This window comes from Octopus sinensis, linkage group LG10 (genome assembly GCF_006345805.1).
Source record: "Octopus sinensis linkage group LG10, ASM634580v1, whole genome shotgun sequence".
Taxonomy (NCBI): domain Eukaryota; kingdom Metazoa; phylum Mollusca; class Cephalopoda; order Octopoda; family Octopodidae; genus Octopus; species Octopus sinensis.
This window is the reverse complement of record NC_043006.1, coordinates 37,218,073-37,290,161: the sequence shown is the minus strand read 5'-3', so window position 1 is coordinate 37,290,161 and position 72,089 is coordinate 37,218,073. Positions and strand designations below refer to the sequence as shown.

At 38.5% G+C, this 72,089-nt stretch overlaps 1 protein-coding gene across 2 annotated transcripts; it reads left to right on the top strand.

Moving 5' to 3' along the window:
• Positions 1-24,929: 24,929 nt before the first annotated feature.
• On the top strand, positions 24,930-45,496 carry LOC115216417 (tRNA N(3)-methylcytidine methyltransferase METTL2). Of its 2 annotated transcripts, XM_029785739.2 has the most exons (10): positions 24,941-25,090; positions 29,438-29,633; positions 32,999-33,090; positions 34,225-34,640; positions 35,416-35,465; positions 37,063-37,123; positions 38,758-38,897; positions 40,328-40,434; positions 42,461-42,526; positions 45,263-45,496. In XM_029785739.2, the coding sequence occupies exons 2-10, from the start codon at positions 29,443-29,445 to the stop codon at positions 45,409-45,411; spliced, it is 1,272 nt and encodes a 423-aa protein (XP_029641599.1). In that variant the 5' UTR covers positions 24,941-25,090; positions 29,438-29,442; the 3' UTR covers positions 45,412-45,496. The 2 variants fall into 2 exon arrangements, with proteins under 2 accessions (XP_029641600.1, XP_029641599.1); XM_029785740.2 differs by lacking the exon at positions 29,438-29,633 and having other exon boundaries at positions 24,930-25,090.
• Positions 45,497-72,089: the final 26,593 nt, after the last annotated feature.

Here is a 72,089-nt window from a genome sequence, read left to right as displayed (position 1 = left end):
AGTTAATAAGGACTTAGTAGAAAATTTTGTCTACAGGTTTTCTTCCCAAAACAAATATAACGAAACTCCTTGTAAAAAATTTTTTAAAAGGCAATAAACTTCCAAAGAACAGAAATATACAGTTTGAGGAATATATAATTTGTCTGAAAAGATCTGCAAACGCAAACATTCCAGCAAGCTGTGTAAATGCAAAGATTACAAAGGAAGAGCAAAAGGCATTAGAATGTCTACAGAAACTTTTCATTGAAGAAGCTGACAAATGAGGAGCTATTGTAACAATAGACAAGACCCATTACAGGGAAATGATTTCGAAACAACCAAATGACATTTCTACAAAAACGTTAGAAACCAAAAGCAGACAATGAAAAATTTGGTAAATCAACTAACAAGTTCAAAAACATTTTAGCGGATTACTTAATTAATTTTGAGGTAAGAAGTTTTATAGACTACTAAAAACCAACAGATCTAAGAAGCCAATAACAGCTTAAAGGAACTCCAAACACTATGAGTAAAGATTCCTGAACTGTTTGATTAAGATCTACGTCCACACAGGATCGATTAACATTTAAACAGTTTACGTGATATAATTTTGAAACCATGGTGCAAATTTATACATAGAGTTCCTAAACCATGTTCCATAAAGAGTGAATTTAGAAACTATCATAGTTTCAATTTGACCAGCCTTTACAAAAATATCCCTCATGGATTAGGAATTAGAGGCAGTAGAATTCTGGATAGACAAATACTTACACAGTATTCAGTAGAACTCCGGGTAGACAAATACTTTCACAGAATTCTGGAGGGATTCCCAAAGGAATTTCTACTTGAAGGATTACAGTTGCGGCAAGAAAATAGCTGCTTCTTCTTTGCTGACCAATAAAAAGGGTAAAGACTCCCTTTAGTCATGAATGACCATGGGATTGCACCTGAAAAGTTACCCTCCGAGGCACAAGTCCGAGCAAGGTTGTTTGTGAAAGACCAGCAGTCACCCACCGATACAGACTGGCACCATTGACGTCTCAACTAATTTCTACAGCTGAGTGGACTGGAGCAACGTGAAATAAAGTGTGTTGCTGAAGAATACAATATACAGCCCGAATAAGGAATTGAACTCACTACCTCATGATTGTGAGCCAGACACTCTAACCACTGAACCTACCTTCGAATACGAGAGACAGCAATGGTGACGAGAGTTGCACCAACGTTTACAACACTAGTAGTAAGGTTCCTTGAAAAAATTATCTTTGCCCTTTCCGGAATTTCTTTTTCAGCATGTTCAATCTTATTCTAAGGGAATTCGATTACACACACACACACACAACACTCATATAGATAGACAGAAAGATAGATAGATAGATAGATAGATAGATAGATAGATAGATAGATAGATAGATAGATAGATATAGATAGATGATGGAGATGGATGGATGAGGGATGGATGGATGGATGGATGGATGGATAGATAGATGATAGATAGATAGATAGATAGATAGATAGATAGATAGATTGTAGCTAGATAGATGATAGATGATAGATAATAGATGATAGATAGATAGATAGATAGATAGATAGATAGATATATAGATAGATAGATATTGTTGGCGTATAAAACGAGGAATGATTCATTTTGGAATTGCCTCTCGAAGAAAATATAAAGACATAAATTATAGTGAATAAATATGTAAATATTGTGTTGAAAAACCCTTCTGGATAGATAATCAAAGGCTGCCCGTGGAAGTCTACGACTTTTTCTATCTAACAGGCTTTTCAACACAATATTTACATGCTATTACCTATAGTCTATGTGCATTTGGAGAAGCAATTACACGTAAAATCATATATATATATATGTGTATATATATATGTATATATATATATATATATAGATATATATATATATATATATATATATATATATATATATATATATATATTTATATATATATATATTCATATATACATGCATATAGTATATACATATATACATGCATATATATATATATATACATATATACATGCATATATATATATATCGTAAATGTTGAACGATGAATGAGTGTTTAACACTGTATTGGTGGATAGAATTTTTTTATTTGTGTATTAAAGCTACTGCTGGTTTCATGTTAAGAAAAATATCTTAATATCTCAAATTTTCAAGCCGATCACATGGAGGAATAGTGTTCATCTCTATTTTGTATAAAAAAACTTAAAGTCTCGTTAAATTCGCGGATATTCCCGTGAAGAAAACAATAAACAAAGGGGCGATACTCTCGGATGACATCTTTCGGATAGCTATCTCCCTTGGATTTATTTGACTTTTGGGAAAACAGTCATGTTGGATGGTAAATTTCTTTGCATTATATTATATTCTGGTATATTATATATGTATGTATGTATATCTATATATAATATATATATATATATAGATATATTATATATTATATATATATATTATATACGCGAGAAAGAAGCACAAGAATGGATAGTTTTTAGTACAATCGTTTCATACAAGGACAGGCTTTATTAAATGTTGCAAAAATTACAGCATATAAACGTGTCCCGTACTCATCAGCTAAAATACATGTGAGTTCTCTAGACATCCTAGTGGTTGAGGCTATACTCATGAGTAATGTAGATAATTAAGTAACATAAACAGATTTCCAAAGTTCATTAAAGTTCTTTAAAGATGATGTACATCTTATCACAGAATTTTAAAAAGTTTTAATACATCACAGAGAAGGTGACCTAATCCATAGTGCACATATAATTCCAGAGATATATGAGGAGGGATTACATACTCACATACGACAAATTTATCCATTGTTAATCACAACGAGGTGGGTCTCAATTCCTGCTTATTAGCATTACAGAGAGGGTGAATTAATCCTTTGTATGATGCACAATTTCAATGGTGTAGATGTAAATTTCCAAAGAAATGAAGAGGAATTTCATATTCACAGGCGATAAATTTTTCAGTGGTTGAACACAATGAGGTAGGTATCAATCTTGTTATATGATTAGGTTTTGCCACATTAATCACATTACTGCTATTTACAAAGGCTGTAGCTATTAACTTTTAAAGGCTGAAGGGCTTACTAGAGATGCAAAGAACAGAAAAGGGAAGGAAGAAAAGAAAAGAGAGAAAATAAAGGAGGAGGGAGCAAACTGTTTTACTGGTCAAAGAATAATATTCTCCTCTAGTTCCTAGATGCCTGTAAATTAAAACCAGACTTGCCGGTCTACTAATTCTTCTGTATAAATTCTTTTCCCTATTTCTTTTCTCTTTTCTCTTTTTTTCTTTTCTTCTTCTTATTCTCTTTTTCTTTCTCTTCTCTTTTAGTCCCCCTCCCCCCTTTTTGCTCCCTCCTCCTTTTTTTCTCTCTTTTCTTTTTCCTTCCCTTTCTGTTCTTTGCATCTCTAGTAAGCCCTTCAGCCTTTAAAAGTTAAATAGCTACAGCCTCTTGTAAATAGCAGTAAATGTGATTAATGTGGCAATACCTAATCATATAACAAGAATTGATACCTACCTCATTGTGTTCAACCACTGATAAATTTATCGCCTGTGAATATGAAATTCCTCTTCATTTCTCTGGAAATTTACATCTACACCATTGGAAATTGTGCATCTATACAAAGGATTAATTCACCCTCTCTGTAATGCTAATAAGCAGGAATTGAGACCCACCTCGTTGTGATTAACATGGATAAATTTGTCGTCTGTGAGTATGTAATCCCTCCTCATATCTCTGGAAATTCATATTGCGACTATGGATTAGGTCACCTTCTCTTGATGCTATTAAACTTTTTAAAAATTCTGTGATAAGACTGTACATCATCTTTAAAGAACTTAATGAACTTTGGAAATCTGTTTATGTTACTTAATTATCTACATTACTTTCATGAGTATAGCCTCAACCACTAGGATGTCTAGAGAACTCACATGTATTTTAGCTGATGAGTACGGGACACGTTTATATGCTGTAATTTTTGCAACATTTATAAAGCCTGTCCTTGTATGAAACGATTGTACTAAAAACCTATCCTTTTGTTGCTTCTTTCTCGCTTATAATCACCCCACATTACTGTATTGTTAAAACATTAGTTTTTTTTTGGTGCATCTAATTTAGGTACCATATTCAAGTAAATTCATTTAATTAACTTGAATCTTTATTGCTTTTTGTATATATATATATATATATATGTATATATATATATATATATATATCTATATAAATCTCATACATACAACACATCATACATACATACATACATACATACATACATCATACTACCTACATACATACATACATACATACATACATACGTAATGGTTTGTCCCACTAGTGACCGAGAAATTCATCTCTGACCGTTGCCTGTGCTGAATAGACCCTCTCGACCCTGCTCACAAGATACAGAGATAAGCCAGGGCCAGATATCCAGTGACAATATGAGTTGCAGGATCAGAAATGTCGAAGCGTCATGATCTCAAGCGTAAGATAAGGATCCCCTAATAGTCCAATACCATTCCCTGCATATCCGGTTTTGCATTAGAGTGACCTTCTCCTAGTGACATACTTAACAAAATCGGAGGTGCGCTTCAACCCCCTGTACTCTTTCAATATGCCAGACACCAGCCAGAATCTATATATATATATGATAATATATATATATTATATATATATATATATATATAATATCTATATATTATCTCATATATATAGATGTTATATATATATATATATATATACATACACGCGCGCGCGGGATGGACTTTCACAGAGTTTCTGTCTACTAAACTCATTCCAAGGCATTTGTCAGCCCGGAACAATAGTAGAAGACACTTGCGCAATTTCTTTTTCAGGATTTTAGTGCGCGTGTGTGTGTGTGTGTGTGTGAGTGCGCGCAAGCTCAGCGTCTTAGAAACGGATATAAAAATAGGAGATATGAAAAGATAATAATAATAACAATAATAATAATAATAATAATAATAATAATAATAATAATAATAAGAAGAAGAAGAAGAGAAGAAAGAAGAAGAGAAGAAGAATACTTATAAAGTAGTAAAAATATTAACAGTATCACAATTACTACTACTACTACTACTAGTAGTAGTAGTAGTAGTAGTAGTAGTAGTGATAATAATAAATAATAATAATAATAATAGCAAAATAAAAGAAGAGAAAAACAATGTAACAAGTTGTAAACAATGGCGGATGTTGTCCATTTTCTATCTCATATTTTCATTCCATGTTTACTATGAATGGTATTGGTAGTTTTGGTCTGCTGTGTCTTGGAGATAATGAAGAAGAAATAATTCTTTGATGGTACCGTTCACTAAAATACACCCACCCACACATACACATAATATATGCATATACATACACACACACACACACTGGTACTTATAGACGTCACACACGCACACAGCCAGAAACTGCATATACAAATGTTTTTAAATGCACGTAAAAACTATATGTACTGACACGCATGCGCACACAAACACTCTCTCTCACACACACACACGCACACATGCACGTACACAAACACACATTTAGATACACATGCACACAGGTGCATATACACATGCAAACACAAACCAAAACACACATAGATAATTGCATACATGCATGCGCAGAAAGATATGTAGATATGTACACACACACACACGTACACACGCATGCACAAACACGCATGCACACACACACACACATACGCGCACCACACACACACACGCACGCACACACATACATACACACATACTACAGGAAACACACACATGCCAGCACAAACGTACGTACATGCCCACCTACTGAAGCATTCGTACAATTTTTCTTTTCGTAAACAACTTATATGATTAAATATACGCTATCATTCTTTCATACCCAATCGTTCCATATAAATTAGTGTTAATGTGTATGTATATTTGGGTATATATATATATAAATCTCTCCTCTCCCTCTCTCTCTCTCCCTCTCTCTCTCTCTCTCTCTCTGTATATATCTATATTCTATATATATATATATATATATTTATATATATATATATATATATATTATATATATTATATATATATATTCTGTATGTATATATTTTTGTATGTATACTCTACTCTCTCTTTTACTCTTTTACTTGCTTCAGTCATTTGACTGCGGCCATGCTGGAGCACCGCCTTTAGTCGGGTAAATCGAGCCCAGGACTTTTTCTTTGTAAGCCATGTGATTGGTAGCTACTTACCACACCTCCACTCCTGCGCCTGTATATATTTTAGTGTAATATATGGCAGGAAGCATGTCCGTACCAGCGAGTGCTGAGGTGGGAGGCTGCTGGCTAATGAGTGCGCACACGTAGTTCTTTGTTGGAAAAACAATGGTACCATCAGATGGTATCAACGATGGTTCTCAGGTCTCTGCTATCGAAGCCGTTAATCCTTGTTTGCCAGGGTCTTCGTGAGAGGCCACGTTTCTGCTCCATAATGGATAACGCAGAGGACCGGCTTTTTGTAGATGCGGAGCTTCGTGTTCCGGGAGATAGAGCAGTGACGCCAAAGGGACTTTCATAGGGAGTATATGGCCCGGGTAGCCAGACAAGATTTGTGGTTGATTTCCGGTGTCAGGTTTCTATTGTTGGTGACTGTAGAGCCCAGGTAGACGAAGAAGCTAACAGACTCCACCAGAGCATCACTCGCATTCGACGGAGCAGCTGCGAGCTGGAAGCGGTCCCGTGACAGGCTCTGCAGCAGATGACTGGGCGTGATTAACGAAGATCTCCAGAGGTTCGACGTCACCTTGGAGGATGCAGAGGTGTGGAATGGAACCGCCAGGGTTGGAGAGCACAGATGGACCTGGTCGGCTCTACGCGTGATGACGTCTCTGTGACGGTTGACCTGAGAACAAGCAATAGCATGAAGAAAGCAAGGCGCAAGCAAGCAATATAAGGATCCTTAGAATCGTGTGTCTATCATAGAGTTGGGGGTCACCATGATGTCCTGGTAATCTGATGAGCTAGCTCTCTTAATCTGCACTAATTTGTAAATATACATTTATATTGCATAGCATGCATATTAGTGCAGACTTCAAAACATAATCTATTATACACTGAAATTATTATTACATAAAAAAGGCTGTGAAACAGCCATAAACCTAAAAATGACAAGCGGTTAAATAAATCTATTCACCTCTCATAACTCCTGACTTTTTATGGTGTACGTATGCATCTGTCTGTCTCCCTCTCCCTCTCTCTCTCTCTCTCTCTCTCTCTCTCTCTCTCTCTCTCTCTCTCTCTTTATATATATATAAGCACACTCATATATATGCATATACATAAATAGATACATACATATATAAATGTATGTATATATGTATGTACAGGCGCAGGCGTGACTGTGGTAAGAAGGTTACTTCCCAACCACGTTTGCCGGGTTCAGTCCCACTGCGTGGCTTCTTGGGCAAGTGTCTTCTACTGTAGCCTTGGGCCGACCAAGCCTTGTGAGTGGATTTGGCAGACAGAAACTGAAAGAAGCCCGTCATATATAGACTGGTATATATATATCATATATATATATTATATATATATATATATATATTATATATATATATTACATATATATTTGCATTTGCGGGTTTATGTTTTCCCCCCACCCAACTGTCACTTGACAATCGATGTTGGTGTGTTTACGTCCCTATAACTTAGTGGCTCGGCAAAATAGACCAATAGAATAAGTACTAGGCTTACAAAGAATAAGTCATGATGTTGGTTTGTTCGACTAAAGGCGGTGCTCCAGCATGGCCGCAGTCAAATGACTGAAATAAGTAAAACAATAAAAGAACACACACACATACACACACACACACACACACACACAAACATACACACATACGTATACATATTTTAAATCGACAAGAGCAGTATAGTGAAGTTGTCACAGGAGGTGGAAAATCAAACGTTTCGGGCGAGATCCTTCTTCATACATGTATGTATGTATGTATGTATGTATGTATGTATGTATGTATGTATGTATGTATGTATGTATGTATGACCGTATGTATGTATGTATGTATGTATGTATGTATGTGTATATATCTATATATTATATATATATATATATATATTCACACGTATATACACAGATTTATATATATAAACACATACACACACACGTGTATATATATATATATATATATATATTATATATATATATATATATATATTATATATATATATATATATATCGTGTGTGTGTATATTATATTATGTATGTGTATGTGTGCGTGTGTATGTATGTATGTATGTATGTATGTATGTATGCATGTATGTATGTATGTATGCATGTATGTAGGTATGTATGTATGTACGTACGTATGTATATACGTCCGTATGAACATGCATTTCTGAAATATATATATATATATATATATCAAACCTAGCATAGAAATAATGGTTGATACTGTTATACAGAAGTCCTTCCAACTGTTAACTTTAGTTGCAATCTCTTGGGACTTAAACTTAGAATGTCTAATTTTCTCATCTCTATAAATCTCATTTCTTCTTCCTACTTTAGATATCAATACTGTTCGTGTTATTCATATTGACAAAAATATCTGCAGTCGATGAAATAACTTTAAGAAAAGCCAGAATGGAAGTATAGTATTTTATCGTCTGCTTCTTAATGGCGTCGCATAACTTCCGATGATAATACTTCGACTTCGCTTTTGGCTTTCGCTTAGATTTTGTGGTTTGCTGGCTACTGAGTGTTCTTTAATCTGATCGTCTTAAATCAATTCCTTTTTGTTAGCTCTTACCGAATGACCAGAAGCGTTTCAAGCTGTTATTTTATTTTTCATTTTTTTCCCTTCCACAGCAAATCAAATAAAGATTGAAGTGAACAAATGGGGGGAAGGAATGTTACATATTTATGTACGTACAAATCCATACAAATTTGTGTGTGCGTGTGTATGTGTGTGCGTGTGTGTGCGTGAGAGAGAGAGGGGGGAGAGTGAGTGAAAGAGAGAAAGAAAGAGAGAGTGAGTGTGCATGCGTGCATGTTTGCGTGAGCGTATATATGGATATACTTGAAATATGCATAAAGCATATCAGAATATGTAAATATACGCATACGCAATCGCACGTATAAGTATGTATATATATATATATACATATATATATATACATATGCGTGTGTGTGTGTATGTATATATATATATATATGTGTGTGTGTGGTGTGTGTGTGTGTGTATGTGTGTATGAGTGGCTGTGTGGTAAGTAGCTTGCTTACCAACCACATGGTTCCGGGTTCAGTCCCACTGCGTAGCACCTTGGGCAAGTGTCTTCTACTATTGCCTCGGGCCGACCAAACCCTTGTGAGTGGATTTGGCAGTCGGAAACTGAAAGAAGCTCGTCATATATATGTATATATATATATATATATATATATATATGTGTGTGTGTGTGTATGGTGTGTGTGTGTGTCTGTGTTTGTTCCCCCAACATCGCTTGACAACCAATGCTGGTGTGTTTACGTCCCCGTAACTTAGCGGTTCGGCAAAAGAGAACGATAGAATAAGTACTGGGCTTCCAAAGAATAAGTCCCGGGGTCGATTTGCTCGACTAAAGTCAGTGCTCTAGCATGGCCGCAGTCAAATGACTGAAACAAGTAAAAGAGAAAAAATATATATGTATGTATGTATGTGTGTGTGTATATATATATATATATATATATATAATATATATATATATATATATATACACGCACGCACACACATAAAACAATATAGTTTTTGTTACTTACATGCTTGTTCGTATACTAAATAAAGTAGTTGATACTTCGGAAAGTATTGCTTAAATGTGTAAGGGTGTGTGCGCGTGCGCGTTGCCGTTTAAGTCGATTGACCTCTACCCATAAATTTCAGGCCTTGTGTGGTTGTGTTAGAAACTATTATTATTTATCTCTTTATTGCTCACAGGGGAGGCTAAACAAAGAGGAGGCAAACAAAGACAAAGAGATTAAGTCGATTAGATCGACCCCAGTACGTAACTTATTTAATCGACCCCGAAAGAATGAAAAGCATAGTCGACCTCGGCGGAATTTGAACTCAGAACGTAGCGGCAGGCGAAATATCTATTTCTTTACTGCCCACAAGGGGCTACACACAGAGGGGACAAACAAGGACAGACAAACGGATTAAGTCGATTATATCGACCCCAGTGCGTAACTGGTACTTATTTAATCGACTCCGAAAGGATGAAAGGCAAAGTCAACTTCGGCAGAATTTGAAGTCAGAACGTAGCAACTGAAGAAATACCGCTAAGCATTTCGCCCGGCATGCTAACGTAACTGCCAGCTTGCCACCCTTGGAACTTACTGCAAGTTTATGAGCTATTGAATCATTATTATTTTGAGATCTGAAAAAACGTGGAGCAGAGAGGACATGCCATTGATGAAGTAGCGAATGACAGATCGATTCACTAAACCGAAAGATTAATTAAAAATTCAGTTAGTTATTTGAAATATTGACTAATTGAGAAATAATAATTAAGAAGTGAAATAGAGCCAATGCATGTGTTTATTATTGGAATAATAACCCTCCCGAGATACAACAAAATATATTTCAACACACGAGTTCACGTCACGGATCTTGCAGACCAAATACGAAAACAATAAAAAGTCGTTTAAGTCTTAAAGCCAAAATGTATCCCTAGAGGGAGATTTTGTGTACTAATCGTCTTGATAATCTCCGTTTACCGCATTTCTTTTTTTGTGGTGTCTTACTTCAGCCATACTGTTAATTCCATATCTGTTATATACTAGTTGTAACGCTCGAGGTCTAGTGGTTAGGGTGTTGCACTCACAATCGCTAGATTGTAGTTTCGATTCCCGGGCCGGGTGGTGCATTTTGTTCTTGATCACAACACTTAATTTCACATTTCAAGTTGTTTCTCTCCACTCAAGTGCAAATGGGTCGCCCCTGCGACGGTACGAAGAAAGGCTGAGGACGCTCGACCTTTATTCTCTTGAAAAACGCCGCCGCCGTGGTGATCTCATTCTCGCCCACAACATCATAAGCGGGAAGTGTAACCTCTCAAAAGAGCTGTTCTTCACTCCTGCTCCGGAGCGTCGGCTGCGGGGTCATTCCGAAAAGCTCTACCTGCGACGATTTCATCTCAATCGAAGGAGAGGAGATTTCTCCGTCCGGGTTGCGGATCCGTGGAACAAGCTGCCAGACGAGATGGTGAAGATGCCGACGACCGCTTTGTTCAAAGCCTCCCTGGACCTCAAGTGGCCTGAACTCTTTACATGAACACCACCCTGTACTTAACTCCATGTCCCCCTACATGGCCTTGCTATTTGCTTTTGAGCCAAATTAACTAACTAACTAACTAACTAAAAGCCTGCCGATCATGGCAATGTTAGCTTGCTCACCTAGCCGGCGAGTGTGGCGTCATTCGAAAGCTAAAACAATGTGAAGCGCATTGTGACCAGCGATAGACTGCTCGACACCGTGACCCCGTGACATACTAGCTAAGGCAGCAAGCTGGTAGAATCATTCGCGCATCGACAAAATGCCTAACGGCATTTCTTCCGGCTCCTTATGTCCAGAGTTCAAGTCCGGTATATCTCAGCTTTGTACCAAGGTAGCTGGAACCGACTTTCTCCCCTCCACTCAAAAATTGCTGGCCCTGAATACTGCAAAGGGTCGGCGTTCCTTTCAGAGAGAATATTGTGATTTCCATGGAAACCGAGTAAACGGTCTTATGAATCCAAAGATTATTACACATACTAATTAATATGTAAATTTAAAGATTCATTGCTTTCCTCGGTAGAGTTGCATTCTCGACGGAAATTTCCTTATGCACATAAAGTTCAGCCCAGGATATTAATTTCAAAATTTGGCACAAGGCCAGCAATTTTAGGGGTGGAGTTATATCGATTATATCAACCCCGGTGCTCAACTGGTGCTTATTTTATTGACCCCGAAAGAATAAAAAAAGTCGACAAGGGTGGAATTTGAACTCAGAACATAAAGACGGACGAAATGCCATTAAGCATTTTCCCCAGCATGTTAACGGTTCTGCCAGCTCATCGCCTCACTTCGGCTTTTGATATTAAAAATAAAAAGGTTTTCCTATCACTGATCTATGAGCGCAAGACCCAGGGTCGTCCTAGTAGCAATATATGATCCGGGGCAAATGAAAGCATTGGGTCCTGTAGTATTTATATACTGACACCAAATCACAACATAAACTAGAAATGGGTCCTTAAGCCCGTAAGCCCTACCCCCACCCCAGGAAACTTCCCAGACAGCACTGACAACACTAATTACATCAACAGCTCCTCAAATACAAAAATACCACCCACAACGCCACTTTCACCAACACCATCACCTCCTCCAACACCATTACCCCATCCACACCATCGCCTCCACCAACACCATCACCTCCTCCAACACCATTACCCCATCCACACCATCGCCTCCACCAACACCATCACCTTCTCCAACACCATTACCCCATCCACACCATCGCCTCCACCAACACCATCACCTCCTCCAACACCATTACCCCATCCACACCATCGCCTCCACCAACACCATCACCTCCTCCAACACCATTACCCCATCCACACCATCGCCTCCACCAACACCATCACCTCCTCCAACACCATTACCCCATCCACACCATCGCCTCCACCAACACCATCACCTCCTCCAACACCATTACCCCATCCACACCATCGCCTCCACCAACACCATCACCATCACCTCCTCCAACACCATTACCCCATCCACACCATCGCCTCCACCAACACCATCATCGCCACCAACAACAACAACCACGAAAATAATTTTAAAGAAAATTAATCTTTAGAAAAACATCTGCTTCATAAATGCTTTTTAACCAATGTGTGTGTGTGTGTGTGTGTGTGTGTGGATGGGGAAGCGTATATTTATGTATGTGTGTGTGTGCGTGCGTGTGTTTGAGCGCGCGTGTGTTTGAGCGCGCGTGTATGTGTGTGTGTATTTGGTCGTATGGCTATCGCTTGTGTATTTAAGAATCAATGTGCATACGTATGTATGCAACAATACATGTATGGATGTATGTGTGTGTATAAGTACATACTTTTGTATGTATGCACGTATGCATGTGTGCATGTATGCATGTGTGCATGTGTGCACTATGTATGTATTATGTGTGTGCGTGTACGTGTATGTATGTAAGAATGTAAATAGACACCATTTTTTGTGTGAAAAACAAGTCTGTGCTAGCGAACTATTGCTGTTTCTATGAAAGCACACACACACACACACACACACACACACACACACACACACACACACACACACACATGCATGCACACATTTACGCCTTTAGGTGTGGCTATATCCTTCATCGCTGTGGGTGTATTGATATCGATGTTGGTGCCTTTGTTGTTAGTGACGGAGCCAGTCATAGAAATCGCATTAACGTAAGCAGTGGCAGTCATCGTGAACGTTGTTTGAGTAACGTTGTTTGTTTTTCATTCTTAAGTAGAAGTTATAGCTGTGAAATTGGATTATAACGTAACCGGATGTTTCGTCATTGGATACATAAATATATTTCACTATTCATAATAAAAAGAAATAGATTTATACGAATACACCTCTTTTTTTTTATTTTAAGCAGAGAAATTTTAAAAGAAAAATGATGTTTCTTTTTGTTAAAACAAAACTTGACTGAAGATAATGAACCAATCCGGCGATAAGTGTTGCCACAAAATATCCGTACAACAAATACTTGTATATAATGAGGTGTGTGTGTGTGTGTGTGTGTGTGTGTGTGTGTGTGTAGTGAGAGGGTACACGGACGGGCTGCCGAACGCACTTTTGCCTAAGGACAAGAAGCTGAAACCAAGAAGCTGAACGGACACATTGCCGAACGGACACAATGCCGAACGGACAAGATGCCGAAAAGATATACGAAAATTAAAATTTAATCTCGTTAAATCTTAAGTGCCAAATTGGTGTATTAGTCACTAAACTATGTAGGTAGGAATGTCTTTTTTTTTTATTGTGTCCGTTTGACTTCTTGTGCTTCGGCAAAAGTGCATTCGGCACCCTGTCCGCGCACGATCCTCCTGTCTCCACTTTTTTGGCAGCTTAAATCTTCTTTGAAGCCGGATCCTAATTAATTAATCGCCACCTGAAATTGGTGAGGAAATTTTACGATAATTTACCATCCCAGCCAGACAAATGTCTAGGTATATAAACTGATCTAAAAATGAACTTGTAAAAGGACATTGTCAAGAAATACAATTAAACCGGTTGTTCCCAAATTAGGCGGTACTTCCCCCACCCAACCTGGGGTGGAGGCGAATCCAGTGGGTGCGTTGAAGAAAAGTTGGGCGATAATGAGTTTTCTTTGAGGTCTACTAGTCCGGCTTATTTGGTGTTGTATGGGTCATCAGGAAGAGAGTACTTCCTAAGAAGCTCACTTCCAACACGTAGGATATTGTTTTCTTCGCTTTTCAGCACTAAGTTAATGTATCTGTTTTTTGCTGCTGTTGTTTAGTAAGTATTGTCTGAGAGAGACTATGCAACATTCGAAGGCTGTCTGCACTCAACTCGAGCCCCGACCTCCTTTATCTCTTCTTAAGTAAAGCCTGTTGATATCACTATTACAGCGGAGATATCCAGGTTGTCAGATTCTTGCGGGTTTTAATGTGGGTTTCGTCTACAGACCAATCAAGAATCCCAAATGTAGGAATCAGCACTGGTGCTGCAAATGCTTTGTGGGATATTGTCTTGTTGTAAGAAGAAAGTTCGGACTGCCATATTTTTCTTAGTCTGGTGTAATATTCTTGGGTCAGTCTATCTTTATTCACAGTACCTCCGTACGATATATTTTCATCAATATTTACGTACTTGAAGGCGACGAGCTGGCTGTTACGTTAGCAAGCCGGGCGAAATGCTTAGCGGTATTTCGTCTGCTGCTACGTTCTGAGTTCAAATTCCGCCGAGGTCGACTTCGCCTTTCATCCTTTCGGGGTCGATTAAATAAGTACCAGTTACGCACTGGGGTTGATGTAATCGACTTAATCCGTTTGTCTGTCCTTGTTCGTCCTCTCTGTGTTTAGCCCCTTGTGGGTAGTAAAGAAATAGGTATTTCGTCTGCCGCTACGTCCCGAGTTCAAATTCCGCCGAGGTCGACTTTGGCTTTCATCCTTTCGGGGTCGATTAAATAAGTACCAGTTACGCACTGGAGTCGATCTAATCGACTTAATCCGTTTGTCTGTCCTTGTTTGTCCTCTCTGTGTGTAGCCCCTTGTAGGCAGTAAAGAAATAAGAAACGTTAGCACGCCCGGGAAAACGCTTAGCGCTATTTCGTCTGTCTTTACGTTCTGAGTTCAAATTCCGCCAAGGTCGATTTTGCCTTTCATCCTTTCGGAGTCGATAAATCAAGTACCAGTTTCGTACTGGGGTCGATAAAATCGACAACCACCCCAAAAAAATTTCGGGCCTCGTGTCTAGAGAAGAAAAGAATATCTAAGTACTTGTAGCATTCTTTGTGTGGAGCAAGAGAAATAATGAGGCCATAACTGCAAAAGGTTTTGTGTCTGGAAGACTGATTTTCCTCGTTCAACGATCGAATAAGAACATTTCTTCTGGCCAAAATCCATTCTTACGTCAGCTGGAAATGTTGTTATTAATTCCAGTTGTTGTTTGTTTGTTTGTTTTTTTTTTTTGGCATTGCTAACATTTTTAGCATAAATCTTAAGATCATCCGCAAAGAAATTATGGATTCCATTAATTAATATCTGTAGCATTGCAGACTAATGTAACCATTTGTTTTTTGAAACAGAGATGAGAATGAGTATGTATGCATGTATATTTGTATGTATGTATGTATATATATATATATGTGTATGTATGTATGTATGTATGTATGTATGTATGTATGTATGTATGTATGTATGTATGTATGTATGTATGCATGTATGTATGTATGTATGTATGTATGTATGCATGCATCTATGTATGTATGTATGTATGTATGTATGTATGTATGTATGTATGTATGTATGTATGTATGTATGTATGTATGCATGTATGTATGTATGTATGTATGTATGTATGCATGCATCTATGTATGTATGTATGTATGTATGTATGTATGTATATGTGTATGTATGTGTGTGTATGTATATATGTGCATGCATATAGGTATATGTATTTATGTATGTGTGTATGTATGCATGCATGTATGTATGTAGGTATGTATGCATGTATGCATGTATGTATGTGTATGTGTGTATATATATATGTATGTATGTGTGTATGCATATATGTATGTGTATTTATGTATGTATGTATGTATGTATGTATGTATAAGTGTGTATGTATGCATGCATGCATGCAAATATGTATGTATGTATGTATGTATATATGTATGTATGTATGTATGTATGTTTTCCTGGCAGGTATGTGCCGAGATGTAGAAATATTTGGGTTGGTGTCAGAGGGCGCAGCAAGCTCCTTAAGAATGTGGGACCTCAGATCTTTGTCAAGGCATCCCTCTAAGCGAAGGCTCTCTCGTATATAAAACCTGCTGCTCAACCGGCTCTGATACCTTGCACTTTGCTTGCCTCTAGGCTTCTTGAAATTGCTAGTGAGAGACGATGGATGGATTAGAATACTATGATAATTCAAAGGACCGGCCGAACACTTACTGTCTCACGTCGATTCTGCCTAGGTATTAACGATAAAGGTAAATGCGTCTACAGAATTTTCAGCCAGTTATCAGAATTGTCAATCCAGCCGATCGGACAACTGGAATGATCATCATCGAAACTGACGGAAATCCATTTATATTTTACTTTATAATATGAGTATATGAACGAGTGTCCTTATATGCCCGATAATCTATTTATTTATATATGTGGTTATATTCCACTCTTGCATGCCTCTCTTTATCTCACTCCCTCTTTCTTTTCCTTCTCTCTCACTCATACACGTGCGCGCGCACATACGCACATTGATTATCGGTACTGCTTTGCGGTTCATGTATTGCCAAGACGCACAAACAAAACTTCTAAAACGTCGTTTGACTTGCACCCCAACATCACTCAGACCGTAATTCTGAAGATATAAGAAAGATAGTAGTTAAGGAATTCAAGATATCTCTAATAATAAGGGACCATCGCTGCTGGAAAACTTAAGTCTGTTCGATAATGTTTGAGATGTAGCGAAAGAAAAGTAACGAAGAATGTCGACTCGAAAAAGACAAAATTAGTTAGGTTATATGAGTTGTGTCCCTTGAAAGTGCTAAGGTCAAGTCAATAGGAGTTACTTCCCTTACATATCTTTTGTTTTGTGTTTGTCGTTATACAGGGACACCGACTCGAAGAACTTTTCAGTCAAACAAATCGGCCCCAGTACTTTTTTTTTCTTTTCTTTTTTTTTTTCGTAAGAAATTATTCGATTAGTGGGTGTAATGTCCATGACACCTCCTTTGCAGATCCTCCCAGAATTGTGAGAATTATGGAACCAGCGACTCAGCAATAATGTTATAATTCCGGAATAAAACTTTCAGAATATTTTTGAGTTAAGACAGTGAAAATGAATGTTTCTGTTTCCAGCTCCCACATTCTGGATATCTTGTAACTTTTACTTGGGCAATCTTTCGTCTCTAGTAGACCTTTCCGTCGATTTCCGTAAAAAAATTTTTTTTTTTTTTTACATATGGGCTTGCGGGAACTTTTGAAGTAATGACTAAGAGACTAAGAGACTAAGAGACTAAGAGAAAGCGATTGTATGACGAGGGAAGTTCTTTTGAAGTTACCATGCATGCGAAGCATTGATGTACATGTGTGTGTGTGTTTGATGGGGTGTGGGAGACAGACAGTATGTTGTGTAAGTGAAGTGCTTCTGTTAGTGTGTGTGAAGAGACAGAGTAATGTATGAAAGAAAGAGATAACTGAAATTTTTTACTCGGTGTATGTGTATATGTATGTATATTACTTCAAAAGTTTCCGCAAGCCCATATGTAAAAAAAAAAATTTTTTTACGGAAATCGACGGAAAGGTCTACTAGAGACGAAAGATCGCCTTTACTTGTTTCAATCATTGGACTGCGACCAAGCTGGAGCACAATCTTCAAGTAATTTTGTTGCTATTTTTTGTTTTGCTTTGGGTTTTGGGGGGGGGCTTTTGTTTTTTTTTGTTTTATTTTTTTTTGTACTAATATAGTATGCGGTCTACCACGATGTCAAACAGGGTTATCTACTTTATCTTTCAGATATTTCCAGATGTTTCAGAGATAAAACACTTCAGATATTTCAAAGATTAAAAAACTTAGATCTCTCTCTCTCTCTCTCTCTCTCTCTTCTCTCTCTCTCTCTCTCTCTCTCTCTCTCTCTCTCTCTCTCTCTCTCTTCTCTCTCTCTCTCTCTCTCTCTCTCTCTCTCTCTCTTCAGAATCATAGTTTTAGCATCTAACCATGATCATTCAATGACCTGAGTGTGTGCTCCAGTCACAGGATCCGCATAATGGTCGTCGGTGGTTCACTGTCAGATGATGATAACCTATGGCATTTAAATCATTATAAGCGGGCCACTCATCTGAATGAATTAGTGAACCTTTTTCACATTCTCTCTCAATAATTGGGATCAGACTGTTCCCGTCATGCCATTCCACACAAAAGCATCGACAGTCTGAGCCCTACTTGAGACCAAAAACCCACAGCCCATCAATTCTATGTCCATGGTTCCTGTTGTTTCGTTGTTCTGCATCACTGTCTTCGAATAGAGGAGCGTTGTTGCCATTCAGCATTCTTCCTCAATTGTATTTTCGTCAACCAACAAATCTTACTTCGTCAATCTGAATGGGGTTATCATTCGTTCCAACCATCTTCCCTCGTTGTACATGATAAACTATGGCCCCACACACTTCGCAAAACATATAGTACCAGTCAGTTATTGTATTTTTAGATTTTCCTGTCAGAGTCACTGCTGTGGTCATGGGTGTATCCATGACAAAGAAAAATATTAGTTCTAAAATCTCGCTCAAGCTCAGCTTGCAGTTTAATTTGTTGTTAATGTCCGAATGATGGAAAAACAAGTATCCTTTAGTAAATGAACGTTTAAGGTAGATAACCATGGCTATACTGTTTAACGTGGTAGACCGCATACTATACTAGCACCTTTTTTTTTTAGTCGATCAAAATCCCCCGAATACTTATTTTTAAACTGGGTACTTATTTTATCGCTTACTTTAGCTGAACCGCAAAGTTGTGTAAAGACACCTGAATCGGTTGTCAAGCAATGAGGTGGGAGAGAAATACGCGCGCGCGCGACGGGCTTCCATATAGTTTCTGCCTATTAAATTCACTCTTCATGCGCAAGATACTGATCAGAATAGAACTATACTAGAAGACACTTGTTCAAGGTGTCATGCAGTGGGACTGAACACGAAACCACATGGTTACAAAGTGAGTTTCTCAATCGCTTTGGCAACTTTCTCCTTTTCTTTGATAAGTGATTATATTTTCTTCTTTGATAAGTGATTATATTTTCTTCAGCTTAGATCGATTAGAAAGATTCTTTCCGTCGTCATCCTTGACAACAGTATCTAGTCAATTAGTCTTTGATCTGCCCATGTATACGCATTGATATATCCTAGGCAGTGGCGGCTCGTAGATAAAAGATTAGTAGGGGTGGCTGTTTCAGAAAAATTTTAGCCGTTGTTTTAATATTGTGTAAAAAGAAACAAACATAAAAAGAAAATTTTTACATAAACTTGATTGCTTCACGTTTTAGCCGCTGCCGGGTAGAGTGTTTAATTTGTTCACTGAACACCGCTACGAATTCCTCCTTGTTTTTCAAAAATCCCCACTAAAGCACAAAATAAGGAGAGGTTGGAAATCTGCCCTATTTTCAAATCCTGGCAAAAACACTAGAGCTGGAAGCAGGATAATAATCTAATTCTACACTTTATCACATTCAAGAATATAAACACGTTTCTAAGCACAACACACGCGGAGTCAAAAAGAAACACCACTACATTTCTCCAGTTCGCCAGGGTCGGCATTGCGTGGACCACAGTGCTCTCTCTTCCTAGCGTGCAGCTTCCTATCTCGGACATGTGAGCATGCGCACAACAGCCAAACACCACGTCGCTGGAACTGCGAAGCGCACAGTTCTATACAAGGAGTTTTGTATTTTTTTTCTTAAACTAGAGGATGGCTACTGACATTAAGCTTAAGGATTATATAATGTACAAATATAAAGAAATAATTAAAGAAAGAAGGACTCATTATATTGAATTTTATCTATAATATCGAGTGGAAATAGGGGGTGCTGCAGTTCCGCAGTGCCTATACACGAGTCACCACTGATCCTAGAGTATTGTCAGTTTGTCGTTTTTGTTCCAGTGTACGTGAGATAGGTAGGTAGCTCTGTCAGGCATGGTTGTATGGATTAGAAGTTCGCTCACTGCTCAGATGTACAACTGTGAGCCCCATAGTGCTGGCCGGAGGAGTGGTGCTTTTCTTAATCTTTACTGATCACCTTCGGTTGTGGTTCATTCCGTTTATTTGGGCATCTTCTTTCTTCTTTTGCTGACAGTTTGATGTTTTTTGCTCTTTTACCATCTCCTCCTCATTAAATACGATGAGATAGTACTGCTGCTTTTTATGACAGAAAGATACGTTTGGTTATTAGCTTCTAGGACTTGGCACAATGGGAATCTTCAGCTAGTTTCGAAAATGTTGACAATGGAGACCTGGAGACTGGACCTGCTCTGGCTACTCTCTGCCACTGTCCCTTCTCTACCGCATGTCCAGCTTGTCCATCTCTTTGGGATAAAAGAAAAAACATTCTCGAGTGACCCTTGCTGCCACAGCTATAACATCTCTGCTTTTTGTTCTCTACTATCAATCAAATGCTTTTCGTTACTGCTCCCTTATCTGGGCTCGGCTTTGATGTGCCTTTGTGATTTTCTTGAATAGGCTTCCATTAGACAGCGAGTTTCGCTTTACATAGTTCTCATAGATTAATTTCTTTTGTGTGAGTTTGGTTTTGTCCAGATTTTCTAATGAATTAGCAACACGGGCAAATCTGTCGTTTTGACAAATATTTGCTTACATTTTCGTCCGGTGTGTGTTTGCGAAAGTTGTTGATAAAGTTTTTTTATTCCTAACATCGTCGCCCATATTTTATGTTTTAGTATTAATATTGTTCATGGGTCTTCCACATGTTCCATTCCTTTTTGCGATGAAGTGGCTTGTGTGCCTCAATGGCCCTGGGAGTTGTGCCAGCGGAGTGCAAGCTCCTGGTAGGGTCTCCTATGTTGGACAGATCAAAGGGTAGCAGCCATATTAATATGGACTATCTCTTCCCAGAGGTAAAAATGGGTTTGTCTGCAGCCAATACCCCTACCTGAAAACAAAAAAGAAACAAAATTACAGAGGCATTGATGACAATTGAAAATCAAGAGGACCTGAACGAGGAAGGCCTTCCTTCATGGAAACCTATGAACCCGCAAGGGAAATGGAAGAGAAGACGCCCTAAAAATAGCTAGGGGCAGGATACAGAGACAAAGCTAAAAAGGCAGGGATCCAACTGGAAAGAAGTAGAAGAGACAGTCCAGAATCGAGAACAGTGCTGAATAGTCGTTGAACAAAGGAATATAGTTCTTTTGCTCTGTTTGTTGAGAAATGTGTTTAAGGATTTTTTTCTGATTCTAAAAGACATAGCGTAACTAGTTGGATGGGAAAGCGATAGGCCGGTTCTCCTCGAGCGATGATTCTATGGAGCAGTTCTTTTGGGTCTGCAGTATAAGCCTGTGTAGGGGGTCTGGGCACGATAAACTCAAGGGCTCTGTCGGTCGGTATACACTCTAGCTTTGACACAACTTCATGTCCGTCATGTGTTTATAATGAAAGTGCAAAAATAAAACAGTAAAAAAAAAAAAAAGATCTTAAAGAATTCTCCGATGTGAGGGGTATTCCAATTAAGATTTTGTGGGGAAATGATCCAAAAAAGGAACAGCTTTGGTTTCATGAGAAAGCAAGTAATAACCCAAGTCTTCGGGGCTCATACAAAACGCATTTTGCCACGGTGAGAAAACAACACCAACAACAACAGAGCTGTTGGCGAGTTTCTCATTACAAACTGTGTAAGGTCATTGATTTTTCACTCCTATATAATTGATAAGTGGATGCTATATCGGGGTAACTAACAAAATGGCGAACGGCAGAATTGTTAGCACACCGGGCAAAATGCTTAACTGTATTTCATCTATTTCTACGTTCTGAGTTCAAATTCCGCCGAGGACGAACTTCCATCTTTTCGGGTCGAAAAAATTAAGTACCAATAATGCACTGGGGTCGAAGTAATCAACCATCCCTTCCCACTGAAATTGCTGGCTTTGTGCTAAAATTCAAAACCAATATGTGGAAGCATTTATATAATATTCCTTTCTACTATAGCAGCAGGCCTGAAATTTTGCAGGAGTAGGTGGGGGGGGCAAGTTACTTGTTTTATTGACCACCGAAAGAATGAAAGCCAAAGTCTTCCTTGACGAAATTTGAACTCAGAACATAAAGGCGGACGAAATGTCGCTAAGCATTTTACCCAGAATGCTAACGATTCTGCCAGCTCGCCACTTTAGCCTGTACTATAAGAATAATATTTTATATGCAATAGGAGCAGTATTAGATTAAAATAGACATCTGGGTATCAAACATAATGTAAATACGTCGTGGACGTTAAATTTACTGTCGAAAATAATGCATGTTATGGACGTGCTGCGTTTAAAAACACAATATACATATATCGGAGGCAGGCAAAAATCGTCCTAGCAGCAACTGGTGAGGGTGCCAAAAAAGTTCAACCTCTATGGATTTTGTCAATAATTGTTACCAATAGATTCCATCTTAGCATGTAGTTTATTGTGAATAAAAACTATTGACAATGCTTAAGGAGGCAGAAATGCATCAGGCATTTTCATCAAATGCTGCTAAGACGATTTTCATGTCTCTGATGATTATTGTATCTTTAATCACGGCACGTCTATAAGAGATGTTATCTCAGGACGAATAGCGCAGTAAAATTGCCTTCAACGATGATTTGACATTAAATATAATAATATTTTATTTATAGGTGCAGGCGGGGTTGTGTGGTAAGAAGTTTGCTTCCGAACAATATGGTTCCAGGTTCAGTCTCTCGGCGTGGTACCTTAGGCAAGAGTCATCTACTATGACTTCGGGCTGACCAACCTTGTGATAGGATTTAGTAGACGGAAACTGAAAGAAACCCGTCGTATATATATGCATATATATATGTGTGTGTGTGTGTGTGTGTGTGTGTGTGTGATGTGTGTGTGTGTGTGTCTCTGTGTGTATATGTCATTGTGTCTGTGTTTTCCCCCTCCACTGCTTGACAACCGGTGGTGGTGTGTTTATATCCCCGTAACATAGCGGTTCAGCAAAAGAACCTGTTAGAATTAGTACCAGGCTTTGAAAAAATTAAGTACTGGGGTCGAATTCATTCCACTAAAAATTCTTCAGTGCGGTCAGAATGGCCGCAGTCTAAAAACTGAAACATGTAAAAGATATAAAAAAGGGTTAGACAGAAGTTCTTGAAGAGATGCAGATAATGCAACGAAGCACTAAACAGGGGTTTTACAAAGGCGTGCGGAGTTGAAGGGACAAATTATTGAAAGACGGGGAAAAGAAAGAAAGTTGTTAATAAAAATCTCGATTCTAAGACCAGGTGGTGCATTGTGTTCTTAAACAAAGCACTTCATTCACGTTGTTCCAGTCTACATTGTTGTAAATGAGCCGGCAATGGGTGGGAAGTTAACTCTGCGACGGACAAGCGTCTTGTCCAGGGTGGAGAGTTGTGAGAATAAATTTAAAATTTATTTTAAAATAAATGTACTTACACGGAATAAATTATATATTAAATAAAGTATGACTCAGCACAGTAACTAAAAGAAGGTAACTATATAGAAATTGAATGTCCGCATAGGCACAGGCACGGCATTGGTGTGGTAAGAAAGTTACTTCCCAACTTACAAGATTCTGGGTTCAGTTCCACTGCGTGGCACCTTGGGAAAGTGCCTTCTGTCATAACCTCAGGCTAACCAAAACCTTGTGAGTGGATTTGGTAGACGGAAACTAAAAGCCCGTCGTGTGTGTGTGGTGTGCGTGCGTGCGTGTGTATTGGTACAAGTATGGTTGTGCAGTTAAGTATCTAGCTTTATTACCACGTGGTTTCGGGTTCAGTTCCTTTGGACGGTACTTTGAGCAAGTGTTTTTTTTTTCACCATCACCACGAACCAACCAATGCTTTATGGCTGAATTTCGTAGACGGAAACTGTATGGAAGCCCGTCGTATAAATGTGTGTGTGTATGTGTCGTTATGGTTCTCCCTCCCTCCACTGCTTGACAATCGATGTTAGTTTGTTTATCTGCCCGTGACATAGCAGTTCGGCGAAGATATCGATAGAATTGATACTAGACTTTTTTTTTTAAATAAGTACTGGGGTCGATCTGTTCAACTAAACCCTTTACATTATATAGTGTATCCTGTTTTAGACGGTAGGGTGTGATTTGAGGGTGATTCGGCTGCTGTTTCTGGCAGTTCGGAGGACTACGTAAAGGTTCCATTGTTTTGTATTCATTACTAAATTAATAAAAAAAAAAAACGTCTCTGTTTAACCTCAGGTAAACTCTGACTGAGCAGATTTATAACCAAATATATTCCAACAGTGACCATCTCAACATGTATTTTTAGTTATAGCATATCTACAAGTACGTAATCCAATATTCACTTCCGTTTTGAAGACCGTGGGTGCATTTTTGTGTGAGATTTGCCGCTATTTCTAGCAGTTCGATCGACCATGTAGAGACATCCTCATTGGCTATTCATGAAAATGGTAAAATAGAGTAATCTCCCTTGTCAGCCTCTTCTGCAATAATGAATGGATAATTTTTAAAATGTCTGAAGTTGCAGAAGGAACTTGTTCCAATTCTAGCAACGATGCTTCTCAGAAACGGTCTGCTTTCGGTAATCGCCATTTAACAGATTCCAGTAACGTGTTCCAGCACAACGCTTGGTGAGTAGTAATGTCGTTGCTTTCCTTCTCTGTTCACAGTCTTCTGTTTAAGCATTGACAGGCAATATGGAGCTTCGATTCGATTCGATTCCTCTCGCTCTTGGAATTCCTCGTCTCTTTAATGACAACGAATAGTATTTTCCCTCCCACCCTCATTTATCAGCACCAATATCCTCTTTCTTCTCCTCGTCAACGTCATCATCACTATTATTATCAACATAGTCGCCTTCGTGCTTATGTTATTATCATTACTACAATTATCATAATCGACCCACAACCAAAGCTTCAACAAGATCATCACCACCACCACCACCGCCACTGTCAGCTGCATTAATTTACTAACGAGCCAACGTGGGAGCCCCTACATAGTCACTCGATCTGCTAAAAATAGCAAAATCTCTCTCTCACACACACACACATACACACACACACACAAATTCTACCTCACTAAAAATTGCAGGACACATTGAATAATGCCGTCCAAAGTACAGGAAAAAAATGAAAATGCGTCTAGGAAAAAAATGAAAAAGAAATACGGGATTGCCACGGCTTAATACCTTCGATTAGAAATCTGTTGAGCTGATTGAACAGCAATATTGATCTGGTAACGCGTCAACCAGGAAACCTCAACGTAAAGAACATTTACCTACTAAAGATAACAGCTAACCTCTTTCTAATCACAGCCTACTGTTACAAAAAAAAACAAAAAAAAAACAACACGTTGGGCATAGAATCGTGTATATAGCTAAAGAAGCCAAGTTCATAACAGTAACACTTCTGATTATAGATAAATAATATCAATTCGAGCTGAACTAGGATGAAATGATCTTGCTAAAAATAAAACTACGTTATCTCAAAAATCTTCAGTAATTCTATTTATTTCATGAAATTGTTTATAACTCTAAAAATATATTCACATTTATTCCGTTGGCGGAAATTTGTCACCCAGTATTCAGATCAACACACGTGCGTGAAAGGCACATTGTATGTAACTGTTGTATTGATGGACGCACTTTTTTTAAAAAACAAATAATGTCCCAAAAATTCACCCATAATCTTTAATGGACAAAAAACTTTTGTCCTGAATATGCACTGCTGAGATCGGTGTGCATCTGATATGCAGGTGCGTCTTTTTATACCGTAAAATACGGTAGTTGCTATTTTTTGTTTAACTGCAGATGAGTTCTGGTCTGGTAGACGTATAATCAAAGGCATTTCTTTTGTGCTGTAACCATCTTGTCTTTTCCCTGAATACAGGGAACCCAGGATCATATTATGCAACGTGCCTTTTCTAAGACTAAAAATTTGAGGGAGATTTGGCTGCTATCTCTAACAAGATGAGTGACCATGTAAAGGCTTTGTCGTTGGCTCGGTTCGAGTTGAATGCATTAAACGACAACTACCGAAAATAGTTATCTGACTGCAATCAGAATTTCATCATACATTCTTAATATTACGGCTCGGTTGGACTGGAAGGATCGATTGAGTGACTGATAACATCGCTTGCACTATTTAATTGTGTATCTTATTGTTCTGAGTTCAAATCTTGCCGGAATCAACTTTACTTTTCATCCTTCTGGGATCAGTAAAATTCAGCACCAGTCAAGTTCTGGGATTGGTATAATCAATTGCACCATCCCCGATAGTTGTGACCTTGCACCTATGTTAAAAATCAATATTAATGATAAACATACATGAAAAATTTAATCGTAAAAAGCTTATGAGAATCTTAATAAACTGAACGTCGCTTTTGTAAATACAGGATTTTTTAGTCCCGGGAGATCGACCCTGGTCGAGTAGACTTGCAATCACAGTCAGTCCTGCTGTAACATCCATTATTTCTTTCAGACAGTATATCTACGACCAAAGGCCGATGAGTTGCGCGCGCACGCACGCACACACACACACACGCACACACACACACAAGAAGGAAAAAGAGAAAACCTAGGGTTTTCTAAATATCTTAGTATTTTCCAATTCACTGCAAAACATCGAGGTACACGTGCAAATCGTAAATCATTTAATGTCTGTTTTCCATGCTGACATGGGTTGGACGATTTGACATGGTTCAACAAGCTATAAAACTCACTTCATATATATATATATATATATATATATATATATATATTATCTTTTTTACTTATTTCAGTCATTAGACTGCAGCCATGCTGGGGCAACGCCTTGAAGAATTTTTTAGTAGAATGAATTGACCCCAGTATTTATTCTGTCATTCTTTTTTTTTTTTTACCAAACTGCTAAGTCACAGGGACTATGTATCGTCATCATCATTAATAGTAGGGTAAGCTGGTTTATGGGGTTACCCTGGTTTTCTTACTCATGGAATGGGAAAAGCCACCATATTTTAAAGAGCTCTCAGGCCAGCAGTATTTTGGGTCTGAAGATATGCCTTAAGGCTAAACCACCTGTGAGCAAGAAACCCAGGTTAACCCCATAAACCAGCCTACCCCACTATATTTACTGCTCTACATCTTAGAATGTGCTTTTCCTCCCAATTTATGTATTTCTATAAATGATCCTAATATATATATATATAGACACACACACACACAATGGGCTTCTTTCAGTTTCCCCTCCACCAAATCCCCTCACAAGGCTTTGGTCTGCCCTGAACTATAGTAAAAGACACTTGCCCAAGATGCCGTGCTGTTGGACTAACCCCCTACTCAATATTATGATAATTATTTAATACTTTTTATACCAACCTTCTGGACACATCATTGGTTCAGTGCTACAAAATTTCTTTGTAAAAGTTGCCTAAATTTAACCTTTTAGTATTTAAACCAGCCACATGTGGTCCAAATATTCAACCTCTTTTATGCTCAGAGCAACGAAATCTGGCCTCTCACACCTACCCTACAATGTCATTCTAAGAATTAACAGATTCAGCATTGAAATCTTGAAGTTTTGAGATAATGCATGATTAATCCAAAACAAAGAGTGAATAAATAAGCTTTACATTTAACAGAAAGAAATCAGAACATTGCTTTATGGGTTTAACCTTCCATCATAATTTCATCTTAATTTCTGTTCCAGTCTGAATAATCCTTTTTACTATGGGTACAAGGCCTGAATTTCTAATTTTTTATTTGGCAGTGGTGGGGCAGGGAAGTCTTGTTGATATCGTTAGCACCAATATTCAGTTGATACTTTATTTTATCAGCCTGGAAAGAACGAAAGACAAAGTCAGCCTCTGCAAAATTGAACTGAGAACGTAAATATGGACAAAATGCCACAAACCAAGAATTTCACTTGGCTTGCTAACACTTCTGCCAGTTCACTTTTCATCATTTTCAGAATTAATTGAAGCAAAAACAGTTTATCATCATCATCATCATCATTGTCGTATAACATCCGCTTTCCATGCTGGCATGGGTTGGACAGTTTGACTGAGGGCTGGAGAGCCAGCATCTGCACCAGGCTCCAATCTGATCTAGCAATGTTTCTACAGCTAGATGCCCTTCCTAACACCAACCAATTCGAGAGTGTAGTGGGTGCTTTTTTTCTACAGGAATATTCTATGAAAAGGATTAATATTAGTTTTGGAACTATGACTTTTCAGTTTTAGTTTTCGAATTTACCTGTTTAATCTTGATCTTACTGCCTCTAAACTGTTTTATACTGATTTTAGAATATTATAACTTTATGGTGCAGGCATGGCTGTGTGGTTGAGCTGCTTGCTCCTCAACCACATGGTTCCTGGTTCAGTCCCACTGTGTAGCACCTTGGCCAGGTGTCTTCTACTACAGATCCAGGCTGACCAAAGCCATGTGAGTGGATTTGATAGACAGAAACAGTGTAGAAGTCCTTTGTTTGTGTTTGTGTGTGTATGTGTACCCTTGTCTTGATATTACATAATCGTTATAAACAAGCATCACTGTCACACATGAGATGTTGTTCGCTTCCAGTCTTCCATGAAAAATATATTTGCTGAGGAAATATCATCTTGCTTGGAAACAGGCGAGAGTTGGGAACAGGAAAAGCGTCCAGCTGTAGAAAATCCACCTCATGAAAAAGTGGACATTAAAATGATGATGATGATACAAAGTTTTTAGATTATTATAATTGTTTGATATTGGTTTCAGAACATTTATTTTCTCTGCAGCCCATGATATGGACCAAATCAGCCATTCCCTATTGACACTGTAACTGTTGCTATTGGGGAAGCTGTATGTCGGGTAAAACTGTCTACAGTCACAAACAGGGGCCTCCTCATCTATCTTAAGCAGACTTCCCAAATAGGATTAGCATTGTTTGACAATAGGATCCCTTCATTCTATACTTCCATTTTAATTCTAACAACAAAAGTCTTTTGTCTGTATATTTCAGAAGAAATGGCATCTCGTACTGTCTCTGGATTTACACTCAGCCTACTGAATCGACACATGATGTCCTTTCAGTATTGTATATACCGCTCTATCCCACAAATTTTGCATTGCTCATCACGCTCTACATCTCAGCAACGTCCCAGGGGTGGGGCTAGGTCTCTCACTGACCCTAATAAAGTATTTAGCCACAATAATTGGTAAGGGTGTTTCCACTCTTTCTTTATTTCCTCCCTTTCATCCTTCTTACTCACTCCCTTTCATTGCATTTTCCATTCTCTCTCTTCCCTTCTCTTTGTTGCTATCTTTACTCCCTAACATTCTTCTATTTTCTCTCCATCACTCTCTTTCTCTTTTCCCCTTTCTTTCTCTCTCTCTCTCTCTGTTTTTCCATCCCTAATTTTATTTATAGCTTATCAGATGAAGGAGAGCAGTACCCACAACACCTTGAAGCGCCTCCAATTCTGCTGCCAGTTCATAGATTGCTGCTGAAGGAAGCAGCACCTGTCCAGACACACAGTTATCCTCTGACCAGGTTCAAATGCTTCTAACAGCCTAGTCTCTGATAAAATCATCTAAGGGACAGACAATGGTGTTAAACTGACATTTTACATCTACCATCCAACAACATACATAAAACACAGTTTATCTGATGGGCTTACACACAATTTTCATTTACCAAATTCCATTTACGAGGCTTTGGTAACCTCCAGGCTATGGTAGAAGATGCTTGCCAATGTGTCAAACAGTGGGATCAAACACAAAGTATAAAAAGACAAAAAGAAATAGTTGTTTCTCTACAAGACACCTGTTCCTGCCCTTCTGTCATACTTTAACCTCTTATCACCAGGCTTAAAGCCCCAATTTCCTCAATACACTGTACCCAGCTGCCTTGAGAGATCTTGCTTTGTCAGTTATACGGTGACCTCACTAGTAATCGTGCTACATGCAAAGCACTCAATACATTCTGTAAAATGGTTGGCGTGAGGAAGGACATCCAGCTGTAGAAACCAGGCCAAAGCAGACACTGGAGCTGGGCACCGTCCGCTTGCTTATCAGCTCCTGTTGAACTATCTAATCCATGCCAGCATGGGAAACTGACATTAAATGGTGATGGTGATGATGATGATGATGATGATGATAGCAATGAGGTACTCCTTTCTCTTCTTTAGTCTTCCACTTTTTACTATCCCATCATCATTTTCCCTTCTTTATATATATAGTGTGTGTGTTTCTCTCTCTCTATATATATATATATGTGTGTGTGTGTGTTTTGCTTAAGTTACACAGTTGTCCCAATGTTGCCTTTGCAATCATAGTAAATGCATCAAACCAATGATTAACCCATTTGTAACCTATAACCAATAACTCTATTGTCCACATAAAATTTTTCTCAAAAATTAAAGATTGTAATGAAAAGTGTTAATAAAGCAATAGCCTACAATTTTATAATTTTCTACGAAAAGTATGAAAAATTCTTGATTCTGTAATTTGATTATTTGTGGCATTCTGTCAGTTACGATGATGAGGGTTCCAGTTGATCTGATCAATAGAACAGCCTGCTCGTGAAATTAACGTGCAAATGGCTGAGCACTCCACAGATACATGTACCCTTAACGTAGTTCTCGGGGAGATTCAGCATGACACAGAGTGTGACAAGGCTGACCCTTTGAGATACAGGTACAACAGAAACAAAGAAAGAGTAAGAGAAAACTGTGGTGAAAGAGTACAGCAGGATTCACCACCACCCCATACCGGAGCCTTGTAGAGCTTTAGGTGTTTTTGCTCAATAAACACTCACAACATCCAGTCTGGTAATCGAAACCACGATCTTATGACTGTGACTCTGCTGCCCTAACCACTGGGCCATTGCACCTTCACTTTTTGACTATTAGTGCATATCTTTCTTCTGATTTATACTCATAAATATAAAGACCCCACCCCCACCCGTCTTCAGTCATGAATGACCATGGGATTACTCCTGGAAAGCTCCCCTCTGAGGCACAAGTCTAGACAAGGTTGTTCATGGAAGACCACCAGTCTCCCCTCTCTACCCCACCAATGTTATTCAAGGGAAAGGCAAAGGGGCCGATACAGCTTGGCACCAGTGACATCATATCTCATCTCTACAGCTGAGTGAACTGGAGCAATATGAAATAAAGTGTCTTGCTCAAGAATACAACACACAGCCTGGTCAAGGAATCGAACTCACTACTTCATGATTGTAAGCCCAGTGCTCTAACCCCTGAGCCACACACCTTCACATTTATACTCATATAAACCATTTAATTTCAGGAACTATTTTTGGTATCATGCGATGATGTTTAGCCTAGTGATTAGTTATGATCGCAAGATCATGGTTTCAATTCCCAGACCAGGCAATGTGTTGTGTTCTTGAGTAAAACACTTACATCTTACATTGGTCCAGTCCACTCAGCTGTAAATGAGGAACCCTGTGATGGGATAACGTTCCATTCAGGTGAGGGGAGTTGTGATTTCAATAACTTACATACCATAGAAACAGGGTAACCAGCCTTATAAATCCTAGGACTTGAGAGAGTGATGTGCAGGGGACTTACTTACTTTTTGGTATCACATGTTGTGTTTGATTCCACAGACTCTAGTTGATATAGAGCAGCTCAGGAACAAAACCATGATGCATGAGACTAAACCACAGCATGTGGAGTTAAGCTATAATGAATGGTACTAAACCATAGAACATGGAGTAGAACTATAGTTTTAAGGTGCTTAAACTACAATTTTATGAAGCTTAAACTTCAATACATGATGCTAAGTCACAGCACATGCAGCTAAACAAATAGCTGAATCTAAGCAACAGTTTATGGAATGATATGGAGCATAGCCATGATATTTAGAGCTAAGGTGAAGGCATGGCTGTGTGGTTAAGAAACTTACTTCCCAGCTATATGGTCTTGGATTCAGTTCCACTGCACAGCATCTTGAGCAAGTGTTTTCTACTACAGCCCAAGCCTTGTAAGTGGATTTTAACCAGAAACAGAAAGAAGCCTGGTGTGTGCATATCTTTCTCCTGACATTCCATGTTAGTTATAAACAAGCATCACAGTTGTACAGGTGATGCTGTTTGCTTCCAGTTTCCGTAAAAAGAAATATGTCTGGCCTCCGGAATGTTACCTTATTTGGAAACAGGTGAGGGTTGCTGACAAGAAAGATATCCAGCCATAGAAAATCTACCTCAACAAATTCTGTCTGATTCATGCAAGCATGGGAAAGTGGACATTAAGATGATGGTGATGACAATGATTGCCTTGCAGATGTCCAGAATGGATATTGGTTGCTTCATTCTCACTTACAAAGGTGGAGGGTTGCAAGTGAAAGCCTAATGGCCTTCCCCTTTGAATAATTTATAAAATATATAAATAAAATCTCACCTAATTGTTGTTCAAAAATATTATTAGTTGATTCTGAAATTTTGTATGTCATGGGTGAAGACCGGTGTCTTTTTTTTTTTTTTTTTGGGTTATGGCTTGTATAAAAGAGAATTTATTATATATATATATTTTTTTCTTTTCACTCTTCTATCCAGGGACAATGTAGTCTGGGATGCATCACAAGAATCTGAAGCTCGACGTATTACCGAAGAACAGGCTGCTGACCTTGTGTCGTTTGAGAAACAAGGTTAGAGAAGAATATCCATTCAAATTAAACTGCTCACCCTCTTTACCACCACTACCTTTACCACTACTACCTCTTCTAGCACTTTCAAAACCCTCTCTACTACTACCACTACCGTCACTATCACCACCACCACCATTACTACTACTACCTTTGTTGGTCATTTGATGATCCTTGTCACCATTCATCTCTATCCTTTCATCTTCTATCCTTTACTTGTTTCAGTCATTTGACTGTGGCCATACTGGAGCACACCCTTGAAGTACTTTTTTTTTTTTTAATTTAAACCTGGTACTTATGCTATCAGTCTCTTTTTGCCAAACCACTAAGTTACAGGGACATAAACACACTAACACTGATGTCAAATTATGTTGGGAGACAAACACACCTCCACATGCACACACAAACATATATATATATATACACAATGGGCTTCTTTCAGTTTCCATCTACCAAATCCATTCACAGAACTTTGTTCTGTGTGAAGTTATAGTAGAATACAATTCCATTTAAAATTTTTTTTTTAAGGAGCACCCTTATTTCTACCCTAATCATCTGGGAAAGTTACTTATGATAGGGTTGTATCTATACTTTACAGATTTATGGTTTAGATCTCATCTCTTTCAACCCCTAACACCTCAAAAGCCCTTCATATCATAAGGGGTGCTTTTGATTGACTCTGCGTGTCGTGGTCTGAAATAGCAACCAAGTTTTGGTTTTTGGTTGGCACTGTTTTACTTCTCTCTCACCATTTGGTTTCATATTCAGTCTCACTGCCTAGCACCTTGGGCAAGTGTCTTCTTCTATAGCCTCAGGCCGACCAAAGCCTTATGAGTGGGTTTGGTAGACGGAAACTGAAAGTAACCCATTGTATATATATATGTATGTGTGTCTGTGTTTGTCCCCCACAATCACTTGACAACCGATGTTGGTGTGTTTACATGCCCCGTAACTTAGCAGTTCGGCCAAAGAGACCAATAGATTAAGTACTAGGCTTACAAAGAATAAGTCCTAGGGTCGATTTGTTCGACCAAAGGCAGTGCTCCAGCATGGCTGCTGTCAAATGACTGAAACAAACAAAAGAATAAAAAGAATGTTTTCATGTTTTAAAATTTTCTTTTCTGTTTTTTTAATCAGTTGAATATGAAGACAAGGCCTATGAGTTCTGGGACCATTTTTACCAGTTACACCTGGATAAATTCTTCAAAGATCGGCACTGGCTCTTCACAGAGTTTCCAGAGTTAGCTCCAGAAGCGAAACTCGAACCACCAAATTCCCATCCTTCAAACAGTCAATCAGAATCAGAATCTGAACCAGAACCAGAACCAGAATCCAAGTCCTGTTCCGGTTCTGAGCAGTGTGATCTGGTGCCAGAAGAGCAGCAACAGCCAGAGCAACAACAATGTGAAGGCCCCAGCGAGCAGGAACAAGTTGAGAATGAACATGAAACATCACAAGCTTCCACTAATACCACTACTTCCATCATACCTCAAGTGACTGTGAGTGAAGAAGAGGTGAATGACGACCCTGACAAAATCTACAGATTCTTCGAAGTAATGGAGTTTTACTGTCTTTCTTCATCCTTTCTCCTTTTCCTTTTTTTTTTTGTGTGTGTTTCTCATATCTGCCATCTTTGCCACTCACTGTATCCATCCCTACATACCTCTAACCTTTATCTCTATCACTGTACATTTCTTTCTCTCTTTCTCAATTGAGATAAGAAAAAAGGGTTTAAAGTCAGCTCTAATCGAAGCCTTCTCTCCATGACTATCCTGTCATAATTTAAGTCAATGTATCTAGATTTACATTATTCAGTGTGTCTTTCCTCTTTTTCTAAGACAGCAAGATGTAGTTTGAGAAGAATTTGGCTGCTCCTTCTACCAGTTTGAAAGACCAATATGAAGGCTACCTCACTAGACTGCAAAAAGTGTTTTATTGTTATAATTGGAAGAATTGGTAGAGGCGATGTTTAGTTGTGAATCTTTTCATTCCAAGTTCAATTCTCACTAGATTCAATGTTGCCTTCCATCCATCTGGGTTCAATAAAAGAAAGTACCAACGAAGTACTGGGGCTGATGGTGACAATTAACACACTTCCCTTCAAAATTGCTGGCCTTCGACTAAATGGAAATTCTATGGTGAAAATTTCCATCATCCCACTACCAGTTTGCCATCACCCCTTCCTTTCTCATTCATATGTTGTGACAGAGAAAAACACAAGAGCATTATTATAGTAGATTATTTTATATTTTCTTAGTGTGTTTTTTAGTAGCTTCTCTCCTTACTCTGCTATCAAATGATCCCTGTTTCTTTCCCTTTTTGTGTCAGGTTGGCTGTGGTGCAGGCAACACAGTTTTTCCAGTCTTAAAAACCAACAAGTAAGTTTCATAATTGATCCTTCAAGTTTTATTTGTTTTATTTTCCTATCCATGTATCACCTCTCTACAGCAGGACACCTGTTTCTGTCCCCTTTTCCTATTTTAGCCTCTCTACATGTAGCACATAGCCATGCCCCTTAATATTGCACCTCAACACTGCAAAGTGGTTTCATGAGTTACTTGGTGATGCCATTTGTACTGATAACACAACAAAAAAAAAGCATCCAGTACACTCTGTAAAGTGGTTAGTATTAGGAAGGGCATCAAGCTGTAGAAACCATGCCAAAACAGGAAATTGAAGCTGGGTGCAGCTCTCCTATTTGCCAGCCCCTGCCAAATTCCCCAATCTATGTCAGTATGGAAAATGAATTTTAAGTGGCAGCGGAGAATTTAAAAGGCATTGGTAAAATAATTAACTTTTATTTTCATTGGTTGGTTGGTTAGTTGGTTGGTGTTAGGAAGGGTATTAATCTGTAGAAACCCTGCTAAAACAGACATATGCCCTTCACACAGTCCTCTGGCTCATCAGCTCCTGTTCAACCATCCAACCAATGCCAGCATGGAAAAGGGGACATTAAATAGTGATACGGATAAGCATACACACACACATATGTGGTGGGGGGTTGTGTCTCCCTTTTTTGACATCACGTGATAGTTATTGTTATACAAGCAATATCATTCATTTCTGATATTATTCTGTAAAAACACATCTGTCAGTGCTTGAAAACAGGTAAGGGTTGGTGACAGAAAGAGCATCCATCTGGAGAAAATCTGTCTCAAATAAATTCCATCCAACACATGCAAGCATGGAAAAGTATAAGTTCAAAATTGAAATGACATTATATATAATAATAGAACATTTTGATCATTGTAGGTTAACTCAGTCAAAGACGACCTGTGGTTAAACAACACAATCTTTAAGCCCTGATCACGGGATATCTCACAGAAGCTAAATCTATGACACACCTCGATTTACCACCTTAATTCATTCCTGAAGACCATTTGTCTCCCAAAACTATTTTTCCAACAGGAAATTCAAGAGAAGCTACATTGAATTGAAGCAGGGATGTGCACTGAATGGAAACTCAACAGAAACTGACACCCTCTTGTTGATAATCCCAGCTCGTCGCTACCCTGTGTGTTCTTTATTCAAGACATCATTTGTCACACAAGACATTTTTATGTTTGAAACATTGTCTCTAAACCAATTTCTTCATGGTGAGAGGCATTCGTAAACCAAGGTTCCATTGAATATCTTGGGACATAAAAGATTCGCCTCTGTCTGATCGTCTAAGTTTGTGTGTGTGTGTATGCATACACACGTTACCTCTATTATTTAACCCTCTTCATACCAACCCAGCTGAAACCACTTCTGGCTCTGTAGTACAAACATCTTGTTCCCATAAGTTTTGAATTAAAATCTTCCACCAAATCTTAGTCACAATTTATGTTCCTAACACTAGCTTAATGATAACTAAGTTATTTTACTAAATTCTTTGTTATATTTTAAATTAATTGAAAGAAACACAGAGCATCTCAAAATAAATACGGTAACGAAAGGGTTAAAGCTAATTTTATTAATTTCTGTTAATTTCAGTAACCCTAACCTTGTGATATACTGCTGTGACTTTTCTTCCAAAGCTATTGATCTTGTCAAGGTAAGACTATACCATTCGAATATTCCTATATACTGTGCTACACAATACTGTGTCACACCACAATTCAATACTTGATTTATGCTACAACTCAGTACACAATAAATTTATTTACACAGCAATAATTTATTTAGGAATTATCTCCCATGTAACATTTGTAAATTTTCTCCCTTTGTAATGCCTTCCTATTTATCCCTGCCTATCATATGATTGCTAACTTTAGACATTTATTTTTGCCATCATAACTAACTAACTATATATAGTGTTTATGGCTAATGGAAAGAAAATATAGATTTACAATTAACATAACATATTATTATTATATTATATAGCTACAAATATAATCCTACAAATTGTTTCAATTCAGACCAAATAATGAATTAATAAAAATTTCGTGTTTATGGCTAAGAATCTCAGTAGGGAAATATTTGACAAAAATTACATATGAGGATTGTTAGATCCTAGAATATATATATCATCATGTTGATCCACTTTTAATCCACTTTTCTATGTTTGTAAGGGTTAGATGGAATTTGTTTACTGCAGGAAGGGTATCTAGAAAAGCTGCCTCCACTAATTCTATCTGACCTATGCAAGCTTAAAAAAGTGGATGATAAATGGTGACAGTGATGATATAAGGATAAAGATCCTTCTCTAGTCATATAGACTCAGTTCCCAGTTTCTGACATATACATTCTCCACCTGGAAGGGACACCAGTCCATCGCAGGATTGCTCATTTTTGTGAAGGGAAGTGTTTTGTTCAAGAACACAATGCATTGCTTAGTTAAGGAATTGAAACCACAATCTTACAATCAGGAGTCCAGCACCCTAACCACTAAGCCATGCACCTCCACATAGACACACAAAAATTCTATTATGAAAGCAAGGCATGTGTCAGTGTGGGTGGTAAGCTCTCTGAACACCAGCTGCAAGAAACAAGCACTGTTGCCACATTTGTGCAAAACGATGTAGGTATGAAGAGCCATATCCATCCCACTTTAAGAGAACAATCCAGCTGTGGCAGATAGATAGATGATAGACAGCATATATATATATATATATATATATATATATATATATACACATATATATGTGTGTGTGTGTGTGTGTATACAGGTGCAGGAGTGGCTGTGTGATAAGAAGCTTGCTTCCCAATCACATAGTTCTGGGTTCAGTCCCACTGTCTTGCACCCTGGGCAAGTATCTTCTACTATAGCCTCAGACCAACCAAAGCCTGTGAGTGGATTTGGTTGATGGAAACTGAAAGAAGCCTTTTGTATATATATATATATATATATATATATATATATATATATATATATATATGTATGTATTTGTGTGTCTGTATTTGTCCCCCCACCATCACCTGACAACTGATGTTGGTGTGTTTACGTCCCCATAACTTAGCGGTTTGACAAGAGAGACCAATAGAATAAGTACTAGATTTACAAAGAATAAGTCCTGGGGTTGATTTCTTTGACTAAAGGCAGTGCTCCAGCATGACTGCAGTTAAATGACTGAAACAAGTAAAAGTATAAAAGACTAGATAAACAGATAGATAGATAGCATATATACACATGCTCTTAAATGATTGAACCATCAATAAAATAATTTCCATCACTTCCTACTTCAACAGGAACATCCAGAATTTGAACCTTCACGCTGCTACCCATTTGTATGTGACATCACCAATGAGTATTCTCCAGTACCGTTTGAAGAAAACAGCCTCGATATTATTATTATGATATTTGTCCTTAATGCTATTAGTCCAAACAAGTAAGAATCACTTTTGTCTTCACTCAACAACCGTCTTTACTTCTATTTCACTTTGCACTCATCATAAAATGTTGTTCTATTTCTTCCTACCTACTTTCATACATGAAAGTATGTAGGAAGTACCAACTCCACACAGCAGTGCCTGTGCCTAGGCTGTGGATCCAAAGCGTTTTATGTGTTTGATTTTCTATACAGGTGATGATGATGATGATGATTTTTATTATTATTATTATTATTATTATTACACTAAAGTTGGAACAATAAAGATATTACTCTGTTACTGTTTGCCCTTGTGATAAAATCCCCCAGCACACTCTGTTAATGTGGTTGGTGTTAAGAAGAGCATCTAGCCATAGAAACAATGCCACAATGGACAGTTGGATTCTGGAGAGCTCCCTGCTAGCCAGTTCCATGTCAAACCATCCAACCTATGACAACATGGAAAGGGGATGTTAAACAATGATGATGATGATGATGACAACGACAACGATGGCTTCTTCTTCCTCCTCCTCCTACTCCTCCAGCTCTGATGCAACAGAGATATTCCTGCCATGACCACCTTGTCTTTTATTCACACAGAGTGCTTTTAGCACTACATCAACTAATGTGTCTTTTCCTCTTCTTTATGACATGAAAATGTAATTTGAAATTCCTCTGCTATTTCGTGTGACAGAGGTTCTCCTCATTGAAGTATATTATATATCATCATCATCATCATCGTCATCATTTAATGTCCCATGTTCCATGCCAGCAGAAGATGGACTGTTTGACTGGATCCTATGGGCCCAAGGACTGCATCATGCTCCAGTGTCTGCTTTGGTATGGTTTCAACAGTTGGTTACCCTTCCTAACGCCTATCACTTTACAGCACATGCTGGGTGCTTTTTTCGTGCCACCATGCAACTTGCAGGACTACTAACTCCAAGGGGGGAATGGGGTCAGTTTTATGCTAGGAGATGAGAGGTTAACCATTTCATTATCATATTTATGTTAAAATACACTACTTCTTCTTTTAGCTAATTTGAAAATAATGGAGCATTTAGTAAAATAACTTTTTAAGCTGGTGCTTGGTACATAAATTATCATGAAATATTGGTGAACAACTTTGATTTCAACCACTTTAAACTAATTAACATCATAGAAACAGGAGTGATCTCAGGTAAATGTTGGTGCAAAAAGAGTTAAAGCAAGGAGTGGTTGGCATTAGGAAGGGCATCCAGCTGTAGAAACCAAGCCAAATTAGACTGAACCTGGTGCTGCTCCCCAGCTTACCAGTTCCAGTCGAACCATCTAACCCATGCCAACATGGAAAACAGATGTTAAATGATGATGATGAATGCCATGGTATATTGAATATTCCATCTCCTCTCTTTTACCTCAATGCTGTCTTTACATTTACTCTACTTCTCTCTCTCTCTTTCTCCCGACAGGATGCAACAAACTGTGAACAGATTAAGTAGTTACTTGAAACCAGGAGGTCTTTTACTGTTCAGAGATTACGGTCGCTATGACATGGCCCAGCTACGATTCAAGAAAGGTAAGCAGGATTTGCTTCAGGGAGTCCTGACAATGCAGTTTGTTGATCTGGGATTGAAAGTGATTGATTTCTGAACCACAAGGTCATAATTTCAGCCTATTTCTACATCCATTGTGTTTGCTGTCAGGTATCTTGTGGCTATGTTGTTAAGAAGTTTACTTCCAAACCATATGGTTCCGTGTTCAAACTCTCTGCATGGCACCTTGGGCATAATGTGTCTTCAAACATAGCTTTTGGTGGAGGAAATTTGGTCAACAGGAATTATGCAGAAACCCTCATGTATCTATGTGTGTGTGTGTGTGTGTGTATAGGGTAACCGCCTTTGGTCATGAATGACCATGGGATTGCACCCAGAAAGTTCCTTTCTGAGGCACAAGTCAGGGCAAAGTTGGTTATGGAAGGCCGTGCATACCAGCTTCTGCCTCCACGCCACTGATATTATCCAAGGGAAAGTCAAAGGCCAATACAACTTCACACCAGTAATGTTGCAACTCATTTCTACAGATGAGAGATCTAGAAATAAAATGTCTTGCTCAGGAACACAACACACAGCCCAGTTCAGGAATTGAACTCACGACCTCATATAATCGTAAGCTTGACACTTTAACCACTGAGCCATGCGCCTTCACATATATATATAGAGTGGCGAATACTCATTATAAATATCACCACCAGTGGCCTAGCATGTATAAAAAGTCAATAGACAACATATTCGTATTTCAAAATAGAAAATTACCCTTTAACAGGTAGGCTGCTATTTCTAGCATGTAAAAATTACCTGTTAAAGGGTAATTTTCTATTTTGAAATACGTATATAGTTATATAGATATATATATAATGTGTGTCTTTTGTCTTTTACTTGTTTCAGCCATTGAATTGTGCCCATGCTGGAGCACTGCCTCAAAGAGTTCTCTGGAACAAAACCCCACTACTATTTTCTCTTTATAAGTCTGGTACTTATTCTATTGGACAATTTTGCTGAACCACTAAGTAAAAGATTGTAAACAAACCAACACTGGTTTTCAAGCAGTGAGGAGAACAAACAAAGGCACAAAGAGACACACCCACACACACAGCAGTGTGTATATACAGTGTATAACAGTATATATACAGTGGAGGGAACCAGTGGAAGAGGAAGACCCAGGAAGATATGGGATGAGGTGGTGAAGCACATCCTTCAAATGTTGAGCCTTATAAAGGCAATGACAAGCAACTGGGACCTTTAGAGATATGCTGTACTTGAGAAGACTCGGCAAACCAAGTGAGATCGCCCATTTAAGAGCACCCTCCAATCATCGGGCAATATGCTTTGCTAGTGAAGACTTGTTGAACTGAGTGAAATCGTAGTCATGGCCAATGCCAGTGCTACTTGACTGCCACCTGTGCTAGTGGCACATAAAAAGCACCATTCAAGCATGACCAATGCCAGTGCCACCTGACTGGCACATAAAAAGCACCATTCGAGTGTGGCCAATGCCAATACCACCTGACTGACTCCCGTGCCTGTGGTACAAAAAAAGCACCCACCACACTCTCAGAGTGGTTGGTGTTAGGAAGGGCAACTAACTGTAGAAACCTTGCCAAATCAGATTGGAACCTGGTGCAGCCTCCTGGCTTGCCAGTCCTTAGTCAAACTGTCCAATCCATGCCAGCATGGAAAGCGGATGTTAAACGATGATAATGATGGCAACAGTTTTCCACCCAGTTTCCATCTATCAAATTCACTCGTAGACCATTGGTTGGCCCAGGGCTATAGTAAAAGACAGCTGCCCAAGGTGCAGGGGGCTGAACCTGAAACCACAGGGATGTAAAATGAGCTTCTTAACCACAACCAACCCTGTGCCTCCACATAACCAAAACCTTAAATTTCTTATGATTATCAGTTACGTTCTAAGTTGAAACTCCTTTGCATTTCACTTTACATTTAATGTTCCTCTTAATCTTCCCGTAAAAATGTGTCTACTTGTGTCCCCAGTGTATGAAACGCCTTGTCATTCTTCTCACCTTTTGCCATTACCACACACAGGTAGATGCTTGTCAGAAAACTTCTATGTCCGCCAAGATGGTACTCGAGTATACTTCTTTACCCAAGGTAAGTTCACTTTCAGTAACATGAACACACACACATGCATAGACATGTATTACCAGCCTCTCATTGAAACAGCAGGTAAATCTCTTTTAACCCTTTAGCATTTAAACTGGTCTTATCCGGCCCGAATACTCTACCTCCTTTGGTGTTCAAACCACCCAAATTCAGCCTTTCACCCTACCCTACAATTCTATTCTAGAAATAAACAATTATACTTTGGGCAAGTGTCTTCTACTATAGCCTTGGTCCGACCAAAGCTTTGTGAGTGGATTTGGTAAACAGAAACAGAAAGAAGCCCATCATATATATGTATATATATATGTATATATATATATGTGTGTGTGTGTGTCTACATCATCATCATCATCATATATATGGCTTAGTGGTTAGGGCATTCGACTCATGATCGTAAGGTTGTGAGTTCGATTCCCGGCGACGCGTTGTGTCCTTGAGCAAGACACTTTATTTCACGTTGCTCCAGTCCACTCAGCTGGCAAAAATGAGTTGTACTTGTATTTCAAAGGGTCAGCCTTGTCACTCTCTGTGTCACGCTGATTATCCCCGAGAACTACGTTAAGGGTACACGTGTCTGTGGAATGCTCAGCCATTTGCACGTTAATTTCACGAGCAAGCTGTTCCGTTGATCGTATCAGCTGGGACCCTCGTCGTCGTAACCGGCGGAGTCTTTATATATATATACATTTATGTGTTTGTGTCTGTTTATACCGATAGAATAAAATACTAAGCTTACAAAGAACAAGTCCTGGGGTCGATTTCATTGACTAAAATCCTTTAAGGCGGTGCTCCAGCATGGCCATAGCCAAATGACTGAAACAAGTAAAAGAATGAAAGAATATCATTGAAACTTCATAGCTACAAGATAACTGCATGATTAATTAGAAAACAATGTGAATAAATAATCATTACATTGGCCAGAGTAAGGGTTCAGTCACATCATTCCGTCATCATCAGCTGTATTCTGGGCTGGCATGCGTTGGACAATTTGACAGGGTCCAACCAGTCAGAAGACGCCCTCCCCATCACCACCACCACTGCATGTTTTAGCATGGTTTCTATGACTGAATGCCCTTCCTGACTATTAACAAAAAAAGAGTAGGATATTTTGGGTTTGTGGTTAAGAAGCTTGTTTCGCTACCATGTGACTTTGGGTTCAGTCCTATTGCATGGCACCTTGGACAGTGTGTACATGTGTGTGCACATGTGTGTGAATGTTTAGATCAGTGGTTCTCAGCTGCAGCTTCCAGGGCCACATGTGGGCCTCAAGCATCCTTCCAGCAGGCTCTCGATGGTCTTCTCATAATAAATACGATAAATTTTACTTTACTTGACTTGCGTTTTATTTATTCATTTTTTTTTGTGCACACCCCACCCCCAAACTCCAGGTTTTGAATTTGGCTCAGATATTAAAAAGATTGTGAACCATTGACAAATATCTGCTAGTTCTGTGCCTTTGAAGATGAATAGAATAAGATATCCTTTAGCTTGAGAATCGGTTAATTCCAGGAAGGGAACTGGCTGCTTGTTTCCATGTGCTTCACATTGTCACCGTTTTAGTATAAATGTCTCCTTGGTTCTGTTCTTTGGCTTGCCAGCTCTTGTCTAACCATCCATTCTCTATCAGATGGAAAATGGATGTTAAATGATGATGATGATAATGATGATTACCAAAACATGTCATCCTCATTTTAAAGGTGTATGGGAACTTATTAAGGGAGATATAGGGGCAATTCAATAATAGGCTGAGTTACCAAGTCACAATAGGATAGCAGGAAGGGGCCAGTTGTATAGACCAGGTCAGTCCCTGATGTTTCTAATGAATAGACCTCTGATCAAAGTAACACAGCTATTACCATCTCATCTTACTTTCATACATAATAAGGGCTGCCTTATCAAATTATATGTATCCTTTTTAAGAAGAACATAGTAAAGTATGCTGTTTCGAGCAAGTGAAACTGTCAGGTACAGGCGCTCTCGTCGCCACGCAATTATTTCCCTTAGCACCATAAGACAGAAAAAAATAAAATGATATATTTAAATGTTGGTTGATTTTTTTCAGTTTTCCTTTCAGTAGGGAAAATGGTTGATTGAAATGTGCCAACATTATTACGATTATATAACTGGTATTTATTTAACTGATTCCATAGTCTCAAACAACTGAAAGTCAAAATCTCACAACTGCAGCCCATGGGATTTTCTGAATGGTATATCTAACAAAGAATTACCAACAATTGTTTTAGCAATGCATCCTTTCTGACAATGAGCCATGTCTTATGTTGCCTGCTTCTCAAAAAGAGGTTGCTTTTGTCTGTTTTACACAGACATTGTTGGTTAGACAATGGAAGGGTGAAGAGGTGAACCGTTATTAGGATGTGATAAGGGCTGAAGTTGACCTGAATCCAGCCCTGCATATACACACACACTCATACAAACACTCACACATATACACACCTAAGGACACTCACTCAATCACACGTACACACACCATGAAAAAAGAGGCTAACCACAGACTGTGTAAAACATGAGAATGAGAAAAGAGGTTAACCACAGTCACTCGGCTACTAGAAATAGTGACTAAATCTTCCCGATTTCACCTTACCATCCTGTTTTTGCCTGCTTGATTAATATTGACTTGTGACTGAACAACCAAAATCGAAATTTAAACCCTTCTCAATTAAACACTCAAATATATAATTTTTTTTTTCACCCTCTCTTTTCCAGATGAGCTAAGACAGATGTTCACCCAGGCTGGCCTGGAGGAAGAGCAGAACATCATTGACCGGCGCCTCCAAGTAAACAGAAGTCGACAATTGAAGATGTACCGTGTGTGGATCCAGTGTAAATATCGCAAGCCGTTGTCAACGAGTTAATTGTTATTTTCTTAGTCAACATTGAAATTTAGCAAATAAAAATAAATTTATTAATTTAAAACAGTGAAAAAAAAGTAACTTAATACAAACAGTTTTGCTGATTTCAAACAAAGATGTATATATATATATATCCTATGTGTATATACATATATACACATATAAAATTATCTTGTATGTATGAGTATGTGTGTGTATATATATATGTATCTATCTATCTATCTATATATATATGTATAAAACTTTGTGTGTATGCAAGTATGTCTGTAGGCATGTGCTTGGCTGTGTGGTTAAGAATCTTTGGAATCATGTTGTTTCAGGTTCATTCCTACTGCATGGGTCAACCAATGCCTTGTGAGTGGATTTGGTAAACGGTAACGGTATGGAACCCTGTCATATGTGTGTATGTCCTTGTAGTTTAGTTGTTTGGCAAAAGAAACTGATAAAATAAGTATCAGGCTTTAAAAAGCTATATCCAAGATTCAAATTGTTTGACTAAACCCTTGAAGCTGGTGCCCCAGCATGTTCACAGTCAAATGACTAAAACAAATAAAAAGATAAATATATATGTAACCTTCATCCACTTTCCATGTGGGCATGGTTTTGTTGGGTCTTCATGGTCCATGTGAATTGATGGCTACCCTGGTATATACAAGGCAGTTACAGATATGTTGCAAGGAACAAAGAAGGATCCAGGTCCTTGGAGTTCTATGATTCCAATAACCTAATTCACGAAACCGGTCAACCATCTAAACCTCTACCACTCGGATGAACACCCTAGTCAGATAGCCTTCACATTCTCCAGAAAATGGAAATAATGTCTACTTGTGAATACTAAGTCTTTCCCAAGTGAAATGTACCATTTAAGATTGACTAGTCATTAATTATATCAAAGTAAGTGCAGACAGACCGTCAGAGACAAAATAGCCTGAGGAGAGAAAATATGGAAGCTGATAGCCACATGTTAATTGAAAGAAATATTAGATGACATTGAGAAGATGGAGATTTATGACTTACAATAGAAAACAAATCACGCAGTGGGAGATCATCAGCTAAGACCACTGAGAGAAATTGATTTCTACGGACAGACAAATCATAATTGGTGAACCTGCTGTACAACTGGATTTGTGATCGCAATGCATTACAGAAGATGGTGAAAGACGAAAGTGTCTGCCAAATGGACACCTCACCAGTTAACAAGCTTGTCAAAAAAGGTGGTTAGTGATAAGAAGGCAAGAAAGGCTGCTGGACCCTCAAGAGATGATCACTGAAATACTATAAATACATGGCAAAGTAAAACATATTAGTCAATAAAGGTAGTAGAGGAGTGTGTTGTCTCCATTGACTTTCGCATCATCAATTGATACAAAAACAAAAGTGATGCTTTGGTAAAAGCAACTGCAGAGACATCAGACTGATAGACCAATATGGAAAGCAACAAACAGAAGTTTTCACTAATTAGGAAGAGGGAGAGAGAGCTTAAGTAAAATATTGGCCAAGGTATTCCATTACCTTATTCCTGGTGAGACAACTACAAGAGATGTTATTAGCAAAAATCAGTCCACTATACTTAGTATTCACTGACCTGGGAAAAAGTCTGACGGAGTTTCCCACTAAGTAAGTCGTGTGATGGCTAAGAAAATACTGCAGATGAATGTTTGTGAAAGCCAAGCAAATATTGTATCATGATACTGTCATCAGGGTGAGAGTGAGCCACAAGCTGAGTAAGGAACTTGGCATCCAGCTATAGAAACCATGTCGAAACAGATAATGGAAGCTGATGCCATCTCCTGCCAAACCATCCAACCCATGCCAACATGGAAAATGGATGTTGATGATGAGGAGGAGGATGAAATGTATATATAAATATATGCATATATATGTACATACCTATATATATATGCATATATGGGTACAGGACATCAAAAAAATGAACAAAAAGAGACACAAGAACATAAAAAAACACAGAAAACAAATTTTTTTTCGAACAGAAGAAACAAATAGAGAAACGAGACAGGCAACATAAAGAACATTCCCTTCATCAGTTGTCCCTCGTTTTATCTACCCCACATTTCGATGGTAGGGACAAGACGCAACTTCATACTATGTTGCACAGACAAATCTCACAACTGTTTTGAGGTCCTAGAATGAGGTTGGGCCATGATTATCGTATGAGAGCTATCTGAGATTTGAAAAATTATTAAAATACTCCATGAAGCAAAAAAAGATCATATTTTCAAAAAGTTAGTACACAGTTTCAGATACCATAGAAAGTAGAAAGCAATTTAATCTTTCATTGTTTCCCATTAAAATTTGTATATATTTGTTTCTACTTGTGGCACAAGGTCTGATAAATTTATATAGATAAAGTGCTCCACCAGTATCTGTGGCAATTGTGTCCCTCATTAAAAGAAATATATCTTCAAAGAGTTAGCACACACTTTTAAGAAATACCATAGAAAATAAAAGTACCACAGGGAAGTTTTCAGTTCCAGAGACATAAAAAGGACTATTTTTCAGTGTCCAGGACACCACAAGGATTTTTTTTACCATAGTTGCAAATAGATAAATTAAAAGTTTTTTTTGTTTTTTTTAATAAATTGAGATGTATAGAAAATTTGTAATTTTTCTCATTTCCTCCATTCTAAGAAAATAAGTTACATAACTTATGGATACTTTTGTGTTGAATAAATAACCTTTAAATAACAAGCTAGATTTAATACTAACTTAAAAGCCACACTCCATGTGAACTTTTAAACTAGCTCCTATGGAGGGCTAATAGGGCCTGTGGCCCAAAACTAAAGTGAACTAAACAGCATGACTATAATACATCTACAATGACTCTATGTCCTGGTGGTGTTTGATCAGAAGTTAAGGATGGATGAGAAGTAATTCTGTAGTACAGTCATTCTATTGTTCTAGTCCCAAGTTGAATTCCAATTGTTGGCCAATTTGTCCCGAAGTTCTTATCTCCACATAAAATTAACGAAGCGAATGTTATTTATCTCCCTTTTGATCATTGACGTCCTCTGACAAGATGGCGTGGATCAGCCAAGCTTTATCTGTTAGAAATAGCAACCCAAATGATTTTAGATGAGATCCCAATGCTGGGTGTGCAAGGACCAAATGAAGGGCAGATTTTCAATCCTGGGATTATCATGATTCCAAAAAGGTATACTATGTCTACGTAGAGCAAGTGTAGGCTGAGATACAGAGGTCCCAGACAGACTGACAGAATTTCGCTTTTATTATTATAGATGGTTGTGAGAGATTGATCTGAGGGATGGCATAGAAGAAAACTGAACATTTAATCTATTATTTCACATTTGGCATTTATTATGTCTTAAAAGAAAGCAACGAGCAAAGCAGAGTCATTAACACGTCAGACAACATGTTTAGTGGTAGTTCGTTGGTCTGTACGCTCTGGGTTCAAATGCCGCCGAGGTCGACTTTGCCTTTCATTTTTTCGGGGTCAATAAAATAGCCACCAGCCGATCACTGGTATCGATGAACTCAACTAGCTACCTCTCCTACAATTTTCGGGCCTTAGTGCGTTGTTGCTTAAACAATGGAAAGGTAGAGAGGGGAACCCTTATTAGGATGTGATAAGGGCTAAAGTTGACCTGAATCCAGCCCTACATATACACACACACTCATACAAACAGCCATACATATGCAAATGCATGTAGATACATCGTCGTCATCGTGGCACCCCGTCGGTTACGACGACGAGGGTTCCAGTTGAACCGATCAACAGAACAGCCTGCTCGTGAAATTAACGTGCAAGTGGCTGAGCACTCCACAGACACGTGGACCCTTAACGTAGTTCTCAGGGAGATTCAGCGTGACACAGAGTGCGACAAGGCTGGCCCTTTGAAATACAGGTACAACAGAAACAGGAAGAAAGAGTGAGAGAATGATGCGGTGAAAGAGTACAGCAAGGTTCGCCACCACTACCACCACCCCTCGTGGAGCTTTAGATGTTTTCGCTCGATAAACATTCACAACGCCCTGTCTGGGAATCGAAACCGCGATCCTACAAACGCGAGTCCGCTGCCCAAGCCACTGGACTATTGCGCCTCCACTACACACACAAGGACACTCACTCAATCACACACACATATGCACATGCACACACCATGAGAGAATGGGAGAAGAGGCTAACCATAGAACCTGGTTGAGCAGCCAATGATTGTAAAAACTAATTAATATCAAGAACGCCATCTTTATCAAGTGGAAATACTTAGCTGAGTTGACCAAAGTTATGAAGGCGAAAGCTTTTAACCAATCAGATTTAAGGTCAGTTCCACCCACCAACCCCCACTCCTACTTTATCTATCTGCTATGCGAGAGTTGAACTTGAATTTTCATTAGATTATCAGGGTCAAGTGCTTCACCACCACCACCATTACTATCGCCATCATAGTCGCCGTCGTTTTCAGAATCACAATCATCACCAACATCATCATCGTTATCATTAGTATCATCATTATCACCACCACTGCATCGTCACTACCACTGCATCATCATCATCATCATCACCATCGTCAACCATCCCTGCTACTATCATCGTTATCATCATCATCATCATCATTATCATGACCACCATCAGTTGAATAGAGGTTCTAAGTGGCTGCTCATCATCATCATTATTCAACCGTGGTCGAGACAATGGAATTTACCATGCTACGCCAGACTTCACGGTCCATCATGGCATTACGTAGGTCCTGTTGCTGGATACCTGTATCCCTGGAGATTACATCAGGGTAGGAGAGTGTGCGTCGCTCAACCTACTAGAAATATCAATCAGATTTCTTTCAAATCACACCCATAAAAATCTTGAAAAGGGAAGGCCACGTGAGATGATGTAGTCCTAAACAGACATTGCCTGAAAAGAGGACAGGATGGTCATAACTATCATAGAAAGTCTTTGATCATAGGTCTACACAATCAGGGCTGACCTGGGGTTAAACAATCACAATTTAATCTCCGTTTCTTTCCTTTGTATGAGTAGATTGGATGAAATTGGCAAATACATAAAGTTATGCGACCCAATCAGCACAGGATTAACCATTAAGCAAAATAAGCACGTGCTTGGGCATGAAGGGAAGCGGGGTACCAGAGAAATGGTAAATGGTTTACAGCGAAAAACAAATCAAAGTTTTTAAACTTGCTAAAATAGTATTCAGGATGCTTAAGGGGGCGAGCTGGCTGAAACGTTAGCACGCCGGGCGAAATGCTTAGCGGTATTTCGTCTGCCGTTACGTTCTGAGTTCAAATTCCGCCGAGGTCGACTTCGCCTTTCATCCTTTCGGGGTCTATAAATTAAGTACCAGTTACGCACTGGGATCGATGTAATCGACTTAATCCGTTTGTCTGTCCTTGTTTGTCCTCTCTCTGTTTAGCCCCTTGAGGGTAGTAAAGAAATAGGTATTTCGTCTGTCTTTAAGTTCTGAGTTCAAATTCCGCCGAGGTCGACTTTGCCTTTCATCCTTTCGGGGTCGATAAATAAGTACCAGTTGCGTACTGGGGTTGATCTAATTGACTGGCCCTCTCACCCCAAAATTTCGGACCGTGTGCCTAGAGTAGAAAACAATATAGCTGCTATCTAAGGCAGCGAGCTGGCAGAAACGTTAGCACACCAGGCAAAATGCTTAGCGGTATTTCGTCTGCCGCTACGTTCTGAGTTCAAATGGAGCCGAGGTCGACTTTGCCTTTCATCCTTTCGGGATCAATATAATCCGTTTGTCTGTCCTTGTTTGTCCCCTCTGTGCTTAGCCCCTTGTGGGTAGTAAAGAAATAAGTATTTCGTCTGTCTTTTCATTCTGAGTTCATATTCCGCCGAGGTCGACTTTGCCTTTCATCCTTTCGAAGTCGATAAATTAAGTACCAGTTGCGTACAGGGGTTGATCTAATCGACTGGTCCCCTCCCCAAAAAATTTCGGGCCTTGTGCCTAGAGTAGAAAAGAATATTCGGGATGCCTTATCTCTACAAAGTATAGAAGCAGATGTTTTACATAAGATTAATTTTGAGGATCTGATCAAAAACTTTGCAATTAGAAAAAGTAAGAGAAAACTTTTCAAATATAAATCAAGTGGAAGTATACATAAATAAACATTATTTTCCATCTTGCTGTTTCGTTTCATTTTATCTATTTCACGGTTTATTATCGTTTGTATTTTGAACTACATATATATGGGGCACCAAAATTTTTAAGTGCTTAGGGACTCAAAAATTTTGGTGCTTAGGGACTCTGTGGGTCTTGACCCGGTTATCACCGCAGTCTTAAGACATTGGCAAACTGGACAGTTGCCGGGGACCCCACAGTTCTATATAAAGGGTCCAGTGCATTGACTTACACAAAGGCTTCTAATGCTGTTAAGATGGCTCAGCTGATAATCATTAATTTTGTGGTGCGGTGGAAGGTTCCAACACTGGCCAATAAAATTCAACTCCCGTCTTGTGCCGGAAATGAAACCAGTCAATAATCGGTAATTTCGGGTGGATGATTACAAAAAATTGCACTCTTTTCTTCAAGAGGCACATGTATATCAGTGTGGTTAAGAAGCCCCGTAACCATGTGGTACCGAGGTTCAGTCTCACTGCACGGCACCTTGGACAAGTGTTTTCTACAATAGACATGGGCCTATCCATGCCTTGACAGTGGACTTAATGGGTAGAAACTGTGTGGAAGCCTGCCGTGTGTATGTATGAATGTATGTATACATGCATATGTGTTTGCGCTTGTCTTTTGTCCCCCACCATCGCTTGATAAAACGTGTTGGTTTGTTTGCGTCCTCATAATTTAGTGGTTCATTCAAAGAAATCGTTAGAATAAGTGTCAGAGTTTTAAAGAAAAAGTATGTTCGACCATACACTTCAAGGCGGTACTCCAGCATGGTCGCAATCCAATGAGCGAAACAAGTGAAAGATAAAAGAAAATAAGAAGCAAGACTCTACGCAAATATTTATAAGGAGGGCACATGGTGGATGAAATAATATAATAAATCACCGCACAAAATCAGTTTGGGTAACATTTATCTCTCTTGATTTTGTTCATGTTTTTCTTTTGCAAAACATGAGGGCAGGGGTCTATAAAACGCCATCCAGAGAAAGGGGCCGCTGAGATACACGAGTTTGAGAACCAGTAATTCATCAACAAAATAGAAACTGTTTGTTCTATCGGTAGACGAACATGTTAATTCCTCTCCATTTTTTAGGCTAATTAACGAAAATTATATTAAGTAGGCGTGGCTGTGTGGTAAGAAGCTTGCTTCCCAACCACGTATCCACTGCGTGGCACCTTGGGCAAGTATCTTCTTCTATAGCCCCAGTCCAACCAAAGCCTAGTGAGTGAATTTGGTAGACGGAAACCGAAAGAAGCCCGTCGTATATATTTATGTGTGTGTATGTGTGCGCGCGTGTGCGTGTGTTTGTTCCCCCACCCCACCGCCATCGCTTGACAACTGATGCTGATGTGTTAATGTCCCCCACAACTTAGCGGTCCTGCAAAAAGAACAATAGAATAAGTACTAGGCTTACAAAGAATAAGTCCTGGGGTCGATTTCTTCGACTAAAACCCTTTCAGGCGGTGCTCCAGCATGGCCGCTGTCAAATGGCTGAAACAAGTAAAGGAGTAGCAGAACACCGCCTGGAAAGAGGTATTTCTGCCAGTAGTACGTAAAAGTCTTTTCTACAAGATGTACAAGGGCTGAAATTTTGAGTGAGAGAGAAGTCAATCACATTGACTCCTGTGTTCAACCTACGCTTGTTTTATCGATCCCCGAAAGGAGAAAAGGTAAAGCCAGTTCTGGAATTATTTCTATACAAAACAAAAAGAAATACACATTATTTACATTTGACAGATATTTGTCTTCATCATGTTTGTTGTTAACACAACGTTTCGGATGATATACCCTCCAGCCTTCTTCAGGTGTCTTGGAAAAATTTCGAACCTGGATTTTCATTCCTACGGTATTTTTTCGATGTTGTTGTTGTTGTTGTTGTTCTTGTTGTTCAGGTCACTGCTTGGAATCGAATTCGGAATCTTGGGGTTAGTAGCCCGCACTCTTAAACACTACGCCATATGCCCGTAGGAATGAGAATCCAGGTTCGAAATTTCCCCAAGACACGTGAAGAAGGCTGGAGAGTATATCAGCCGAAACGTTATGTTAACAACAAACAAGATGAGGACAAATATCCGTCGAATGTAAATAACGTACAGAATTCTTCATCTCTTAAATATACAACTGTATTAAAAAGAAATACAGTTAATTACTGTTCTCAGCCATGCTAACGATCCCGCCAGCTCACCACCTGAAAAAATACTAACAATTTTCATTGAGAACAGTCAAACAGATTATAACGAACTTAAAAAGTGACAAGCAGAATTATAGGATTTCTCATTACTTACAACACCGAATTCCCGAACATAGATGGTCCGGAGCCCGCCAAGCGGAATTCTAGGGTTTTTCATTACGGGTACAACACCGAATTCCTGAACATAGATGGCCCGGAATCTGTCAAGCAGAAATATAGGAATTTTCATTACGGGTACAACACCGAATTTCCGAACATAGATGGTCCAATAACTCACTTAATAACTTAAGTAAATTTAATACTTTAGTATACGTTAGCCAAGGTGACCACCCCTGGTTCAAAATTACCAGTAATTCGGAGAGGTTTGGGGAGCAAAGATTCCGGAAAATCAATGTGGTATCTGTATTGTATAAAGTTTTGGATATAAAATATTAGATCTTGTTTTAGTATCTCCAAAATCTTTAGGAATACAAGAAATATCACAAACGGCCATCATTTATTTTGTTGTTGTTTCGGTCGCTGGACAGCGGCCATGCTTGAGCACCACCTTGAAGGGCTTTCGTTGACCAAATCGACTCCAGTATCTATTTATTTCATAACTGTTCCTTCGGTCTTTACCACCTTTTAACATACATCTTCCACCTTCCACCTTTCACATCTACTTCCTCCTCACCTTTTCTTGTTTATTCCGTCATTCTATAATCCTGTTTTTAGCTTGTTATGCCATGTGGGCACAGCCTGAGGATTGCGTGAAGACACCAGACGTGTTACAAAATGCTGTCTAAGCTGTTTTCATCGCATGAAACTAATAGTAGCTCATAAAAATATATGCTGTGTTTATCAAATAATATTTATTTCTCACCAGATAGAGTACTTTTTTTTGCTAATTTTACCATCACGGAACAGTACACTATATCGCACACGCTACCACTCTCTCTCTCTCACACACACACACACACTACCATATATACACAAGTTTACACACACACATACCGACCATCCTCTCACTTTCCTGTCCCAGAAACCACTTTCTCTTTCACCTTCCACTTCCGGTCCAGTCAGTGCACGTGGACTGTTGGCGATTTTTTATTATTTCTCTTTCTTTCTCTTTGGCCTTTCCTCTTTCCGACGAAGAGCTATGCTCGAAACGTTAACAACTCACTTCACCGATCGTCGAATTAATATAGTTCTTCTGCACATCTTCACGTTCGTTTTTTTCTTCTTTTTTCTGTTTTTAATTGTTTGTTTATTAATACATACGTAGGAGCACTCCGCCGGTTACGACGACGAGGGTCCAAGCTGATCCGATCAATGGAACAGCTTGCTCGTGAAATTAACGTGCAGGTGGCTGATCACTCCACAGACACGTGAACCCTTAATGTAGTTCTCAGGGAGATTCAGCGTGACACAGAGTGTGACAAGGCTGGTCCTTCGAAATACAGGTACTACTCATTTTTGCCAGCTGAGTGGACTGGAGCAACTTGAAATAAAGTGTCTTGCTCAAGGACACAACGCGTTGCTGGGAATTGAACTCACGACCTAACGATCGTGAGCCGAATGCCCTAACCACTAAGCCACGCATCTTCACTACATACATACATACATACATACATACATACATACATACATACATACATACATACATACATACATACATACATACATACATGGTGGTTGTCTACTCTTTATGCAGACTGACCACCTCTTGTACTTACACCTTAGACCCATCATAGCGTCTGATGTGGTTTTTTAAACCAGACAATGTACTGAAAAGATACCCACATAGATTGCATATCTGATTTGGACCACCAAAAGCTGCAGTTAAGTTCTGATCTTTGTGGATCTTAAAATGTCTTTTGAGACCTCCATTTCATTTGCAGACCTTCTGGCATACATGGCATTGAAAGGTGTGCACATATATATACGCAGAGTAGTTTGTGGAGGTTCGTTTTCCATGGGCTTTTAATACATACATACAAACATACATACGTACGTACGTACATACATACATACATACATACATACATACATACATACATACTACATACATACATACATACATACATACATACATATGGTGTAACCGAGTATCTTCATTTTAGTAAGACACTTATCTCTATCTCTGTTTTGTACTTTTAACTTAATCCGACAGGATAATTACTAGACTTAAAATTAAATGCTGCAATGAATCTGTTGGTTTTAGCCTTTCATTGAGGTATCCCAGCATGGCCGCAGATCAACGACTGAAACAAGTAAAAGATGGGGAAAAAAAATAGAAGCTACAATATTATCAAACCATTTTGTGCATTTAAATTTTGACGACTGGAACGTAGAAATATGATTGAAGAAGAAGAATGAAGAAGAAGAAGAAGAAGAAGAAGAAGAAGAAGAAGAAGAAGAAGAAGAAGAAGAAGAAGAAGAAGAAGAAGAAAGAAGAAGACGAAGAAGAAGAAAAGAGAAGAAGAAGAAGAAAGAGACGAAGAAGAAGAAGAAGAAGAAGAAGAAGAAGAGAAGAAGAAAGAAGAAGAAGAAGAAGAAGAAGCAGAAGAAGAAGAAGAAGAAGAAGAAGAAGAAGAAGAAGAAGAAGAAATAAGAAAGAAAAGAAGAAAAGAAGAAAAAAGAAAGAAGAAGAAGAAGAAGAAGAAGAAGACGAAGAAGAAGAGAAGAAGAAGAAGACGAGAAGAAGAAGAAGAAGAATAAGAAGAAGAAGAAGAAAAAAGAAGAAGAAGAAGAATAAGAAGAAAGAAGAGAAGAAAAGAAGAAGAAGAAGAAGAAGAAGAAGAAGAAGAAGAAGAAGGGAGACATTTTTTATCTTTATCTCACATCCTGATCTTGTTGCAAATAAGGAATCACAAAAGCAAATGAAGACGATCTATTTTGGAATAATATTAAAGTACTTCCGGATATTTAGTAGCAGTGAAGGACATGGTTCAAGCATGACATTTCCTTCACGGCATCTGAGAAATTTTGGTTCATCCTTTTACACACACACACACTCAACACACACACACATACACTCAAACGTGCGCGCACACACACATACACACACTCAAAATCGCACAAACACACACACACTCATACATAATAAATTTGTGTGTGTGCGTGCGCGTGCATGTGAGTACAAATATGTATGTATACATTTGTATATACTCATATATATGTATACATACTATATATACATCCATATAAAAGCGCACACGCAGACATATATTCATACACACACACACACACTCATAAATAATATACGTATGTGTGTGTGAATGTATGCGTGTGTGTGAATGTATGTGCGTGTATGGATGTGTGTGTGTGCGTGCAAATATGTATGTACATCTGTGTATGTGTATATATATGTATATACGTATATACATACATACATACACACATGCATACATATATACATACTATATATCCATCCATATATATGCATGTATATGTATGCACACGGACACATTTAGATATATACAGACATATATACACACACACATAGACACACACATACACACACACACACAATATATGTATGTATATGTATGTATGCATCTTTATACATATATATATATTTCTGAGAAAAGAGATATTGTTTCCGTACAGGGATAGGTATATTTTTCTGAGAATATATATATATATACATGTGTGTGTGCGCACGCGCGTATTACGTGTGCCTGTGTGTGTGTTTTGTATAAACTATCCACTTAAGCAAGTTAAAAAATAACTCGTTTGGTGGACAATTTGAGAGGAAATGACAGTGGTTCAAAGAGTTTGGGAGTTTCGTTAGTGGAGAAGGAAGTTCTCTGGAATGACGTGGACAAGCACAAAAGGACAATAGTAACCAGCCATTCCATTATAACCTCACCTTTACTCGTCCTGGTTTTTATCTGGTTAACTGGGGTCAAAAGTCAGACGAACCGGGACGAGTGGCAACGACAGAGGCTCTAGGAAGCGATTCCTCGTATATAATTCAATTTCCAATTGCTGTATCCGTCGAGTATCAGAATAAAGATGTTGTCCATATATGGAAATGTGTGCCTGTGTGAGTGTATGTTTAAAACATCACACACAGAACGCGCACACATACACACACACACACATATATATATATAAATTTATGTTTATATTCATATTCTGTTAGTCTTTTACTTGTTTCAGTCATTTGACTGCGGCCATGCTAGAGCACCACCTTATATATATATATATATATATATATATATATATCTGTGTGTGTGTGTCTTTGTGTCTATGTTTGTTTATTCCCACCGCTTGACAACCGGCGTTGGCGTGTTTACGTCCCCGAAACGTAACGGTTCGGCAAAAGTGACCGATGTAATAAGTACAAACCTTTAAAAGAAATAAGTAGTGGGATCGATTCATCCGACTTAAATTTCTTCAAGGCGGTGCCCCAGCATGGCCGCGGTACCTTCCCAAGCGTCAAACTAATACATCTACTTGTTGTTTATACACCTGTCTTCGTCTTTGTTTTTCTGTAAATTTCAACTATACACACACACATGTATGTGTATATGTAAATAAATGTAATATGAATATATATATATATATATGTATGTATGTATGTATGTATGTATGTATGTATGTATGTATGTATGTATGTATGTATGTATGTATGTATGTATGTATGTATGTATAGATAGATAGATAGATAGATAGATAGATAGATAGATAGATAGATAGATAGATAGATAGATAGATAGATAGATATAATAAACTTTGTAAACAATATATATTTGTCGCTAAGCTAACATGGCAGTCCAGAAAAATAGGACGAATGCTGCCGTTGATTAAGTCCCCTGTTCGAAGGTTGTAATGGACACGGGTTTGTGTGTCTTATAGCTAGCTGGAGGTGATGGCCTCATGAAGCTAATCAACGGCAGCATTCGTGCTATTTTTCTGGACTAACATGTTATGTTGGGGACAAATATTAATACCAGTACTGCGCCATAGTCTCCTTTAGAGAGATTTAGAATAAATAATAATAATTATTATTATTATTATATATATATATATATATATATATATATATATATATATATATATATATATATATATATATATATTATAATATATATATATATATGTTATGTATGTATATATATACTTACACATATATACATACACACACACACATACATATATATATACATGTGGCACTCCGTCGCTTACGACGACGAGTGTTCCAGTTGATCCGATCAACGGAACAGCCTGCTCGTGAAATTAATGTCCAAGTGGCTGAGCACTCCACAGACACACGTGTACCCTTAGCGTAGTTCTCGACTCTAGGTTTAGGTATTGCTCGAGTGTGAAAATTTTTTAAAATTACTCAATTTTTTCTTTCATTTTTATATATGAGTGTGTATGTGTATACACACACACACACAGCCATTCTGTTCAAAGAATGACCGTAATATGAAACATCATTAAGTGTATTTTCCAGGTGCTGCTTTTAAGTGAGCCATGGCCTCTGCCAATTCTAGCCGAAACTTCTCTAAGTATTCTAGATATTTTAAGTGTGTGTGTGCGTCGTCTGACACCGGAAAAAAACATGCTTGTGTTATCAACTTAATTAGCTTACAGCTGTTCCTACAGTGAAATGCAGTGGACTCTTAGTTGAACGCCTGAATAACATTCTATAGCTTATATTTTTCGCCTTATTTGTTCTGCATTTTCTACAAGCAAATCTAATTGCCTTTGAGACATACTTTTATTTATATACATAAGCAATGACTTTCTCACTAGTAACGCTTTCCCTGTAAATCATTTTTTAATCCCCAAATAAATTGCACTTCATATTCGAGGCTCCGATGAAGCAATAGGATGTTATTCTTGCACTCAAATAAGAGTTCACTGTATCTTATAACGGAAACAGGTGTAAGGTAAGGCAGTTCATAACATAACCATCGTTTTCCTGCGTCATTACTTTTTTACTCGTTACCGCTCTATACCCGCCTAATACTTTGTCCTGAAATATACCAATATTGAGTTCTACATCAGGTTATTAGTCTCACAATGTCTAAGCGAAATTTGTGTGTGCGTGTGTGTTTGTGTGCGTGCGTGTCTGTGTAATATGTGTATGTATATGCATACATACATACTTAAATGCACTCATACATACATACACATGCATGCATACATACATACAAACACACATACATACATATATACATACATACATACATACATACATACATACATACATATATACATGCATACATGCATACATACATACATACATACATACATACATACATACATACATACATACATACATACATACATACATACATACATACATACATATTAGAGTGGTATAGTTTGCATGAAATATTGTCTGATATAGATAACTGTTTGTAATTTATTTGAAAAGCCAAAACAATGTGAGTTATAAGAAACAAGATAAATTAATGGTTAATAGTTTTCTTGAAGAAGAGGTCTTAACCCCGAAATATCGAAATGCAAGATAAAAGTGCCATCTATTGACTTATCTTATTTCTAGTGACGAACAATATTTTGCTTTAAAAAAATTAAAATATTTAGATAGATAGATAGATAGAGATAGATAGATAGATAGATAGATAGATAGATAGATAGATAGATAGATAGATAGATAGATAGATGGATGGATGGGTAGGTAGGTAGGTACGTACGAAGGTGGATGAATGGATGGATAAGTAGATAGATAGATAGATAGATAGATAGATAGATAGATAGATAGATAGATAGATAGATAGATAGATAGATAGATAGATAGATAGATAGATAGATAGATAGAAGGATAGGTAGATATATAGTAGATAGATAGATACCAATTTGGTAGACGGTGACTATATAGGACACTGTTGTGTGTGTGTGTGTGTGTGTGTGTGTGCACATGAGTGTGTGTGAATGTGTGGTGTGTGTCTCGTCTCTTGACAATAGGTGCTCGTTTGTTTATATCCCTGTAACTTAGCGGTTTAACAAAAGAAACATGTAGAATAAGCACCAGACTTTTGAAAACAACATAAGCGCTGGGGTCGATTCACCCAACCAAAAATTCTTCAAGGTGGTGCCCCAGCATGGCCGCAGTCCAATGACTCAAACCAGTGGAAGGTAAAGTTTTCAAAAAAGTAATCTGCCTTGTATAAATCTGTTAATTCTATAAAAAAAATCACAACTCCTTAAAAACTCATACCCTACCCGCCAACTCTAAACCCAGTAACCCGTGCATTTACCGCCCACATTGAGCTTCCAATGTCTCCATTGGATACTCTCACCCATGTTCAGAACCATTTGCCAGGGGGATGTTTTTCCGTTGGTTCGATGTATGTGATTCGGTAGTGTAGGTGGGAAGGGATAGTCCTCCATCCCGTTTCCTAAAAGGACCGTTTGCGACACTTTTATAATGGCGGCACTTTCGGGTTTGCTTTATAAGCCTGTTATAGGTTCGGGGTGGGGGCTGGGACTAGTGGGCTTCCTCGAATGGCACACATTCTAGCTACGTCACTGGTTCGATGTAATCTATTCATTGCTGCTTTGGGTGTTGTTGTTGCTGTTGTTGTTGTTGGTGGTGGTCCAGTGCAGTTGCGTAGCTAGAGTGAGGGTAGGAGTAACTGGCCCTCTGTCGGTTACAACGATGAGTGCTCTTACCTTAACGTAGGATATTCAGCATGACACACAATGTGATGAGGCTGGCCCTTAGGAATATAGGTACGACTCATTTTTATCAGCTGAGTGGACTGGAGCAACGTGGAATAAACTGTTTTGCTGAAGAGCACAATGCGTAGCCGGGAATTGAACTCACAATTCTATGATTGTGAGCCTAATACTTTAATCACTTAGCCACACGCCTTCTCTGACAGTAGAGGTAAGGGGCGGTTCGTCCCGGTCGATACCTTTATGGGGACGGTACTGTTGGGTCTACTGTATAGACTTGGAGACCCGGGGCGGGACGCGAAATTTTTTTCCCCACGAGAGATCTGGACCCCAGTTATGAACTCATTTGCATACAGCCAATCAAAGCTCAACTATTAAACTAACTTATGAGCGCATAACAAGTGATGGGTGATAAAATAAGGTCACTTGGGTAAGGAATGACCATGCTTCTTTTCTCTTTTAAGAATGCTTATTGTTCTTGTTCTTGTTTCAACCATGACTGCCTCTGCATAGTTATTTGTGCTGTTGTAAAACAGTAAGGGGAGTGGGTTGCTAGCACATCGCCCTCTACCCACATTTTTCCCATCCACATCCTTACCACATGGGGCCCTAACAAAATCAGATAATAGGTAAAGATGCAAATCTATCTAATTACTTGTCTCCTTCTAAAATCAGGCGTAACTTGGCGATCGGTCGACTTACAACACCGTTCTTCGTCTTGAGTTTATTCGGTAGAGTGTGTTTGTTAACTTGACAACAAGGTCAAGGCAAGGTCTGACTGGCTGTATGCAAATGAGTTCATTACTGGGGTCCGGAACTCTCGTGGGAAAAAATTTCGCGGCCAGGACCGCAAATTCAAGAGCTGCTCTAGGCGGCACACAGTCTAGTCCAGCTACATCACTGATAATATATGTTGTTTTGTTGTTGTTCAGCCCAAGGTCAACCCTGGTTAAAACGGACTCATGGTCGAAGGCTCTTCAACTACGACCAACCCAGACTACATTATATAATACGTCTTTCCTTCTTTGATGACAATGCAGTGTGATTAAAGAGAGTTTTAGCTGTTGTTTCTAGTAGATCGAGTATCACAGATCAGTGACTCTCAACCTTTTTAAAACCTGGATTTTCTTAGGGGACACACCAAAAAAGTAAAATACTAGCCAGTGAAAGAAAAATTATATTTATAGAAGGAAGACGGTCGAGGACCGCCGGAAGGATGCTTGAGGGCCACATGCGGTTCTGGGAGTTACGGTTGAGAACCGCTGATTGATATACTTCGTTAGAGAGGAAGAGATAGTGGTGGAGTAGGGGTGGTATGTTGTCATTAGCTTGTTTCCTATTCGACTCCTATCGATTACCTAAATATCAACGAAATGGTGTAATCGATATTGTTGTGAAATCAGTGTATCTATTTCGGTAAACAAACGTATAAATAAATGCATGAGTGAATGAATGAATGAATGAATGAATAAGCATTCGAGTAAATGAGTGACTAAAATAATGAATGAAAGACGAAATGAGTGATTGATTGTTTGAATGAATTAAAAATGCTTGAATAAATGAATGAGTGAATGAACGAATGACTGACTGACTGACAGAATGAATGAATGAACGAATAAATAAATGAATAAACAAATGAATGAATGATTGATTGAAAAAGTATACGAATGACTAGCTGACAGACTAGGAATGAATGAATTAAATAATAATAATAAATGACCGCCTGAGTGACCGAATGAATGGGTGAATAGATAAATGACAGAATGAATGAATGAATAAAAACGAGACTGACTGAATGAATGAATAAATGAATGAGTAAATAAATGAACGAAAGAATGAATGAACGAAAGAATGAATAAAAAGTAAGACTGAATGAAACAATGAATGAATGAGTGACTAAATCAATGAAATGAATGAATGAACGAATGAATGAATGAATGAAAGCAAGACTGACTGACTGAATGAATGAATGTGTGAATGAACGAATGAGCGAACGAATAAATAAACAAACGATTAAATGAAACGATTAAAAGAATGATTGACTAATTGAATGAATAACTGAATGAATCGATGAATGAATGAAGGAATGAATGAATGAATGAAGGAATCGATAATCAATAGGGTAGTTCAGATATCAATAAGCACAGCTGTTGATCTGTGAGGGATGATAATAAGTGATATTAAAACATTCAAATATACAACGAGCCAACGACGAGACGTCCTCTGTGTAGATGTCCCATCTGCTAGATATAATAGCTAAAACTCTCTCATATCTCACGCTTTATACTCTAAAAAAAACAGAAGAGTATATTAGATAATGTTGTCTGAAATATACTTAAAAGCAAAAATAGACGGGGCAGCCCGAGCTGTAACACCTTTAATAATGGTGTTGCTTGACCTGTTTGCTAAGAAAGAGCAACCAGAGCCTGTAAACCGCAACTGTTGCTTTAGATAAGAAAGGAAGGACACTAGTTTTGGCCGTAGCAGTAGTAGCGGTGGAGAGGAATTGACGATTGGGAGATGGTGTGTGATGGTTGTGGTCGTTGGTGATGACAGCGTTAGGGGGTCGTGGTGCGTAGGGTATAGTAGTAGTGGTAGTGGTGATAATGGTGGTGGTGGTGGTGGTATTGATCTGTTGGCTATGATGGTGTTTGTAGTGATGGTAATGATGGTGATGTTGGTGGTCTTAGTAGTAGTAGTAGTAGTGGTGGTGGTGGTGGTGGTGGTGGTGATGGTGGTGGTGGTGGTGGTGGTGGTGGTGGTGGTAGTAGTAGAAGTAGTTGGTGGTGGTGGTGGTGGTGGTGGTGGTGGTGGTAGTAGTAGAAGTAGTTGGTGGTGGTGGTGGTGGTGGTGTTGTTGTAGGAGTAGTAGTGATGGTCATAATGTTGTTAGTAATACTATTTCTAGTGATGGTGGCGATGGTGTTAGCGGTGGTAGTGGTGGTGGTGGTGGTGGTGGTAATCCTTTCTGCTTTAGGCCCACCACCTGAAAATTTTGAGGGAGTGGGGATAGTCGGTTACATGGACCTTAATACACAACTGGTACCTATTTTATTGAGCCCGAACGACAAAGTGATGATGATGATGATGATGATGATGATGGTTGTGGTGGTGGTGGTGGTGGTGGTGGTGGTGGTGGTGGCGGCGGCGGCGGTGATGATGGTAATGGTAGTGATGTTGATGATGATGGTGATGATGGTAATGATGGTGAAGACGGTGATAAAAGGGAAAATTTCGATTTCCTTACAAAACCGTTAAAAAAAAAATTGGCAAAATAATCCGGTATCTTCATTAATAAATCACGAGCGCACTTGCGTGTACGTGTGTGTATATGTGTGTGTGTATTTATCTATATTCGTGTGTGACTACTTGTGTTCGTGCGAATGTGTGTATGGGTGTGCGTGTGTGTGAGTGTGTATGTGTCTATCTGCATTTGTGTGTGACTGTATTTGCGTGTGTGGATGTATGTACGTGTGAGCGTGTGTGTGACGCTGTCTGTGCAGTCCTCTGTATGTGTGAGTGTTATCTGTATTCATGTGTGACAGTGTTCGTGTGTGTGTGTGTGTGTGTGTGTGTGTGTACCTGTGTGTGTGTACCTGTGTGTGAGTGTGCGCGCGTGTGCGTTACTGTTTTGTACAACATGAGCGTAAATCGATCAAACCTATTGATCGAAGGGCCTCAGAATGTAACCAGCTCTATTTCTGTTCTGTTTCCTTTTTCCCGGGAATAGTATATCTAGGACTACATTAACCGATGTGTCCTTCCTTTTAGCTATTAACATAACATATGGTATGGAGTCGAATTTAAATGCTATTTCTAGCAGATCAAACAATTACCTAGAGGCTTCTTCGCTGGTCTGCATGTGTGTGTGTGTGTGTTCACAGGTGTATGTAAGAAAGTGAGAGAGAGAGAGACAGACAGACAGACAGACAGAGACAGAGACAATTCGCATGGGCGTTAATGGTGTTTGAGGAGTGCGTGGGTTTCCGTAATTGGTGTTTTTCTATTAGACACAAACTGATGATGTACACTATAAATAGACATCGACTATAAATAGATACAGGCTGTACATACATACATACATACATACATACATACATACATACATACATACATACATACATACATACATACATACATACATACACATATATGGTAGACGGAAAGTGAAAGTAGCCCATCGTAAATATATATTATATATATATATAAATCAAAACTTCCATATATATATATATATATATAGATATAGATATAGATATATATATATTTGTATGTATGTATATATTTGTGTTTGTGTCTGTGTTTGTCCCCACTCCACAATTGCTTGACAACCGATATTGGTGTGTTTACATCCCCGCGTTTACATCCGTGTTTACATTCCCGCGGTTCAGGTTGTCAAGCGGTGGTGTGGGGACAATCACAGACGCAAAGACTACGGGCTTCTTTCAGTTTCCGTCTACCAAATCCACTCACAAGGCTTTGGTTGGCCTGAGGCTATAGTAGAAGGCACCTACCCAAGGTGCCACGTAGTGGGACTAAAACCCTGATCCATGTAGTTAGAAAGCAAGCTTCTTACCACACAGCCACGCCTATATATATTATGTTTTGGAATAGTGGATCTCGAAGCACACATAAAGCTATAAACAATAGCATGTAAATATGGGTTGAAAAAACTGTTTGGATAGGAAAAGTGGAGGGATACGAACCCACAACTTCTATAGACAGGTTCGTGTCTCAGGAGCAGCCTTCCACTTTCATTTTAACTGAAAGGGTTTTTTCCAACCCAGTATTTACATGGTGTGGTTTATAGGTTTATGTGTGCTTCGAAATCCACAATTCCAAAAAGAATAACTTCACGCTCGCTCGAAATTTTATTAAATCCTTCTGACGTCAAAAGTACATACATACATACATACATACATACATACATACATACATACATACATACATACATACATACATACATACAGTAAAAATATGCAAGTCTTTATTAAAGTTCTAAATGTGAATTTGTCTGAGTTAACTACATCCCAAATATGGAGCCTTCTACATTCCTTGCAAACCGGCTCCCTCCGCAGTGGAAGATTTAATAATTAAAAAATAGAAGAGACATACATACATACATGGTGGCTGCCCCCTCGTTATCGAGTATGGCCATTGCACGAAGCTTAATCAATGTTGTTATCGTGCAATGCCTGTGCAAGAAGATTCTTTTTAAAGTGAGGAAAGGCTGTGCACTGAGTCAATCCCACTCACTAAGCAACAGCAGCCATAATCCGAAAAGAAGAACAAGTCAACATCATCGGTAACCACTGAGCCGCAGTTTTTTTATGTCGGAGTTATCCCAGTTACCTGAGTTACCTTCTAGAAGGATGCCCTAACAAAGGCTAGGAGTCCTTCACTCCCAATGGTTTAACCGCGCGATCGGGTATTCAGTCCGATTATTTCTGTCCCCGCGCATGATACAGCCTTAAGACATTTATTGGATGACCGTTGACTCTCAAGAGTTCCTCCGCCCTTTGACGGGTTTTGTTTTTCATCCCGCAGGGTGTCCAATAAGCACCCTCCTGACCAAGCAAGCTTGGTGGGGTTGCCGGTTTAGTCGCCGACGACCCGACCATGCAACAAGTTGTACTGGGTTACATGTTACCAGTAGCACTCGAAAGTAATCTGACGATAACATACATACATACATACATACATACATACATACATACATACATACATACATACATACATACGTAAATATATGATGATTGCCTCATGTTGTTAGATGATAGCCGTCTCACATTCACCCTGAGTGTTCCGAGTTAACATCGCCATGTGACGTAATGAAATACAAAACGGATGAAGAAATGAAACGACTGTGAGAAATTTGTACGTCATTGGATTTAAGTGACAAAAGCTTCTACTTTTACCAATCGCTCGGTTGCCAAAGTACAGGGTGGTCCGAAAGTCTTGTTACCCCCTACATATTGTTTATTACTGTCCAGAAATTCCTAAATGAAATTTATCGAGATAGATGGATAGGTCGAAGAGCGCAACAACAACCGGCACCTGTCGATTGGCCTCCCAGAAGTCCAATCTTGCGATAATGCTCTGTGGGGGTATTATCAAGGAGAGAGTTTCACATAAGCGATACAAGAATACCCAACAAATGAAGGATGCTTTTTCGGCAGTCTTTGCAACAATCACCAAAGCACAGGTTCGTAAAATATCACACAGGACATAGCAGCGCATCATTTTGTGCCACGAAAATGATGGTGTTCATACAGACCTTCTCGGTGTGTGACAGCGTCAATGAAAGTGAATCAACTAAATCCAGTTCGTGCTTCGGATTACTGCTTCATTTGTTCTTCTATTCCTGTGTTCTGCTATTTCTATTCTACTTACTTTAAAAAAAAAAAAAATTGGTTGTTATTTCTAGCATGTGGCACCTTGGGACTGAACCCGGAACTATGTGCACCTTGGGATTGAACCCAGAATTATGAGGTTGGTAAGCAAGCTACTTACCACATAGCCACTCCTGCACCTCTCTCTCTCTCTCTCTCTCTCTCTCTCTATATATATATATATATATATATATATATATATATATCTTTATGTGTGTGTGTGTGTGTGTGTGTGTGTGTGTATGTGTCTATGTATGTACGAGGGGCGTTCAATAAGTAATGCCTCTGACCCACTTGCAGTTGTTTGATCTAGCTGAAAATTTACATGTGCAATTATTTATATCTCTATAGATTAAGTGGCAAATTACAGCTCTGAACTAATTGTGGTTTCTGATTTACAGGTGTTTGAACCGAGTCAAGTGTGAAATGGAGCCTGTTGAGTGTCGAGCAGTGATCTGGTTTTTGTATTTGAAAGGACGCACACCACGGGAGACTTTTGATGAAATGAAAGTAACTTATGGTGATGATGCCCCATCATATGACCTTGTAAAACGCTGGCATCATGAATTCAAACATGGTTGGAACTCTGTGGAAACAGCTCCCAGATCTGGTCACCCCCCTTCTGCCATTGATGAGGCATCTGTCCGTCAAGTTGAGGCTGCCATTTTGGAAGATCGACGCATAACTATTCGCCAAATAGCCCATGAGGTCAAGTTTAGTACCGGGTCTGTGGAAACTATCATTCATGACCATTTGCATATGCAAAAGGTGTCTGCCAGATGGATTCCCAGGTTGCTCACACCTTTCCAGAAGCAAGAACGCGTCGAGTGCTCGAGGATGAATTTGGAGATGTGCCAAGAAGATGAGTCAAAATTTTTCAAAAGACTGATTACACAGGATGAAACCTGGGTCCATCACTATGATCCAGAGACCAAAGCCCAGTCAATGCAGTGGAAGCACCGTGACTCACCTCCTCCAAAGAAGGCAAGGGTGCAACCCTCCGCTGGCAAGGTCATGCTCACAGTCTTCTGGGACCAGACGGAGTAGTGATGACAGATTTCCTGGCAAAGGGTTCCACAATTACAGGAGCCTATTATGCTTCACTTTTGAGGAAATTAAGAGAAGCTATCAAAATCAAGAGGCGGGGCAAGATCAGCAAAGGCATCCTCCTCCTGCAGGACAACGCTTCGGTCTACAACTCGCGTGTCGCCAGATCAGAAGCACAGGCGTGCGGCTATTAACTCCTCCCCCATCCCCCTACTCTTCTGACCTTGCACCCTCTGATTTTCACCTCTTCCCAGCCATGAAGTTGTTTTTGAAAGGAAAGTGTTTACCAGATGATGCAGCCTTGATTTCTGAAGTCACGTCGTGGTTGGAGGACCAAGCTGGGGTCTTCTACAAAAACGGTCTCCAGAGTTGCATCAAACGATAGGAGAAATGTGTAACTCTGAGTGGTTCCTATGTAGAAAAAGACTAATAACTGTGCCAAGTTTCGTTGCTCTACTGCTATGGGAAGTGGGTCAGGGGCATTACTTATTGAACGCCCCTCGTATGTATGTATGTATGTATGTATGTATGTAAACCGGGTAACCGGTCTTATGAGTCCTAGGATTCAACATAGTAATGTCCGGCCGTTGCTGCTGCTGATGATGATGACTGTGTGACACCCTTATCCAATCCCCTTAATATTTTCAAATACGATAGATAAGGAAATATTTCGGCTGCTATTTCTAGGTCGTCAAGTGATCACATAGCTGTCTCTTTATTGGATCCATATGTAAAAAAAAAAAAAAGGTGGTGGGGGTGAAAATCCATGGGATTGCACCTAGAAAGTTCTCCCTCCGAGGAACGAGTCCAGGGAAGTTTGTTCGTGGCAGCCCAGCAGTCGTCCATGCATACCAGCTTCTCCTTTCTACTCCACCGATGTTATCCAAAAGAAAGGCTAAGGGGACGATACAGCTTGGCCCCCCCGTGACGTTGCAACTCGTTTCTACAGCTTAGTGGACTTGAGCAACGTGAAATAAAGTGTCTTGCTCAAGAACACAACACACAGCCCGGTCGTGGGAAACGATCTCACGACTTCATGATTTTGAGCCCGACCGCTCTAACCACTGAGCCATGCACCTCCAGCAGATGCATATGTACTGGTACTATATAAGTAGACCTAACTCAATTGTATGGTTAATTGTAACTTCCGAGGATTTCTGAGTCCTTTATAGATGTTGTCGTTCTCATTGTTGTTGATGTTAAAATAATAACCAAAGAGGCGAACAAAATTCCTTTCCCAACCTTTGATAGGAAATAGTTTCACAGAGTGCCATGTGCTTAAAATAATTAAATCTGGGATGAACACTGAAATAGAGACAAGCACCTAGTGAGCTGCATCCGCATAGCACCGGTGCTGGTTTATATATAAATGCACACACACACACACACACACACACACACCACACATAAACACACAAACACACAACCCACACACAACACACATATATATATACTATAATTATATATATATATATATATATTATATAAAAGGGCTTAGTAAAAAAATTACTTTGCCGCATACTGAACTCATTAGAAATAGCAGCTAAAAAACTTTTTTAAAGCTATTTCTAATACTTAAAGAAAATCTCTCTCATATATAGTGTTTGCTTAATTCAACTCACAAAGTTTGGGGTAAGGACATCGAAAAATCAAATGCTAAGGTTCATTTGATTTTTCGATGTCCTTACCCCCAAACTTTTGTGAGTTGAATTAAGCAAACACTATATATGAGAGAGATTTTCTTTAAGTATTAGAAATAGCTTTAAAAAAGTTTTTTAGCTGCTATTTCTAATGAGTTCAGTATGCGGCAAAGTAATTTATTTTACTAAGCCCTTTTATATAATGTAATAATTTGAATTCGCCTTGAATGGTCCCTTTGCATACTGAACACTTGGTGAAATTGATTAATAATTAATTAATTTTGCCCTCAATTGTTGAAATATATATATATATATATATATATATATATACATAAATGTACATCAGTGTGTATACACACTCGCACACATTCAAACACATACACACACATATTACTATTATTATTATTACTATTACTATTATTATTAATATTATATTATTATATTATTATTATTATTATTATTATTATTATTATTATTATTATTGAATACATATACTAACGTACATGCTTTGTTTATTTTCTGGTGGCTGCAATGGCGTAGCGGAGTATATAACTCTCATGTTGCCGGTGTTAAAACACTTATATATATATATATATGTTTGTGTGTGTGTGTGGTGTGTGTGTAATTAATGAAGGATAAAACGATTTAATGATGATTTTATTGGACAGCATGTTAAAACCATTTAGGTAACTATTTATACACATATATAATTATATAGATATAATTATAGCAAAGGGTGTGGATAAAGCACACGAACATGGTAGAAATAGATGCTAATAGGTCTATAAACCACATATTATTTTTACTCCGTTAGCACATCCACACCTTTTGCTATAATCATATCTATATAATGATACATCAGTGTATACATATATATATATATATATATATATAAGAATGAATGTTTTTATATATAATGAACGTGAAATACAGGAAGGGACGAACACGGAACACAGACAAATCATTCGAAGCCTTCAATCTTCAGTCAGACACCGAATCATCATAGCAATTCGGCTGTTCAATTCTGATATTGCTCCAACTCGGCCAGCCCCAAGAAAAAAAACTAAGCTGTAAGCATTAGATTTCTTGGTTAAGACAGGAATGTGAACGCACAAGACGGATGTGAATACAAGAGACGAAAACGAAATTGAAAACAGTAATGAATAAACAAAAATATATATAACGGTGGTTGTCATACGACTTTGACCAAATGAGACAAAATATATATATATATATATATATATATATATTATATATATATATATATATATATGTATGTATGTATGTATGTATGTATGTATGTATGTAGTTTATGTATGTATGTATGTATGTATGATGTATGTATATGTATGATGTATGTATGTATGTATATATATAATATATACATACATACATACATACATACATACATACATACATACATACATATACATACATCATATATATATATATATATATATATATATATATATATATAATAAATTAATAAATAAAACATATGCATATATACATACATATATGTACATACCTACCTCAACATGTATATATACACGCATATATGGGTACAGGACACCAAAAAAAACGTCGAACACAATGAGAAACGAAAACATAAACACAAAACCAAGGAACTTGACATTTTTCT

Excerpts from the sequence above, each read along its gene's own strand:
- LOC115216417 (XM_029785739.2), top strand. The coding sequence starts at position 29,443 with ATGGCATCTCGTACTGTCTCTGGATTTACACTCAGCCTACTGAATCGA. Across the intron at positions 34,641-35,415 it reads AAATCTACAGATTCTTCGAA|GTTGGCTGTGGTGCAGGCAA; the intron begins GTAATGGAGTTT and ends TTTTTGTGTCAG. Across the intron at positions 42,527-45,262 it reads AGTATACTTCTTTACCCAAG|ATGAGCTAAGACAGATGTTC; the intron begins GTAAGTTCACTT and ends TCTCTTTTCCAG.